The 71508-nt window shown below is 45.0% G+C and overlaps 4 protein-coding genes across 4 annotated transcripts in view; 1 reads left to right on the forward strand and 3 right to left on the reverse strand.

The window, feature by feature from the left end:
- Nucleotides 1–12154: 12154 nt before the first annotated feature.
- ZNF488 (zinc finger protein 488) lies at nucleotides 12155–13188 on the forward strand. The gene has a single exon (XM_056130516.1). It carries the CDS (start codon nucleotides 12155–12157, stop codon nucleotides 13103–13105), a length of 951 nt encoding a protein of 316 aa, XP_055986491.1. The 3' UTR covers nucleotides 13106–13188.
- Nucleotides 13189–25443: 12255 nt separating this feature from the next.
- On the reverse strand, nucleotides 25444–33375 carry RBP3 (retinol binding protein 3). Its single transcript, XM_056130515.1, has 4 exons — nucleotides 30325–33375; nucleotides 29701–29891; nucleotides 27404–27546; nucleotides 25444–25769 (listed from the first exon to the last, which is right to left on the reverse strand). Exons 1-4 carry the CDS (start codon nucleotides 33373–33375, stop codon nucleotides 25444–25446), a joined length of 3711 nt encoding a protein of 1236 aa, XP_055986490.1.
- Nucleotides 33376–46477: 13102 nt separating this feature from the next.
- On the reverse strand, nucleotides 46478–52165 carry GDF2 (growth differentiation factor 2). Its single transcript, XM_056130490.1, has 2 exons — nucleotides 51725–52165; nucleotides 46478–49171 (listed from the first exon to the last, which is right to left on the reverse strand). The coding sequence occupies exons 1-2, from the start codon at nucleotides 52068–52070 to the stop codon at nucleotides 48255–48257; spliced, it is 1263 nt and encodes a 420-aa protein (XP_055986465.1). The 5' UTR covers nucleotides 52071–52165; the 3' UTR covers nucleotides 46478–48254.
- A 9175-nt stretch (nucleotides 52166–61340) lies between these two features.
- Nucleotides 61341–71508, reverse strand: part of GDF10 (growth differentiation factor 10) — a 13501-nt gene continuing 3333 nt past the window's right edge. The window contains exons 2-3 of the mRNA XM_056130471.1: nucleotides 64556–65481; nucleotides 61341–62274 (exon numbers count right to left, since the gene is read on the reverse strand). Of these exons, the coding sequence (XP_055986446.1) occupies nucleotides 62083–62274; nucleotides 64556–65481 (1118 nt within the window). The 3' untranslated portion in view covers nucleotides 61341–62082. The remainder of the gene's footprint in view (nucleotides 62275–64555; nucleotides 65482–71508) is intronic.

A 71508-nucleotide genomic window follows, 5' to 3' on the forward strand; every position in this document is an offset into this window, starting at 1 on the left:
TGATTGTGGGTTTAGTGCAGAAGGAATGTGAGCACAGTATGATGAGTGATAAACAGAGCTATCAGAGTATGATCATGTTGGATATGCAAAGGAAGGGGGTGAGTGGAGAGGAGAGGTGAGGGGTAGTTTTCCAAGGTGGGGGAAGGAGGGATATTGTGAGGCTGGAGATAGAGACGAGCTTAAGTGGAGAAAGTCTGCTTCAGGTTTGAAGTGGGCCAGGGGAAAGTGAACTGAATGGATCCCCATTTTTAACCTAAGAGACCCTTGCTGTAGAGGCATGGGTGAGTATCAGTGCTTGGTGATGTTACAGAGGGGGGCTAGCAGAAAGGTGAGGGGGGCCTGCTGAGCTGGTGAGGGGTGGGTGAGAATCTGGGCAGTGAGGCAGCTGGGGGAAAGGGCAGAGACTCCAATTATAGGTATTAAGATAATTATGATTAATGAAATACATCTGAAGGAAAAATATGAGCACTGCAAGATTTCATGCTTTTTGTAAATGAAGAAACAAATAACATGGATAAAACAAAAACAAACAAACCCTCTTAGTTACAGGTTAACAGTGGGGAGGGTGTTGGGAATGGGACAAGCTAGTAAAAAAGAACAATTATGTGATAATGAAAAGATATCTTTCATTTCACCTCATTCTCCTAATCCTGAAAGAGCATTGAAATGGCTCTTTTAAAATCTCAGGGCTAGGAAGAAGGAGATGTTACTGGTGCCTGCTCGAGGAAATCGATGAACAACAGGATGATCATGATCGTGATCTTTCATTTTATTTTTTTAATATTTTTCATTGTTGTAGCTAAGGCAGCATGTTTACAATGGTGGTGATTTTTTTCCTCAATTCATAGTTACTGCATCTCATTACCACTAAATTGCAAACAACTCAGCACCAATGCCTTTAATGTTACATCTAATTCACCTCTTCATCTCCATAGGTCTCCTCCTCTCTTGATGGGTAATCTTGTAATCTAGGTCCAAGGGCTTGCCATTATTTGTTATTGTCTATTACTTTGATTTTTTTTTTTGTATACCAAAAATGACTAAGATTATCTGGTACTAGTCTTCTCCCTCTTACTTCACTTAACATGATAACCTCCAGTTTCGCCAAGGCTGCAGCAAACTGCAAGATTTCATCTTTTCTTATAGTTGGGTAGTATTCCATTGTCTATGTGTCACAACTGCTTTATTAATTCATCTGAAATTGCACATTTGAATTATTTCCATATCCTAGTTATTATACTAAGTGCTACAATAATTGGAGGAGTGCATTTATCTCTTTTAATTAATGCACTTTTTTCTTGGTACTTATGTCAAGATAATGCAGTTTGGGGTCATGTGGAAGCATTATTATTATTATTATTAGTAGTAGTAGTAGTAGTAATAGTAGTAGTAGTAGTAGCAGTTTCCATATTATTTATCATAAAGGCTGAATCAGATGAATGAAGATTCCTTTTTCACCACATCCAGAAAAACATTGGCTATTTCTAGTCTTTTTGATACATGCAGTTCTCGCTAATATAAGATGATAGCTCATTGTTGTTTTTATTTGCATTTCCCTGATAACAAGTGATCGTTGACTACTTACTCATATGCTTACTGGCTGTTCAAATATCCTCTTTGCAGAAGTGTTTGTTTATCTACTCTCTTCATTTTTGATGGGGTCACTAGAGCATTTTTGTTGAGATTTGTGAGTGCTTTGTGTATCTTGGCTATAGCTCTTTTCTGATGTATGATATATGAATGGTTCTCCCAATCAGCAGTGTGTCTTTTTATCTTAGCCCAAATAGGATCCTCTGCACCAAAGACTGAATATACATTCTTCACCAGAATACACAGAACATAACATTTTCCAGATGAACCACATGCTGGAGCACAATTTGCATAGCCATGAAGGTAGAAATCGTATCAAATATATTCTCAGAAAGTAATGCCTTGGGAATAGATATTAACCACAAAAAGAAATATCAGAAAATTTCCAACGTTTGGAAACTGAACAGCAAAATGTTAAATGACTGTTGGATAAAAAAGAACACAAACTATAACTATCCTTATAGAGGAATGAGAATAAGCACTCGAACTATTGGAACCCATGAGAGACAAGAAAAAACACAATAAACTAAATCAGCAAAGTAGCAGCATGTAAAATCAGCATCAGAAACCTGTTGTATTTCTGTGTGCAAATGATGAAAAAAATAAAAGAAAAAGAAATCCCCATTTATATTAGTGTCAAAAAACATCAAATACCTAACAATTAGCTTAATAAAGGAGGAAAAAGTCTTATACATAAAACTATCAGTCACTATAGAAAGAAATAGGACACCAGAAACTGGAAAAAATTCCATGTTCATGCATTGAAAGAATTTGCTCGACAAACAAACAAACTGTCCTCCCATTGTTCATCGATTTGCTCGAGCGGGCCCAGTAATGTCTCCATTCTGAGACTTTTTGTTAATGTGTTTGGCATATCAAATATGTCATGGGGAGATTGCCAGGCTTTACCGTGTGGGCGAGATACTCTCGTTAGCTTGCCAGGCTCTCCTAGAGGAGTGGAGGAATCGAACCCGGCTCAGCCGAGCTGGTTGCGCCTAAGGCAAACGCCCTACCGCTGTGCTATGCAATTGAAAGAATTAACACTGTCAAAATTATCAAGGCATTGTACATATACAACACAATTCTCCCTAAAACTCCAACGACATTCTTCAAAAAATAAGAACAAATTGTACTAAAATGTGTATAGAACCATAAAACTTCCCAAATAGTTAAACATATTCTGAGAAAAATTGAAGATGGTAGGAATTGCATTTCCTGACTTGAAATTGACTATAAAACTACAGTGAAACAAATAAAATAGTGTAGTACTTGACAAAATGCAGACTCTCAAGCCAATGGAACAGAATCTATAGCCCAAGAGGAGTTCTTGAATTAATAAACAATCTTTGACAAAGATCTGTCTGAAGAAATTGCAGCAAAGAAAATGGTGTTGGGAAAATTGGACAGTAACATGCACACCTATCCCCCCAACCCCTCTTAAAAAATAAAAAAGAAATTACATCCATATCTTATCCCACATACAAAAATTAGTTCAAAGTGGATTAAAGACCTCAAGATTAGACCAGAATCCACAAAATTCATTGAGGAAAATTACCCAGAATATAGATCTCAGAGGTATCTTCAGTGATGTGATTCAATTGGGAAAAACAGCTAAAAAGAAATTAAGTAAATGGAACTCTATCAGGGCTGGAGCGATAGCACAGCGGTAGGGCGTTCGCCTTACAAGCGGCCAACATGGCCGACCCGAGTTCGATTCCTCCGCCCCTCTCGGAGAGCCCGGCAAGCTACCGAGAGTATTGGATATGCCAGACACAGTAACAACAAAGTCTCCAATGGAGACGTTACTGGGCCCGCCCGAGCAAATCGACGATCAACGGGAGGGCCTTTACCTTTACCTTACTCTATCAAATTTAAAAAGATTTTATATAGCAAAAAAAAAATCTAGCTTTTAGTTGTGATCAGAATGTATTGTATACAGATTCCAAGTTATAAAGTTGTAAGCCTGAAATACATACAGTTAAACACCAGTGAAACAAAATTGATTTTAAAAATCTCAGATAACATCTTTGATTTTGGGGATATAGCAGGCTTTAGGAGCCTTATTTTGGGGGTAACTCAGAGTAATCATAAATTGGAGTAGGGGATTGTTGTCACAATAAACTGCAGGAAGCACATACCCTAAATGATGGTTTTTTCACGTTGGACTGAATTATATGCTGCCTCAGTTTTTAATGTATATTCTGAATCCTGCTCTCCCCATCTCACACTTACAGGTTTTGTTCCTTTCATTTTCAACAGATGTCACAAAGTCTTGGGTGAAAGCATAGAGCTTTTTATATCCAGCACCACTTCCCACCATATAGGCTTCCAGAAGAGTAAATGGATGACTGAAGGAAAGCCAGAACAAGAACTGTGCTGGTTTTCCTTTTCAGTGCCTCAATTTTCCTCTCTTCTCCGTTCTAAGCAACGTTGTAGCTCTGTCACCTACAGGCTTGGCTGCCCTTGTAAGGTTTCAGGTTTCCTGAGAAACTAATCGCATCTTCTCTCAAGCTTCAGTGCAGAGAAAAATTAGAGTCTACTTCTGAATCCTGAAAGCTGCCATTCAAAAGCCATGTCCTTGAATTGTCACCTCTCCTGCCCTGCCCTGTTTGCCACTCTCCACAGGGAGTTAGATTTCCTAATCTGGGTTCAGGGAGGTCTGGAAACTCACCCCGAACTAGCAGGAGGCTGCTACTTCACACAAGAAGACTGGAAAAGCAGAAAGACTGAGCGGGACAGTTCTAGCCAAGTCTGAAAGATGATTTGGAAAATGCAAAGCTGGGACCTGAATAACTGGGACGGGGGGGGGGGGGGGCAAAAAAAGGGGGCCCAGGGCAGATGGGGTCTACAGACAGGCTGAGTGAACACTGCCCACCAGGACAAAAATCCTGGCTGTCTTTTGAATCCACCTTCCCCGTCAAGAGAGCACTAGCTTTTTGCGCATCAGTTCTAGCAAGCAAGAGAGCGGGCGTTGCAAGCGATGCAAGCAATGCGAGCAAGTGATGTAGCGCCAAGCACTGGCTCCTAGATAGCGACTAGAAGGGCCGGGGTCCCCGCCCAGAGGCGGGGAGTGAGCGCTTCGACTTGGGCCTTGGGGAGTCTCAGATGGGGAAACTGAAAGAGGTCCCGTGTGTGCACCTCTCCTGCGGGTCTTCCTTCTGGACGGCTGTTAGGGCGTCCTGGGGTAGGAGGTGGCTGTGGCTCCGCCCGGGAGGCGGGAGCGGTCCGGGAAGGCGGGTCCCCGCGGGTGCTGTGGGCTACAGCGCCAAGTTGCCAGCGAGCGATGTGACCGCGTCCAGGAGGCGGCTGGCACTACAGGGTCCAGCAACGCGGGAGAGACCAGTCGAGACGTGCTGTCCTGCCGCTGGGACCGAGCCTCCAGTGAGTTGCAGGGGTCAGGGATTCCCATCCCTTCTCACCGCCTTTTCCCGGGCCAGAATTCTCAGTCCTGCCTTCGACCACCACCGGGCGCTTTCCTTCCCTTAACTGCTTTTTCCACTTCTCATTCATTCATTCTTTTCTTTTAAAAAAAATGTGTAGTTGGTTGTTTTCTTTCTTCCCCCTCCACCACCTCGCTCTTTCCGCTCTGTCTTTTGTCTCTCGTTTTCCTTTTAGGTTCACTTTTCAAATGCTTTTTAATTCTTTTTCCCTTCCGTTTTTCTTCCCTTGGCTTGTCAGAAGACTACCCTTCCCTCGCTTACAATACTGCCTTTACTTTTTATTCTCAGGCGATGTAGGGGTTGCCGTTCTTTTCACCCATTCATCCTGCCACCATACAGTGTTTTGCTCCGTTGTTCTTAGCCTAATTTGTTCGGGACAACTCTCTTCAGATCCTTTCTTGGAAGGATTCTCTCCAGGATCAGGGCATGTAACCGTTTCCATGCAACTGTGGAAAAAAATACTTAAATTGTTAGGTTCTAAGAAAGCTCTAAGTTTTCAGGGTAAGCTGAAGGCAAATACAGGTTTTGGGGGTAAGATTTTCTTGGCTCCTTTTCTTAGCATTTCCTCTTTAGGTGTTGAACTAGAAGGCACACTGGAAATTAAACCTTGCTGGAACACTTTGGGGGACATTGGTCCCCCACACCAGCCTTCTAGGATCCGAGGAAGGTCAAGAGTGATGGAAGGAGAGACTAATACAACTTAGTTGTCCTATGACAATAGGAAGCTAGGACTAAACTTGTAATGTCTAAAATGTGTACTTGCTAAAATTCTGTTGATGTACAGAGGTTCGTTTGCACCCTTGCTGCGGTAAGTTTAATAGCAGTTGCTGTGGCATTTGAGATGATTTTAGTAATGTTCTGTCATACATTATAATAAAATATCATATTTTGCTAAATATAGGTAAAAGATTTTATCCTATTTATTTGAAAAGATTTAATGTAAGAGAGTAGAAAAAGAGGAAAAATGGCAGAAAACCAACCACAAAGGGGGAGGTAGTCTCCTGAACAGAATTGCACAGAATACTTCATCTTCATATCAAAGATTATTCTACACAATAGATAAAGAAAAGGAAAACAAATTTTATTTGTGAAAAATAAAGTTGTATTATATATCATGGCAATTATTTGCTTTTGATAAAACTGTCATCCTGATCAAGGTTTGTTTTTATTATTTAATGATTTTGTATGAGTACATAGCGGTATAGCCAAGTACATATCTGCACACAAATATATATAGGTGCTTATGTATATACTGGCTGATAAAAGAAAACTTGTTTGTTTTGGAAGCTGTTAATTTTCCCAGCACTTGAAAGTTTGAATTCTTGTTACTAATCTGACCATTCCTTTTAGGTGATTATGATTTTTAGTAATAATTCAGCTTATTAAGCTTTTTAGTTGATATGGAAAGGAATTTGGAGCAGTAGATAAATCACACAGAAGTGAACAAAAATTAGTTATGATGAAACATGTTCATAATAAGTCTATTGAAATATTATCTCATTTAAATCAAGGAACACTGGACAAACACCCAAGTGCATGCATCAGACTTTAATTCAATAGCTTGTTTACTCAATTACAGAATTAAATTATCTATTAATTTGCTGAGCTATCACTTTCTTTTTTTTTAAGATTGACTTTTTTTTTTTTTGGCTTTTTGGGTCACACCCTGTGATGCACAGGAGTTATTCCTGGCTCATGCTCTCGGAAATTACTCCTGGCAGTGCTTGGGGGGACCATATGGGATGCTGAGAATTGAACCTGGGTTGGTCGTGTGCAAGGCAAACACCCTACCCACTGTGCCATCATTCCAGTCCCCAAACTATCACTTTCCATGTATAAAAATTCTTCATGATGAAAGGGAAGTTTTCCGAATGATTCAAACCATCTTTTTTGTTTTGTTTTTCTTTTTTTTAATTTTCACATATTTATTTTTCAGAAATCCAGAGAAGAATAATGCTTTTACAAAACAAAAAATTATACATTTAATAAAGATGTCAATGGGGGTTGGAGTGATAGAACAGCATGTAGGGCGTTTTCCTTGCACACAGCTGACCTGGGTTCTAACCTTGGCATCCCATATGGCCCTGGAAGCATTGCCAGGAATAATTCCTGAGTGTAGAGCTAGGAGTAATCCTTGAGCATCACCGGGTGTGACCCCAAAGGCAAAAACAAAAAAAAAAGAAAGAAAGAAAGAAAGAAAGAAAGAAAAAGTCAAGACAAGCTATAATGTGTTTACATTTATTGTACTTTTTTTTTAAGGAGACTATGTCTAGTATATGATATTTTGTTGGCATAATAGTGTCTGGTTGGGTGTTCTGATGCAATTTCTTCTAAAGGCTATCACTGTCAATGGTCCAGTTGGCCAAGTTATTTTAGGAGCACAACTGTTCTCACTATGGGTCTGGAACTGCTTATAACCTGGAAATCCAGCATTTCCTTATGCTCAAATGCAACAGGTATTGCTGCTACAGGAATATAGAAATAGCTGAACTGGAAGTCTGTAGGAATTGTCTGTGAAATCTACTTTTCTCCCAAGCTTTTAGAAAGCTTAAAATTGTTTCATTTTCTCCTCTCTCCATAGCTTAGGAATTGATTAGAAAATGCATGCTTTCCTTCTTGGGAGAAAAGTCATAGCCCTCACAATCCTTACAAAGAAAAAGTAGAAAAACAAATATTCTCTGAAATATTCTGCTGGGCAGTAGCTCAAGATATTGAATATATATCTGTATATCTATATATATATATATATATATTCATTTGTTTTAGCTGAAAGGGAAGGTAGACCAAAAAAGGCATTGAGTGGCTGTGTAGATAATATCCTCAAATACGATCTTGTTTTTCAGTAGAACACAAGAGACTGACCCACTGACTTATGCTGGAGAGTATCCAGAAGTCTCATAATTTGTCATCCAGTTGTTTTCTGAAACTTTTTTTCTGTAGATGAAGGGAGAAAAAGGAAACTCGTGGGCTATATGATTTTAACAAACTTTCACACTAGTATAAAACTAGTACTGATACCTCCTTGTATTGATCAAACTTTTGGACACTTTACATATACCAATCTTTAGAAACACCTGATGAAGTAGAAATCACCATTTTAAAAATTTTTTAATTTTAAATTTTTATTTATTTGCATTTTGGGTCACACCCAGCAATGTTCAGGAGTTACTCCTGGCAGTGCTTGAGGGTCTGTATGGAATGCTGGGGATTGATCCCAGGTCAGCCGCGTGCAAGGCAAATGCCCTACCCACTGTACTATTGCTCCAGCTTCACTTTAAAACACACACACACACACACACACACACACACACACACACACACACACAGGAGAAAACAAAGTTTGTAAAGGATCCACACCTTTCCCAGACTTACTGGATAGGTCCGAACACTGGCAGATCTAATCTAACCATTCTGACCCCAGAATAGTACACTTAAACTTTATGTGAATGCATATCTTGATGGTTGTTTGGAGCTACCCTTTTATCAGATGAACAGAGAAGCAACAGGGGAGAATATGACCAGTACTTCCTGGTGAAGGAATTTGCAAAGTTGGCAACCTGCAGCCCAGGATTAAGAAATGAATGAATAAAAATCCATGTGCTTTTAATTTAATTCTTTATCTCTCAGAACATAGTCCTTGTGTTGGTCATTAGAGTCCAGTATGAAATTCTGGTTGGTAGTCTCAGAGGGTGAGAGCATGAGGAAGAAGGGAAGACTTGTAGAAAAGGCTGGGCAAGTTTAAACACTGTCAGTTTAGGGAGCTTGGTTTTAGAAATTTTCAAAGATTATCACCTCCTCAACCCATTATGTAAGGCAGTTGTCTTTCAATACTCGTGTGCTCACCATGTTCAAAGTGCCACTGGTCCATGGGTATTAAAAATGTTGAAAACCATTACCCTCTGGGCATGGAAAAGTGGCAGAGTTTAGGATTGAAATCAATTTCTTTCAAAAGGAAGACCACAGGGTGATACTGAAGGGTGTTTGTGTAGCTATGATGTCTCACTGCACTCAGACCTAAATAAACAGGGATGTCAAGAAGAGCTTCTTTAAAAGCATATACAGAGAGCAACGAGAAGGAGTAAATAGTATCATGGTTGTAAATAGAGCCCAGAATGAACTGAAGCTATTGAGAAGAGCAGAGGGCAGCAATGAGCTCATTAATATTGGGGTGGAACAAGAGAACAAGGGCTACTTGTTGCCAGGGCAGCTGGTGTCTGTAGAAGACAGAGAAGAGCAACCCCACTTTACCCAGGAACGTTTCTACTTTGAGAAACTTCCATCTGGCAATTGTTGCAGGCAATACTATGGCTGGAGAGTAGATAGACTGTTGAAATTTTGTGGAACTTTGCACTTTCCTGAGTGACTTTACTGCAGCAGTGCTGATAATTATGAGAGTGGAAATCCTTAGGGGCATGTTAAGATTCCCAGGCAGGTCGCTGACTTCTTTGTCTTCCCATTTTTTCCTCCTCAATATGATTATCAAAGGAATTGTTATAATTATTAATTAAAAGTTGTCTTTTCTACCTCCTTGGTCCATAATCATTGCTAAGATCTGAAGGATAGTATCATTAAAGTGTGAACTGGAATGGAGAAATAAAAGCCATAGGCAGAATCCTGATGCAGATGGCATGAGGCAACACTGACTTCAGAAACTGGGCATTTGGCAGATTCAAGATGAATGCACCTAGATTGTGACATGCAAATTCTCTTATGTGGTTGTCGAGGAAATTTTACTTTAGGTGTATGAAACCTTCGGCATCTATACTTAACTAGCCAATTAATAGCGATGTCTCTATCTCATGAAGCAATCTATATCATAGCACAGGTGTTGGTCAGCTTCAGAAAAGGTTGTTCTCTGACCTCACCCTTCCCATGAAGCAGTTTTTTTCCCCCTAAGGCCTGTGGAAACATACTCACCTTCTCCATTATTTATGAGGGGAAATATTCACATTATCTTCATGAAGAGGATATTAATTTCTTCTCATAGTTTATTAAATTTATTTTATGTTCTCTCATTTATTTGTCAGACAATCATCCTGATTACACCATTCTGAGCAAGTACCGCTGAGAGCTGCAATTGGAAAGGTGAATTGACATGGGAGTCTTCAAGTTTGCCTTCCAGCAAACTACTAACAAGTAAGTGTAATATTTCCTTTGGTGCAAAATAGGATGTTGGGTCAGGGACAGGAGACTTATGTATGAGGGAATGATACCTGTGTCTAAGAGGATCAGAGAAGGTGGGGGGAGGACACCCCATCTGAACTGAACTTTGAAAATAGCAAAGAGGAATTTTTCCAAAGGGAACGGGGATTGCCAAATGCATGTGGAAGTCACCATGGAAAGCTTGACTGGGTAAGAGTGAATGAGGCTGATCAGAAATCACTGGAACCTTTACTAATCTAGTCTAAACCAGGCTCCGTGGTGGTGGGGTCACTGACCCATCACACAGAACTAGGAGGGGGTAAGGGGAAGCACACAGAATTCTTCTAAGAAGCTGCCTCTGAGGAAACAGGGAACAAACCAAAAGCTACCTGGGCTCATGATGTTGACTGAGACCATTGGCTGAGGGATAGGTCCATCTAGCAGCTCTAGGGGTTATCTTTGGTGGTAGATCAGAAAGTTGATCAGAACTTTTATGATAACTTTTTTTATATCCATTTGAAATAATAAATGCATGCTAATGTTTTGTGATCTGTTGCTTTGCATATGTTCAGTCCAGGTTTATTTCCTGACATTACTGGTTTCCGAGCACCTTCGAGAGAAATTTCCTAAGGCACAGAGCAAGTGGTAGACACCAGACACTGATCGCTCTCAAGAGTGCCCACTATTGTATGTAAATTTCGTGACTTCGTCTTTTCTAACAGCTACACAGTACATGATTGTCACCCATTGCCTCTTTCGCAAACCACAACACCCAATAAGAGAGAGAGAACAAAAGGGAATGCCCTGCCACAGAGGCAGGATGGGATGGGGGAGATGGGGGGTGGGAGGGATACTGGGATCCATGGTGGTGGGAAATGGGCACTGGTGGAAGGATGGGTATTTGATCATTGTATAATTGAAACCCAAGCACAAAAATATGTAAGTCTACAACAGTACCTCATGATGTCTCACTATCAAAAAAATTTTTAATAAAATAAAAAAGAGTGCCCACTCTGCAGTATTCGACTGAATGCATTGGAGACGTTACTGGACTCGCTCGAGCAGATCGATGAACAAACGGGAGGACAGTGACAGTGACAGTGCTTATTAATATTATTATCTGTGAAATGTAAATCAATATTTCAGTAAACTATTTTCTCATAACTCTGAATAACTAAAAATAAGCAGTGGTGACAGTGGGAAAGAAAAGGAATCCACATACACTATAGATCACTGTCACTGTCCTCCCGTTGTTCATCGATTTGCTCAAACAGGACTAGTAACGTAGGGGTGGGAGGGCTACTGGGATCATTGGTGGTAGAGAATGGGCACTGGTGGAGGGATGGGTACTCAATCATTGTATAACTGAAACCCAAGCACTAAAGTTTATAAGTCTACAACTGTACCTCATGGTGTTTCACTAACGTATTCGATATGCCAAACACAGTAACACAGTAACACAGTAATAAAACAAACAAAAAACCCTTTCTAAACCATCTCTGCTAGGGGGAGCCCATTAATCTCTTTTTTCAGACCTTAGCCCTTGTCTCTATTCTGCTCCTAGGTATTTGCAGATGAGACCCGCTTGGTTCCTCACTCCCCCTGCGGCTTCAGGAAATGGGTTCCAGCTGTCCTGAGATGGTGGCTTGTCTAATGTCACGCAGCTGAGATTTGGCACATGGCACATGGCACAGAGACTGATCTGCTCCCATGTTCCTGCTGCCATTTGATGTGCAAGATTAGGTCCAGCTTTGGGGACTTTGCAGCATTGTCAGAGCTGTTTGCATTCTGTGTCCCCAAATCACACAGCTTGTCTCACTCTCTGTTGCTTCTTTCCCCAGCAGAACCTTGTGTTCTAGCCCACCCACCAAGGCTACCTTCCAGGCTCAGCCAAGCAAGCACCTCCAGAGTCCCAAAGCCTGAAGACTGTCAGCTGCTGGAGTGTCTGCCCCACTCAGCTGTTGCAGATCTTGCCAGTCAACATGGCTGCTGGCCCAGGGACTCTGCTAGGCCCATCAGCTGAAAACCAACAGCAGCTCCATGAACCTCTGCAGGGCAGAGGCCCCAAACCTGCGCTGGAGAGAACAAACTGCCTGGGATCTGAGACTGCCGTTGGCAGTGATGGCCCCGATATAGTCTGCGCTGAGCTGGCACTGTTAGCATCCCCAGACAAGCTCAGAACAGAAAAGCCACTGTCCCCCCAGGGATGCTGGGAAGAGGGGCAGAGTGCCTTCAAGGAGGTGCCTCAGCACAAACAGAGGCTGGGGAACTGGCAGATCCAGGAGAGGGAGTGTGATGGCCGCCCACAGCTGATTCAGGACTTCCCCAGGGACTCGGGTGATAGTAAATTTTTTTCCATGTGGCCTAGCAGAGCCCAAAGGGAGCAGAGAAGTGCTTTCAGCAAACCTATCAGGTGCCCAGCAGGGAGGCCTGGACAAGCCTCCCCTGTTTTCAAGGCAGGGGGGCTTGCAGGCACCCTGGGGGAGTTGCTGGGACTCATCAGTGAAGTAGACAGGCCTTGTTGGGGTTCACTTTCAAATTCCAAGCTCTTAGTGAGTGGTATCTGGAATGTGCAAACATTGCCCCAAATTACTCCTTTATGCAGTGCTTTCCCGGATGCACCGATACTGTGGCTTAAGCACACCACAGCACAGATAGCCACCCCATCATCGTCCTCTACCCCTTCTTGGGTCCTGACACCACCCATCTTCACCTCCCTGAACTTGTCCACCCAAAACTGGTGTGCCAAATGCAACCTCTCCTTCCACCTGACCTCTGACCTCGTGCTCCATATGCGGTCCCACCACAAGAAGGAGCAGTCAGGTCCTGACCTACACTCAAAGCTGAGAGAAGAGTCCCTCACATGCCCCATTTGCCATGAGTACTTCCGGGAGCGCCACCATCTCTCTCGGCACCTGACTTCTCACAGCTGATAGGTGGCAGTAGAACCACCTCTAGGTATGACGTCCAGCATTGGGCAACACAATTTTCTGCAGGGCAGACTGCATGGAGTTGGCAGGTGGATGCCTCTATGATTATTTGTAAAGGACAGCTAAAGTCCTCTGCTATGTTTAGAAGTAAATAAAGTTGTGAAATAAAATGACACACTTTGCTGATCAGGGTATAGTCACAAAGTGTGTCTGACATCAACAAAAACAGAACCCTTTTGTCTGTTTTATTTCTTTGGCTCCAGGTAGATTGCCACAGCATGGGTTTGGCAGTAGAAAAAGTTGTATGCAAATATTGGCCTTTGACAGACTAGCTGTGTCCTTGGGCAAATTGCTTTAATTAACTGAACTGAGGTTTTCTCACCCCAGTAGATTATGGTACCTATGACTGACGGGTGTTGGCAGGGTTGCATGGGAGGATGGATGAAAATAGCCAACTTGGTCCAAGCCTAGAGAAAATTTGTATCATTGTTGTTTGGATTAGTTATCTCTCCATTCAGATACATACAAGAAATCTCAGTGTCAAATTATTCCTCAATTGTGGGTCTGTGCTTTGAGTTCAACTTGCCTGGGCTCTATGCCAGATCACAGATTGTATAATGATCATGCTACTTTCCCCTTTGAACCAAGAACTACTTAGGTCCTGCTTCTCTTGTGGATAAGAAACCATATACAAATCCATATTCTCAGGCACATCTCAAGTCTCTGTTTGGCCAATCCAAGACATATAGCAATGTGCACACTGGCCGTGTTGAAGCCTTAATCCATCCATGGGGACCTGAGGAATGGGGACAAGCCATTTAATCCAATCCATAGCCCATGAATATGTGAAACAGGAAAAATGGAAACACACACACATACACACGCAGATGCACATACATATATCTCTTGGCTCTCAGAAGTTGAATGTGCAAACAGTTAAGTCTTAAAACTTGATGAGGACTTGGTGAGTTGTACCATTTACTAGTTAATGCATTTGGAGCTTCTCTTAGTAACTTGTCTATTCGTCCACATTTGTTCTGATTCCTAATAATGCAGACCCCAAGGCATAAGCTTTGACTTATAGACTGATTTATGTCTGTCATTCATTTCTTGGGAGCACTTTAGAGTTGATGCAGTTCTTCGCTTCAACGCATTTATAGGATTTTCTCCTATGACTTGCAGTTCCCAGACCTCCAGTGGGGCCTTCTTCACTAGGCTCAGGTTTGTGTTTAGGAAGGAACGGTGGGGATCTCAGACAATGACTACAGAGTCATCCAAATACACCACCTCCACCTCTTCTTCCCCTGTCCAGGGCACCCACTCAGTTCAAAACAGTAGCACTTCCTACTCACGCACCCTATTCCCATTCCTTGTTTCTTTCCCTCCTCCTTCCCTGCCTCTCACACATCCACCATTCTAACCTATCACCAGCTGTTCACTCACTCATTTATTGGTCTCCTGGTGCTAGCACTGCGACAGGCCCTGGTGGTAGATGAGGTACAGTGAAGGGCCCATATATTTATCATCATGCTGAGAGGTGATTTGAGTGCTGTGCGACATGTAGAACAGAGGCCAGCGCTGAGGCACTGGGCACCTAAAAGGGGTCATGCCCAAGTCATTGCTGGGTGGAAAAATGCGAGACTCCCTGAGGTCTCCTGATAAGTAAGGGTCTAAACGATCATTGAGCTGATCCTCCCAGGAGCAGCAGTGGCGAGGGAAGAGTAATTTCCTAGAACTTCAATGTATTTTCTGGGGATTTGGTCCAGGCACCCAGTGTCCTCTGTGGTCCATGTGGCAAAAATGGAACCAGGGAGGCAGCCTGGAGATAGAGGGAGGTTTTCAAGGGCAGAACTTAAGATAAGTGGACTATTGGGGTGTCCAATGTTCCCTGGAGGCTTGACCCCTTGGAGGCCCTTCTGAGAATGTCCTGCAGACTGACTCCTTTAGAAATGCATACTGGAGCATTTTTCCAGAGAGGAAGGAAGTTAAAGCTGCCTGAAGGGAGGGTAGGAAAGATGATCTCACAGAGTTTGAACACTATGGCTAAACACTATGAATAATATTCTTTAATCCATTGGTTTTCTTTCTTTCTTTCTTTCCTTCCTTCCTTCCTTCCTTCCTTCCTTCCTTCCTTCCTTCCTTCCTTCTCTCTATCTCTCTCTCTTTCTTTTTTCTTTCTTTCTCATTTGTGACCCTGTCTTGTCGAAAATTACTGTGAGCTGTCAGTAACTTTGTAGGAGCCTGGCAGGATATTTAGGGATTTTCACTGGTCAACACACCAGGAGCTGAAACCAACTCTGGATTCACACACTCATGACTCAGAGGAAGACTTAGCATTCTCATTTTACTAAAGAGAAGACTGAGCTCCCAGAGATTAGGTGACTTCCTAGGATGAAGGCAATCCAGTGTCAGCATGAGATCCTATGACTATTCTACTGTGACTGTGTGTCCCTCTCAGCCTGCACATCCTTTTCCATCTGCTCAGCCCAGCCCAGCCAAGTGAGGTCACTTAGCATCATGGATGGTTTAAAATTTGAAACTTGGAAGGGGACATTGAATGCCTGTCTCAAACTTTTTTTGCCTCCTGCCCCTGCCCTGCTACTCACCCCACCCACACCTTTTCCTTTTCCTCTGCCCTTCAGCACTTTCCAGTCTCTTGTGTACTTTGTGTCTCACGGGCTTCCCTTATTTATCAGGCCTCCCAGCACTAGAATATAAACTCTATGAGGAATTTATGCCAGACACAGTAACAACAAAGTCTCCAGTGGAGACGTTACTGGGCCCGCTCGAGCAAATCGACGATCAACGGGAGGGCCTTTACCTTTTACCTTTACTGTCACTCCAGCATCTAGAACAATACGGGCACATAGTAAGTAGGAACTCAACAGACTTTTGTTGATTTGTTGAAGAAATGAATGATTTGCTAGTCTCACCCAACAATTGAAAAACCTTTTGTTGTTGTTTTGGGGCCACATCTGGCAATGCTCAGGACTTATTCCCAGCTCCTGTGCTCAGGAATCACTCATAGAAGTGCTTGGGGGAGGGGGATTTGCGATGCTGAGGATCAAACCTAGGTTAATTGTGTGTAAGGCAAACATCCTACTATTGCTCCAGCCTACCCCTGTTCATGGGCTGGAGCGATAGCACAGCGGTAGGGCGTTTGCCTTGCACACAGCCAACATGGCAGACCAGAGTTCGATTCCTCCGCCCCTCTTGGAGAGCCCAGCAAGCTACTGAGAGGCAGAGCCTGGCAAGCTCCCCGTGACGTATTCGATATGCCAGACACAGTAACAACAAAGTCTCCAATGGAGATGTTACTGGGACCGTTCAAGCAATGATCAACAGGAGGACCTTTACCTTTACCTTTTTACCTTACCCCTGAAAAATGTTGAATCAGCTTCTCACAAGGGTTTTAATACCTGTCAAGTGGTTTTCACAACCTACTTCCTTAGGCTGTTGCATTGGTCCACAATTTCTGTGAAATCATTGAAAAACATCAATACATAATGCCAAGCTACAATAGGAATTCAGAAAGTGTTAGGGTCGCTGATGAATGGAACCTGCAAAACAATACAAGGCAATTGATGAATAGAACAATTCAAGGATTTCGAGAAGTTCAGACTTGGGTGGAATTCCCTGGTCTACTCACACTTCCATCTTGGATGGAATCACTATTAGCAGCAACCATCTGATTCACAAATAAGAAGAAAAATTTGGGGAAAAAATAAGTCAATCAAAGGCATTGAACTTATGGGAAAACCAAGAAAATACTTTTTTCTCTTCAACTCAACTTTCAAAGATGGAATTTATTTTGGTGAAAATGGATGAAGGTTAAAGTTGCATGGCAGTTATTTAAATGAAAAATTCCCCAAAAGGGCTAGTGGTGGTCAGAAGTTACAGTTTATCAATTTGTTTACTCTTATTTGTCATAAGTCTGGGGTCTCAATGTCCCCCTATCAGTCGAATTCTGCTTCGCTCCCTCTTTCCTGCTTTTCCATACATACTGCCAAACAGTCCATTTTGATCAAAACTTTGCCCCATCTCTCTCAACAAAAAGTAACAGTTAAGGGTTGACATGTGATCTCAACACAAGTCATCACCTCAGCAGGGATAACTTTTTAATCTATGATTCTGAAGGAATAATTGCCACATTCATTATGCTGTCTAGATAAAATTTAATCTTCTCTGCCTCTAGACTTTGGAAGGATTTGTAATCTTACATTCCTCTCTTCCTTCTGAAGTTCATAGAAAGCACCTCCACACCCCCAGGTCAAGCAGTTATCTGTCTCCTCATGCTGCGCAGGTGTCTGTATTCTCTCTGGGATCTCATTTGTCCTCTACCTCTCCTTGGATCTCAAGGCAGTTATGATTGCTGGCAGAGCTGTTTGTAGGAATATAACCCAGGAAGCACAAAAACTGTGCATAGAGAGGTTTCTCTTCTTAGACAAGGACAGAGAACCCCACCCCCAAAGGGACTGGGGAAAAGGACAATTTGAATCTTAATAAATTAGCTCCCAGCAGCAATTATTCAACTGAAATCTTTATGCTTCCCCCAAGTGTGTTCACAAAATTAAAATAAGACATTCTCAGTGCAGATTAATGTTGTCCTCATTTTAACCAACATCTAAAAGTGTCACAAAGCTAGGATCCTGGATTTCAACTTCTGGCCAGGTACTGACACTTACACCAGAGATCCTAGTGCAACAATGGTGTAGTCAGGTTTATGGGAGTGGTCCCCTTTGCTTGTAGGAAGGGAAAGGTGAGAAAAAAGGGGGCTGCACTGACACCTGGAGCTCACAGGTCATGAGTGAAGGCTCCTAAGTGCCAGACTGAAAGCAAACCTTATTGAGGACCAGAAATTAAAAGGCTACAAATGAAATTAGTCACTGACTAACACAGTTGGCTCTTAAATACTGATACACCAAATAGCATGGCCTTCAGGAAGTATTTCAGTATGTAGTGGCAATGATGGGGAGTGAGTGGGACCATCAATGACCTCTGTGACTCTCTCATGAGTCTAGTCATAGACCAAGTCACATGTTGACCCTGGTCCTGCTAACTTTATCCACATGGCTGTATTCCTCTGGGTCTGGAAAAATACGTTTTTAAAAATTATTTTTTAAAATGTCATTAACCTTGATAAGGTTATTATTCTTATAACCTTGTTATATCCTTATAACCTTGATAATGTCATTAACCTTATCTATCAATAAGATATTGATAGATGAGTCTTAGGCATACAATATTATAATGCCAATCTCACCACCAATTGTTGACACTTTTTTAGGGGTGAAAGTCACCAGGAGTTGTCTCAAGGCAAATCTAGCATCATTCTGATTCCTGGCAGACATTGGCAACCACTGGAAGCAGAAGTTCTCCCCTACAGAATACTTGTCTGGAAAAGACTAGACACCTTGGCTATTTGTGTTCTTTTTTGGTTTTGTACCAGAAGTCATGTGGGAGGCCTATAGGATACACACCAAAATACCAATCCCATAGAACAACCTTTTATGTAAAAAACTGGTCATTCTCCCAAAATCTCTAGGGTCACATGGAGTGAGGAATGGGCGACCTCCCGCTATCTCTCCCTGATTCCAGTAGCCTGGTAGTCATGCCCATGAACTGACTCTGGCACCACATAAGCTCATTAATGGTCATGATCCAGAGACTCAGAAATAAATCTCCTGGAAGAGAGCAACACGGGCAACACACTGCAAAGATGCTTCCAGACCCCACACCAGGCTGTCTCATATGGTGCAACCTGGAGAGGAGCGGGTGAGTCCCCTCACCCGCCCCAGTAGAGCCCTGGCAGCCAACAAACTCCAGAACTCAATTGCCACCATGCTCATGGCTGAATTTCTAGAGCGTGAGACAGTGACATCTCATACTCCACACCACTAATGTACCAAGACAATGGCTTAATGGCTCCAGGGTGAAATACAACAATCTTCACACTACTCTAAGAAAACCTTTTGGATAATTTTTAACAGATTATTCATAACAGTGCAAAATAACTTATTTAGGCTCTGCTTTGGGAGCAGGCTTTGGGAGACAGGGTGGAAACATTTGAAAGATAGTGGTGGGAAGGTGAAATGGTGGTGGGATTGATGTTGGAATAGTAAATGTAATAAATTATTGTGAACAACTTTATAAAAATAAAATAAAACAACAACAACAACAATGGTCATTCTCTGGTCTGTCTGTTTTTTTTTTTTGCCACTTCCTAAGAGAGAACCTTTGGAAAGCAATTTTGAATGAGAGTTGAGGAGGCAATACATACTGTAAAGTGGGCTGGGGTTTTTTAAATGTGAATTTTTTTTCTTCTTTAGCCAACTTGTATTTTCCTGGGACAGGAGACAAGAAGCCTGTGGCCTCTGATGCCCTTGCTATTCTAAGCTGCTTAGATTAAGAAGCTATTTTCAGTGCCAGCTGGCCTGGTCAATAAGGTAATGGCCTGGTCAATAAGGTCCTTAAGCCAGGCAGGAGGAGGTGTGAGGTGGGCAACCTACAGTGAGTATCTTGGAGGTGGCTTCCTTGCACAGGAAAGTGATTGATTTTCTTTCTGAACTATGTTATCTAGAGACTCTGGCAGTTTCAAGGCTCACTGACTTGCCAACACGGCCCTTCATGGTCTGTTGGACTGTGGTGTAGGTTTGGGGATGTGAAAAAACAATGAGTAAGATCAAAGAAGATCTGGAGCCTTCCTTTTTAGAGTTCCAACTCCCCACTGAGGAGATGGGGGCTAAGCTAAGGATCTCCCAGGGGCCTATTTCACACTTTCTAGACAGAGCCTGTCACTACCCTGTTGCTGGTCCTAGCAGAATTTGGGGGGTGGACGGTAACTTTCTCAAGGATCCTGACAGTGAAGTTGTGCCAGTCTATAGGCTTGGGACACTTGGGAGAAGAAGACAGCCTGCTCCAACCCCTGTCACTGGAGGTCACAGGGAGTCTTGCAGAGTCTTCAGGCAGAAGGACATATGAGAAGGACACATTCCAGAACAGTGGCCCTAGATGCAGACTTGGAAAGAAATGGAGCAAGGGGCTGTGGTAGACATTTAGGTATTGAGCCAGGACCCCAAGACAAGGGAGAAGGAATTATGCCTGGGCAGGGGGTGGGTAAGCAAAGCAGAATACTAAAAACTCACATAATTTGTGTTAGGTCATAAGATTGTATGGACATAGGATGTAAGGCGGAAGGGGAATGAAGTGGAGACAGTCAGGGAAGTCTCCCAGACTCCTAGTCTCATTTCTTTAGGAATATGATTGAATAAGAGGAGAGCTAAGGCAGGTGGAGATCAGGCCAGCCAGGATGACTGATGATATTGGGGCCACTGAGAGTTTATGAGGCCTCAAGTAGAGGTTTCAAGACAGCTAAGGGTCACCTGATCAGCCTTCAGAAGAGGAGTCTGAAGTGATTTTTTTTCCCTTTGCCCTTTCTCTCCAATCTTGGGAGGTAGATTGTTCTATTGTTCCTTAGATTCTTCTTGTAACAATCAAGAAGAATGATATCTAGAGGGAAAACTCCTTTCCTTTCATCTACACACCTTCTCCCAACTCCAGTTAGCTTCTTAGACCTGGCTCAGAGACTGCTCAAGGTTCTTGGAAGACAAAGCAGTTTCCAATATCCCCGGATCTTCATCTAGATGTATAAAACAGTACTGTTGGAAGGAAGGAAGGCAAGGGGAAGAAGAAAGGATGGAAGGATAAGAGAAATAAGAGAGAGCTAGTCTATAGATAAAGTAGAAAAGATATATTCAGAGGATCCTACTCTGTTGCACTGTAGCACTGAACTCCCACTGTTCATCGAATTGCTCAAGCGGGCACCAGTAACATCTCATAACAAATTGTGAGATTTGTTGTTACTTTTTTTGGCATATTAAATATGTCATGGGGAGCTTGCCAGGCTTTGCTGTGTGGGCAAGATACTCTCGGTAGCTTGCCGGCCTCTCCGAGAGTGGCGAAAGCCAAAAAACAGTAACAACAAGTCTCACAATTTGTTGTGAGATGTTACTGGTGCCCACTCAAGCAAATCGATGAACAGTGGGAGGACAGTGCTACAGTGCCTTCTCTGTACTCAGTATTAAATGGTCAGGTTGGTTTCTCTGGGGGATGATATGCAGGGCAAGAAACCACTTAGAAGGGTTGCTGAAGAAGGAGGAAACTCGGAGTAAGGGCACATTGTACACTGCAGCCCTGTACAATGACATCGGCTCACTGTTTGCTTCCAAGTTCTTCTAAATCACTGGCTCCATATAAAACCCCAGCACAGGAACCTCTGGTTTGTTGATAAAGGATCACCTACCCATACTCTTATGCCAGGATCTGGAAAAGAACTTGGGGTTGTTTAACTTCCTAGTGGGAAAGTGTTGACAGCTGATGTTGACTAATTACTAGATCCTATCTCCCAAGAATGATAAGAAAACTGCCCCAGAGAACTAAGGTAAGTCTGGAAAGTGGCCCAGCAAGACCTTTCATCCAGGTAGGTTTAAAACAGAGCCTGTGTCCCCATTCACCTCACTCCTTAACCTGTTTCATTCTTGTTCTAACAGGGAACAAATTTCTGAACATCTACCAGGAATGTAAAAGTTGGGTGATTTAAAAAACAAATGTATGCCTCAATAAATAGCTGAGCTTATCTAAATCTCAGGTAATTACTGTATAAATGATAATGATGGTTGTCCTTACCTGTGGAACTGAAGAGAGAACCAGCACATCAATTAACCTCAAACTGTTCTGCCTCTTCCCCATGTTAGTCACTAGAACTCTTGCCACCTGCTGGCCTTACTGAGCAAGACACCATAAAGCAAATAAGGCCATCAATAAATGCCAGTGGTGCAAATCAGGGAAATAAAATTTAAGTGGGAAAAAAGACCCTATAGCCTCAGATATGGTTAGTAGCTCAATTATGTAATTTGAACTTATTCATTTACTTTATGGAGTAATGCATTTACTTATGATATTACTTAATGGTACATCCTCACATAGATCCTTATAAATGATAAAAATTTAAGAATGAGAAAAAAAATTAGAGAATAAAAGTATTATCCCATATTTTACCACTTAAAATAAACCATCATTAAGATATAGGTGATCATCAGACACCTGGATGTGTGCGTGTGTGCCTGTGTGTGAGACACATTTACCCTATCATTAATATTTCTAACAAAGAAAATGATGAGGGCTATTATACATGTTATTGGATCCTATTAAGACCCAATAACTCAGCAGAAAGGGAAGTAATTTTAGTGAAATCTTACTTTTCATTGGAGTTTTACCATTCCAAAACAAGATTGTTTAGGATGTGGGAGGAAAGAAGCTCCTAGAAATTACTGGAATATGTTACTCCAGGAATAGGTCCAGATTCTATAGTTTTACAGCATCTGAGGAGGGAGTGAACCCTAAGCTCTGGAGGAAGCTGTCTGTGGCAACCTGGATTCACCAGATGGTAAATCCAGGCTTTCAACACGTAGTCGCAGGCACAACCCAGGAGCACTGATGTCATCCGGGAATGAGACTTCCGTCTGTCCTTCTACCCTCACCCGCAAATAAGTTTAGGCAGGGTCCTAAAGGTCTCTTACTTTGGAGTCCCTTGTAACTCTTGTTGAGCAAGGTTGTATTGTCTGAGAGTTCCAACCAGGTGTCTTATAGCCTCAAGACCACCCCAAACTCTTCGTCTTCTCCTGGGGCATCTTCAACTCCAAGGGAGATCTTGAGCTCTGCTGGTTGCAACCTTTTCACTCTATTAGGAGAGTCTCTGCCTCCAGAGCACGCACCATGACAGACTACACTTGGACTCGTGAAATGGATTCCCAGACATCTCTGCCAGGGATGCTCTGTCCTCAGCATCATTTGTGTCCTGGGGTGCCACAGGCAAGGGAACTCAGGTCCCTGGAAGAAGCTGGGGAATAAGGCTAACTTGGGGAGCCGGTGAAATGAAGGTAGAATTATATGGCAGGCTCTTGGAGCAGAAAGGAGAGATTTCTACCTGATCCTGGACTGTCTTCAAGCACCAGAGGAAAACATTGACACTGCTTGATCCTCATGTTCATTGCTCATGCACCAGCTGCTGTTCTTAGTGATGCACAGTAGGAGTCTAAGATGAGTAGAATGGCAGTCATCTCTGCAGGCCACACAAGCGGTGAACAATAGAAATGATCACAGGATAGAGTGAGGTGCTGCCGCAGGGAAGAGGCAGGAGAGGGAGGGAAAAGTGGGCGGCAGCCCAGTGTGGGAGCGCCTGAATTCTGAACCCATGGCAGGTCACACAGGAGTCACCCACTGTGGGTGGACACTGAGCACTAGATGTGGTGCTTGAGAAAGGAGATGTACGGTCAGTGTGGGCAACATAGCAAATCTCAGGCATGTGCAAAACCACCTCATTCACAACCATTTTATATGGAATACATGGGGTAATGATGCAGGTGTGGGTTAAATAAATCACTGCTAAAATATACTATGAAAATTGATTTTACTGGGCCAGAGTGATTGTACAGAGGGCAGGGTGCTTGACTTGTAGGCAGCTGAAGTCGAGGTTGGAGTCCCTGGTACCTCATAAGGTTCCCTTTGCCTGTCAGAAGTGATCCCTGAACCTAGAGCCAGGAGTAAAGTCCTGGGGACACTCGGATGTGACTCAAAACCCAGAAAAAAATATATTTTACTGTATAAAACCTCCAGGATTGGCCAGGGGGGTGGCCCCAACAGCTCTTCCCATAGCCGCCTGCGAGTCGGGGTGGGCCTTGGCTGCTCCCACAGCCAGGGCAGTCCGAGCCGTGGGGCAGATGGTGGACAAAATGAGGGCCAAGCCGGTTGATTGATCAGATGCCGTTTATTCCATTCACCTCATGCACCCACCCCAGTCTCTCTGAGCCTCCCATTCTATTCTCACACTACCCCTCATTCCTATCTCCTCCAGTCTCCCGCTCATCTCTCTGTGCTCCATCTCTCAGCCTGGGCTCGCTCTCTCCACAAGCCTGCTCCTGTATTCTTCTACATTCTTCTCTCTCTGTTTCCCTGCTAGTCTGTCCCCACTCAACCTTGCCGCCTGCTCTCTCTCTCTCTCATCCTCTCCTGCTCTCTCCCTCTCTCCAGCTCTCTTGTCTCTCCAACTCCCCAGCACACTGGACTGACACTGCACCCAGTCAGGTAGCAAAATCAACATAAGAAAGCACTTCCTGAGGACCTAGCAGGTTCATAGAGGTACTCCAAAGCCCTTCCTGACTGCCCAAGGGTAAAATACCTCCTAAGGTGTTTTTCTCCTTTCCTCAGTCCAATAACTCTATCAACATCTTAATACTAGTTATTTTTGTATGGACACAGTAAGAGATACATTGAGGCTTTTAGGGAAACCCTCCTGGGAACATCTTGCCACAGACTAAGACTACAGAGCTCAGGCCAGATTAATCATTCCTAATCCTAGCAGGGTCCGAGTCTAGTTATTACTTTTTTGATCATTTGTCCATGACCAAGCTCTTAACTTAGAGTTAAGCATTAGGCACTTTGGCCAGGCCCATCTTGATGTCAGGGTAGCACACAGCTTACCACTTGCCCTAGTTCCAGCCAGTCCCTCATCAGGATCTTGCTTTTAGGGGCACTAGGAAGTAAGGGCAGCTGAGACTTAGGTGAGAGACCAGATGCCCAGGAGTAAAATAACACTGAGAGTCATGTTACAAAAGCATAGCATATACTGTCTACTTGTGTCCATACAAAAAGGACATTGCTCTGAATAAACTATGCAAAGGACTTAGGGAGAAGAGAAAAACAATACACAGAGCACAAAGAAAGAAGTTACAAATAAACACAGAGGAATGGGAGTACTGTGATGGGAGCAACCCAATAAACCTAAACAACCCCCAATCAAGAAATAAGACCTGAGGCTACGCAGGAAAGACAAAAACAGTGTAATCCTACATTTTACCTTCTTTTAAAAATTCTTCAAAAAATTGTGGCCACTAAAATGATACATGTCTCTAGCGACTGTAATTCATGTTATAGTTACTGGACAAATGCCCTAATTGACAGTGAAAGCATCAGGGACCAGGACAGAAAAGCCTGCATGAGGATGGATCTGAACACACTTCCCCTGATTATAACTACACTGAAAGAGTGGCTTTGAGTGAGGCAAAATTCCTGTCTCTAGATGCCGGAGAAAATGCTGGCCATGGTGAAGTGATTGGGCGGATGGTTCCAAGTGCAGCTGTGTTTTTAAGCCTAGCCAGAGCTCAACAGGCCTTTCCTGCTCTAGAATGGGGAGGAACTCAGGCAGGATCACATGCAAGAGTGTCCTGATATGTGGATCAGAGTTCCTACATAAATTCCCCAAGGCCCTGCAGGCTGGGGCTCTGCTATGCCCTCAGCACATTGGGTAGGAGCATCTCCTTGGCTCTGGTGAGGGCCACATCTGCAGGGACAGCCACATGAGGCACCACTCCCATGCCTTCCCAGGAGCTGCCGTTTGCAGCTCCCACTGAGTGGGTCGTGGGGATGGTGATGTACAAATGGGTGTCATCCACGTTGTATGTTTGTGGAGGCTGGCAACCCCCACTGGTCACCTCCCCGATGACCAGTGCACGTCCCAGTCTCTTCATGATGTATGTAAATTCTTCTGCTGCACCAGCTGTCGCATTGCTAGTCAGAATGACCACACTCTTCTTGGAGCCATAGCACTCACCTAGAAGACAGAGGAGAACCAAGTCACCTCTAGTGGTACCTGCCTTCCCCATACAACCTTTACCTATAGAGAGGAGGGTGTGTAGGTGCGTGAGAGCCCCCCATCCCCCGCAAATTTTCTTAATGCTGGATAATGAGGAAAAGTTTGTCTTTCCCAAGAAACTGCTTTGCTTTCTCTTCATAAATCATGAGTCTGCTCAGAATCTCATTTCTCACTTTAGACCCTCAGTAAAGTGAAACTTGTTACCCAACAGCAATCATCCTTAAGACAGAGATATCAAATAGAAATGTAATTTGAGTGAGCCAAGAGACACACAGGGATTAAGGTTCAATCCTATACACCACATGGTCTTCTGAGTATCACTGGGTGTAGCAGTGGAGGTCCCTAAGCACCACCATGACATGCTAGGTGTTCCTAGAGCCACAGGTCCTTGAATCACTGCATCCTTACATCCTTGGGCTGTACAACTGAATCAATTGACCTAATATTACTGTGAGCATCCACTGACCTTTTGGGCAATGCTTGGGAACACCCCCAATTAAGAAATAAGACCAGAGCATGAGCCACAGAGGACATTTACTTTTGGCATAATGAATGTGACATAATGAGTATAATTAATGAGTCACATAACTAAAGAGATATTGTGTATTTTTCCCCCTATAAAATGTCTTCAAAACCTGTCATTCACATGAGTCACATTTCAATATTCAATGATCACACATGGAAGTGTCTTCTGTCACATTAATATCACGAATTTAGGGCTCCATGATTTGTATGTCTGACTCTATTTTTAACTTGAACTAAACTCAATTTATTTATATCTTTATTTTCAATATTTCTGAAATGACCTCTGGAGCATTCTAGTCCCCCACCACCATAGGGTGGTCCTCGTGGTCCCCACCACCACAGGACCTGAGTAACACTGCCTCCTCAGACCCTGCCCTAAACTGCTGGCCCTGTTGCTTGAGCATCTGCAGGAGATACTTGGGCTCCCCAGCACTACTTAGGAGATTCCCCTTCAAAAAATATAGGTATGAGGCACATTTCTGTTCAAATGCACATTTTGTTTGTCTCCCAGGTCTATCATGTTGATAAGAATATAGGTACCATGGTTCTGCAAGTTTCAAAAGGGGCATGGAGAACAGCTGGTGTTGGGCTGCTGCAAGAATGTGATTTTTCAGCACACAGACTCTCATTGCTCCTCTGTTCATTGCTCTGAGTCCAAGAGAGATAACAGCAGTCCATTAGAGCCATGAACTAACTGTCTTTAGTCAGATGCATTGAACTGTGGCAGTAACATCACCAAATCAAACTGTGAGTTTGGTTTGGGCAGAAGAATCGTTGGAGTTCTGTACCTGTCTTTCAGGTTTGTTGTCTAGGCTGGGGGTATGCTGGATTAAAACAAATTCTTTGTTCAAATCTTGACACGTTCACTTTTTAGCTGGGTGACATTATGCAAGTTTTTGACAAGGTTAGGATTTGTTTTTCTTTAACTTTTGGGATAAATGGTTCATGAAGTACAGCACACCAGATGAGGGATTATATTCCAGTTAATATTCTGAATCCAAGCTATTCACCCCTATATTCTGGAAACTCCTACAGTAAGAATAAAACATAAAGGGTTCTTTACACACCTGCGAGCCAAGTGTGGGTCCAGAGTTCACTGACAGAATCATTGGGCCTGCTGTAAATTTTGTCTAGCAGAATTGGAGAGCCTTCATCAAAGAAGTAGGAGCACAGGGCCGAGATGAATGAGGTGGGGCCACCAACATTGAATCTGAGGGAAGGAGGATAGACACCATTAAGGGGCTGGGCTCAAAGTGAGGCCCTTGCTTCATGGAGGGTTCTGATACCAGGTAGCCTCAGTCTCTCCAACAACATTCCATGGTGGGTATTTTCCAGAGTACATGTCTCTTGAAAAAAAGAGAGTTTGTGGTCAAATTTATTTAGAAATAGTGCCTATTTACCTCACACCCCTTCTGATCACATATGAACCTAATGTGATGTGTATAATATGCATTACTTTAAAGGTTCTTTAAAAAATCCCACTCATAAACTTGTTGATAAATTCCCCCTGCCAGGTTACTGATCATGGGTTGCTCTCCTATACTACTACTGCTGTGAGCAGAGCATACAAATTCCCCCAAATTTTTATGTTTAAAAGTGAATGAGATCCAGAAGTCACTTTGGTTGACGGATTCTAACATGGCACTCACTGTGGTGGTGTTCTCAGAGCAACTGGAGCTACAGAGGGGTCCAGGGAGCCTGTTCCTGCCTAGGCCTTTGGAGTTGACTTATTGCATGATCTTCCTGGGCCCCCGGGCTGGAGCGATAGCACAGCGGGTAGGGCATTCGCCTTACAAGCGGCCAACATGGCCGACCCGAGTTCGATTCCTCCGCCCCTCTCGGAGAGCCCGGCAAGCTACCGAGAGTATTCGATATGCCAGACACAGTAACAACAAAGTCTCCAATGGAGACGTTACTGGGCCCGCTCGAGCAAATCGACGATCAACGGGAGGGCCTTTACCTTACCTTTACCTGGGCCCCCATCCACATCAGCCAAAAAAAAAAATCTGGCTGGCAGTGTCTTTAGAGTCTCTAGAGCCTCTTCACTTGATGGTTTAGGATGGCCTCAGTGGGGCTCAAGGTCAATGATCCCAGCATCTAAACCTCCAAATTTGGTAGGTTCTCTAAGCAACACACTAATCCTCTTCTTAAAAGGATTACTGAGGGTGTGTGTGGGGGTGGAGGGGGGCGGGAGATAGGGAGAGAGCTCACCAACTAAGGTACATGCTTTAAGTGCAAAAGGCCTGTTTTCTATTCCTGGTACTATCTGATCCTCCAAATACAACCAAGAGTTCCTCCAGAACACCAAGCCAGGTGTAGTTCCTAAACACCACTAAGTATGACCTGATCCCCAAACAAGTAAAAAATTATTGATAGCAGAGCCTCATGAGGACTGCTTTGATGATCAAAAGATGGGTTTGAAGAAAGAAACAATCAGGTACTACAGGAAGCCACAAAAGTGAGTTCTGGGACACAGAAATTAAACCCTTGGAAAATATTTTATTTTATTTAAAATATTTTATTTTCCAGAGAGGGGAACTCGCTTCTGGGGCTCAGAGCCCCCTAAGAACCATAGAAGGTATTGGATGACAGAGGTAGGAGCTGAAATGGGGACTAGCTCTTGTTGCTGATCACCTTTCTCTAGAGCTGGGGAGAGTGAGGTCTGCATACCTGGAGAGCAGCTGCATCTCTCTGCCTCAGGAATATTCCAGGAAAAGTTGTGTATCAGGACCCCATCCCAACCCACCTGAGAGGAAGCACAGCCTGAAGGCATTCTTTCTTCTCTTTGAGAGAAACTCACCTAGTGTGAGGCACATCTTGTCTCACGGAGGTCTGAAAACATTTTCATTCTAACAATCACTTTATGGTGCAAATAATTCTCTTAGTAATAACAGTGTTGCATTTGCAAATTCTTTCTGGCACTCTTTCCTGTACTCCTGAGCATGTTGGTAGGTTGTTTTTAAGAATGTGACAAAATCCAGACCACCAGATCTCAGCCCAGGATCATCTTCAGTAAGTGGAGTGGGGTTGGGTGTGGTGGACAGGGAGTAAAATCTGTTTCCCTCCACCCATTTGAACCCAATAATCAGGCAAACTTGCGGACCATCAATTTATTCCAGTTATTAACCTAGAATGCTCCGTGGTATTTCTGAGGGGTTACAAACAAAAACAAACCAGTGCTGGGACCCCACATAGCCAGTTAAACGAGAAGTCCCAGGTTAGTGCCTGAAGCCTGACTGCCAGACAGCTAGTACTTCTTTTTCAGTTCCAGCCCTGAATCAGGATCCTTCCTTTCTATGCCCATCATCTGACTATATCTGACAGTGGCCCAATCCCACCAGGATCTTAACTCTGGCTCACTGACCTCATGTCGATGATCATGGCATCTGTGTGCACAATCTTCTTCCAAACATGCTCCACCAGCAGCTCGGGGACCTGTGTGAGCAGCTCACTGTCTCCAAACAGGTCAAACCTCAAGTAGCCAATGTTGCCCTCAAGCACATTGGTGTGGAAGGAAAACTTGATCAGATCTTCAAAGACATCAGGGGAAGGGATCTGAAAGATTGGGCAGTCCAGTTAAAGGATCAAGAGAACCACAGAATTTAAAACTCAGGAAAATTGGAAAGGAGTGCAAGTTTCAGAAAGAGTTAAGAGGTTTCAAGACCTGTTCCATTTGAAAATTTGAGAGATGTCTCAGATGCTGCCTTTGCCCAAACTGAGAATGATAACCCATGAAAACACTTCGCACCCACCTGGTCAAGAGGGATATCCCTCTTCCATCATCGGAAATGGAGTTGCTTGCAAATGGAGTTTCTATGAATGCCAAAATTCTACAGAAGTGTAACAGTGGAACAGAGGGGTGACAGGGGAGACTTCAACTCCAAACTAAGTCTAGAAGTCATCGCCTCACACTGTAAGCAAACTCCCAGTTAGTGGAAAATCAACCAACCGCTCCAGGAGCCATGGGTCCTGTCTCCCAGTGTCTTACCTGCGTGGGCACAATCCCAGGAATATGGTCCCTGGCATCTTCAGGGACATGCACCATTTTCAGGTGTGGGTCCCCTGACAGCAGCTGCAGGTCAGCGCCCAGCATCTCTGCCAGGACCTCTTCTGAGGTCACCCTGGCATAGTGACTCTGCAAGCCACTCAGCCTGGCAGCTATCTTGGCTCCCAGCTCTGGGAAGGCGTAGTTATCAGCCACCAACTTGCCTGTTGTCAGCAGCACTGTGGGCACCTTGGCGCGTAAGGTCACTATGTCCTGGGCTGTGGAGAGGGCCTCACTCGCAGGCACAATGACATCAGGCTTCACCCCAGCCAGGTCCCAAGATTCTCCTGTGCTGGCACTCATGGCTATCTGTGTGGGTATGGAGGCATATATGGGGCTGCTTGCCACCTGGTAGATGCCCACGGAGAGTGCCCCCCCGCCTGTGTGCTCCCCAATGACTGTGGCCCGCTGCAGATCCTGCATGCTGCGAGAAAAGGCCTCTGCAGCCGATCCACTGCTGTGGCTCACCAGGATGTAGAGGTCTTTGCGGGATCCATAGCGGCGGCCGGCTACCTGGGGCAGGGTCTTCACCTCTGTCACCCTCAAGGTGTTCCTGTCATAGAGGGAGTACAGGTGCCGGAAGGGCTCTGCCTCAAAGAAGTAGGAGCAAAGTAGTGGCACGGCTGTGGTATAGCTGCCTGGGTTGTAGCGCAGGTCGATGACCAGGGCAGCCGTGTCCACCAGCTCCTGCCACACCAGCCGCACCAACTGTGGTCCAATGGCCTTCACAGCCTCCAGCTCGGCCATGGCATCAAAACGCAAGTAGCCTAGCTGTCCAGGTAACACATCTGTCTTGAACAGGGTCTCAATGAGATAGGAGAGCTCCTCTGGGGAGGGGACCATGGAGGCTGGCGGGGGCTCCTCCTCGGTTGCCACCTCATCAGAACTGTGGAACACGAGCAAACGGTGGTCCCCAGACATGTCCTGCAGGTCAGCTGTGAGCTGGGAGGCTAGTGAGTCCAGGTCTGTTGCTGTGTGGTAGGCCCCCTGGGCTAGCTTTTCTTGCAACAGGGCACTGGTCTGCCCCACTACCTCTGGGTGGGCATAGTGCACCTCCAGCAGGTGCCTGGTGCCCTCCACCAAAGCTGCCAGGCTTTGGTGAAAGCTCAGCACCACCTGGGCTCTGTCCAGGGCCTCCTCGGCCAGCACAATGACATCGGGCACCACACCGCCCCCCAGCCAGCACTCCCCGTGGTGGTCAGTGAAGGTGAGTACAGGTACCGTGAGTGCCAAGCCACCTTCTGGCCCCTCCAGCAGGGGCACTGAGTAGGTGTGAAGCAGGTTTCCTGCCGTGACCTCACCTACCAGCGTGGCCCAGCCCAGAGACTGCATGAGAAAGGCCAGCTCCTCCGCAGCGGTGGCAGTGTGGTGACTGGTGAGCAGATACACCCCACTGCGGGTGCCGTAATGCCGGCCCTGCAGCTCTGGGTGGCTAAAATAGTCCTGGGTGACATTGGTGTGGCGGTTGTAGGTGGTGAAGAGACGCACAGGGCCGGTGTTGGGGCCCTGGAAGTAAGAGAGTATCAAGGGCACCCCTGAGGATGGCCCCCCGGGATTCTGGCGCAGGTCCATGATGAGATGCTCTGTGTCCTGCAGGGGCTCCCACACTTGGCGCAGGATATAGGGCTCCAACACGCCCAGCACAGAGGCCTCCGCAAAACTGTCAAAGCGCAGGTAGCCCACCTTGCCAGGCAGCACTGACACCTGGAACACAGAGTCCACCAGGGCCTGCAGCGCTGAGTCATCCTTAGGCATTGTTGGAACCATCTCTGGGGACTCATCAGCCCCAGCCTCAGACCCAGAAGAGATTTCTTTGGGCATCACAGCCTGAACTGAAAGCCTGGGGTCCTGTGATACAGCCTGCAAACCAGTGTTGAGCTTAACAACCAGATCTTCCTCGGAGACGACCTCAGACAAGTCCATGCTGGCCAAGTGGTGCAGCAGGGTGGGTACACGGTCCACCAGCGCATAGTGGTCCTGCAGGGCTTCCTGCAGGCGCTGCATGACACCTGGGAGGGCACGGCGCAGTGTGAGGATGGCCAGGGCTTTCTCCAGGGCCTGATCTGCCCGTGCCCCTACATAGGGCAGCACCCTGCTGCCCTCCTGTGTCTGGCTACCCCTGCCCATGGGTCCCAGAGACCTGGAGACAGGCAGGGTGACAAAGAAATCAGACTGTCCTATCCTCAGCTTCTGGAGGTCCAGAGCAGCCCCCACACCCTGCTCACCCACCACAATAGCCCTGCGCATCTGTTTGAGGATGTAAACAATGTTCTCAGCCACACCCCCAGTGAGGTTGCTGATGAGAACCACTACATCCTTGTCTGCACCATACCGCTCTTCCTGGACCCGGGGCAGGGTCCAGAGCTCAGTGGTGGTATTGGAGGGGCGCTCATATATGGTGTCCACATGCAGGGCCGTGTTTCCTGGGTAGAGGTAGGAGATGAGGTAGGGGATGCCAGAGACACGGCCTCCCGTGCAGTGTCTAAGATCCAACACTAAGGAAGATGTGGCTGTGAGATTTTCCCAGGCGCTGGCCACCAGGAGGGCCCCCTGCATGCTCACCTCCTCCTGACTCGGGATGTCATCCATTCGCAGGTAGCCCACGTTGTCCTCCAGAATCTGGTGGTGAAAGTGATTCTGCATCTGGGCCAGCAGTTGCTCTTGTGTGAGGTTGGTGAGTTCTGGAACTTGCTGCTCGAGAGCCTCAAGGGCACTGGGCTCATAGGAGATGACCAGGTGAGGGTCGTTCAGGAAGCTCTGTGCCCCAGTAGTCAGAACCTGGGCCAGAGTCTGGGGGTCTGAAATAGTGAGAGTCTCAGGATTCTTGATGACCTGCTCAATGGCTTCCTGCATCCCCACCAGGTGCTCTGGGAAGACATAATTTTCCAGAAGGACCTTGGCCAAGTCCAGCATCAGGCTTTGTTGAAACAGAGGAATGGGGCCAGCCAAGCCACAGAGCAGAGTGGATAGAAGCAGGACCCATTGTCTTGTCATGAGGATCTGGAAGGGGACTTGACTCCCAAGCAAAGGCATCCTGAAACAAGTAAGTGCCTTCTTGTGTGGCGGTCTCTCTCCCTTGTCCTTCTAAACTAGTGAACAGAAGGTGTGGGGCCAAATGCAGGAGTTTAGGGCAGCTTCCAGATCCAGTAAGCTTTTAATCCAGATTAATTCAGGTGCATCAGCCCCAGGGTCTAGGAAGAAGGGGCTGAGATTGACACAGAGGTATGTGGATCTCATGCCCTGCCACTTCTTCATATAATGATTTCAATGACTGAGCATGTTCCATGCTTTACAAGTTCACCTTCTTCACAAAAGCCTTCCCAAGTGGATTCATTACAGGGCAGGCAAATGACATTTCTCCCCCATAGAAGGGTGAAGTTGTCTCTAAAATTTGATACAGATGGTTGGAGATATGGTTCCGACCCTGAAGACTCTGTGGCTTTAGGGAAGTTTTTCAGTTATTGTACAGATTGAGTAAGGTTGGTTATTGTCTTTTACTTTCTTATTTCACTTATCATTATCATTATGAGTTTCTTCCATTTTGTCCCAAAGAGAGCACACTTCCATCTTTTAAAATCTTTTTTAATGACAATAGTGTATATATGAGTATATATAGTGAAATGATTTGACCATATGTAACATGGGTATTAAACAACATATATAATAGTAAATATACATTGAGTATCTGTATCCATATATATCTCAGCTTCTTTCTCAAGTCATTTATTATTGGTCATTGAAATCAGGTTCAACTGGGAGGTTATGCATATGTTTTGCTAATTTACCCAGGAAACAGAAATAGTCTCTATCACCTTATAATTGTGAGAAAAACCATGCCAAGTATCCACATGGGCTGTGGTGAGGGGACTCCTGCACAGCTGCCAGATACCACAGGCCCAGTGATTCCAGGTCAGATGAAGTTAACCCTGAGACCTGAGGAGCATCTATTCTCCCAAGAGTAGATCCCTGCTTGCTGGACCTATGGCCACCGCATGAGGGAGCACTCGAATCTCTAAAGTGCCAGGCCTCACTTGTGTTCTGATCAGGCTTCCCCTCTGCCCAACACTCACAGAACGTGTGGATAGGTCCCAGTTCAACCACTGGACTCTCAGTCTCCCAGCTCCTTCACAGCATACGAATGTTGTTTCTGACCCATTTCCACTGAGGTCCAGGAATACCCACCACAGAGCCAGCCTAGAATCCCTGCTTTGCTTCCACTCCTCCAGGCAGGACTTTCCCTCATGTAACACTCAAGACAAAGGCGGAGAGTATGGTAGCACTGTCCAGAAAGAGTGGGGGACTAGGGTCTGGCTCCACTCTTCTCCCTGCTTTCAATTATTGTCAGCACACACTTCTGGGTTGTGTGGGGGCCATGAAGGACACGCGTGTGCCATAGCAGGCATCCAGAGCAGGGGCCAGAGGCCTGGGGGCTTTCTTATAAGGTTTGGAAGTCACAGTTGGCTCTCTGGAAATCATTATATGAGAATGTTTATCAAGTGGTTTATGAAGGCCCAGGAGGTCAGTTAGCTAAAACAAGCACATTTTTAGCTCATTAGGATTTGTTTAATGCCCAAGTGACATATGATGACATCATTCCACCATTTGCAGCCAATGAGGTGGGTCTGGCTTATTTGAATAATAAGACTTTAAAGTTAGCATTCCCAGGGTGTATAGTTACTTCTCATTTTGACTTTAATGTTTCCTTGGTGATAAATGTTGCTGAGCATCCTATTTGCTGGGATGGTGAGGAAGCAGTCCTTTGTTTCATTATTAATAAAGAGTGATTTTTGTATTCCAAATGAGTCTTTGACCTGTTATATATGTTGCATATCCATGACTTTTATTTTAATATCCTTCACAGTATTTTTAAAGATTTAATGTTTTATTTTTATAAATTTAATATACATTTTAAAATATATTGTTTAAATGTTCTTGGATCATCTCTGTATATTCTATGATAAAAATATTTGTTTTAATAAATTTTTTTCTTTTGGAGGGTCAGAGCGATAGTACAGCAGGTAGGATGTTTGATTTGCATGTGGCTGACCAGGGTTAGAGCCCTGGCAACCCACATGAGCTTGATTGTAGGTTCTACAGGGGGAGTGCAGCTACTCATAAAACAGAAGAGTGGTCCATCTCTATTTGGTGTGTGTGTGGCGGAGTTGGGGAGGGGAGGCTGTTTCAGGAGGGAAGCACATGAACCCGTGAGAGAGGAAGGGGACACCTGCCTAGCCAGCCAGATAGGTCAAATCAATCCTGGAGATCAATAAGATGACAGATGTTGAAGCCAGATCATCCTCACATCCAGCCCCGCATCCCATATGTTCCCCCAAGCACCACAAGGGGTAATTCCTGAGTTCAGAGCCAGGAGTAACCCTTGAGTATCGCTGAATGTGACCCCCAAACCAAAACAAGCAAACAAACAGACAAACACAATCTTTACCCCCTATTTGTTGGGATGGTGAGGAAGCAGTCTTTTGTCTCATTATTAATAACAAGTGATTTTTGTATTTCAAATGAGTCTTTGGCCTGTTATATATGTTGCATATCCATGACTTTTGTTTTAATATCCTTCACAGTATTTTTAAGGATTTAATGTTTTATTTTTATAAATTTAATATACAATTTTTTAATTTTGTGAGTCAACACTTTGTTTCTATATCTTATTTCAAGTTCAAAAAGTATTGTTTAATATTTTGTTCTAGAACTCTTATTTTTTGGTTTTAGCTTTGTGTTTATATTACACTAAACTTTTTTGTGTAACATGAGTTAGGGTTTAAGGTGTTTTTTTTTTCCCATATAAGCAACCAGTTGATTCAACTTTAGTAATGGAAAAGACTTTCTTATACTTTCTTATCAGATTACTGTGTATTTGGCCAAAAAATAATTAGCTATGTAAGTTTCTGTTTTGCTGAATTCATCTGTTTTCCTTTTTACATTATTGCTCTGTTAATCATCAAAATTATTTTGGCTTTGATTATCCATATAAATTTTAAATTCAAATATTGATTTTGAATTCCTAGAATAGATTTTAGAATCAGACAATTGATAGAGTTTAATCTATAAATAAATTTTGAAAGCAACTGACATTCACAACACTTACTTCCAACCATTGAAAATGGTAAGTCTCTATAATTCTAAGTCTTTTGGGATTTATTTTTATCAGCGTAATTCCTTCAGAATACAGATTTGTTAATATTTTGTTATATATGTACCTAAGTATTTGTCATTATTTTGTGGTACGATGGTAAATTAAACTTTTTTCCTTAAAATTTTAGCTTATAGTCATTCACTAGGCAGCATAGATTCTGTGGCCTTGCCAAACTTGTTTATTAATCCTTATGTGTTTTCCATAGAATCTTTAAAATTTTCTATGGGGATACTTTGTTGACATATTTTTTTCTTAAATGCAGACTTTTTGTTTGTTTGGGGGGGCACACTGTGCCAGGGATCACTCCTGGCAGGGCTTGGGGTACAGGGGATCAAACCCTGGTTGGCCGCCTGCATGGCAAGCACCTTACCTGCTGCTCTACTTCTCTGGACCCAGATCACATTTCTTACTCTTACCTCCCACTAGAGCCTCCATCCTCCGGTGTCTTGATTCTTAGTTTAGAGGGAAGCTAGTCAGGATCTATTCACCATTTGCTGTATTGTTAGCTAGGTTTTTTATCATTTTGTTTTGCTTGTGTGGGAATTCTTTATTAACTAAAAGCAATTCTCTTCTCTTCTGATATTTTGATAGTTTTGAAATTATCAACAGATGTTAAACATTGTTAAAGTTATCTACTGAGATTATCTCATTTATTTTTCTTTATTATGTTGCTATGGCTGATTATGCTAATTGGCTTTCTAAGTTTTGAGCCAGCCTTGATTTGAGGGATAAATCTTCCTTGGTCAGGAAGTTTTTTATCCTCTTTATGTTTCTGGATTCAATTTACTAGTGCCTTGTTGATATTTTTTTCATGATCATGAGGGATATCTGCCATCTTTTCTTTTGGCCTTGTATCCAGGTAATACTGATCTCATATAATAAGATCTTATAAAATGCTAACCTCATTTTTAAAAGTTCCTCTTATTAGTCCTTCGGTTTAGAATTTTACATATCAACGTATGTAGAATTACAAGAATTATATGATGATATTTGAAGTGATGTTTAAGGCAAGGTAGGTTTTGTTTATTACTTAGTACCACTTCTCAGAAATAATATTCTTTAAGGGAGCACCAAATCAAGGGTGTTGGGAGGATCCTCCCAGGATGGCAGAAGCATGCTGAAAGTAGACTATAGACCAAACATGATTGCCACTCAATGTCTCTTTTGCAAACCACAACACACAAAAGGAGAGAGAGAACAAAGGGGAATGCCCTGCCACAGAGACAGGGTAGGTTGGGGGGGAGGGGGGTGGGAGGGATACTGGGATCCGTGGTGGTGGGAAATGGGCACTGGTGGAGGGTTGGGTATTTGATCATTGTATAATTGAAACCCAAGCACAAAACTTTGTAAGTCTACAACTGTACCTCATGGTGTCTCACTAATAAAAATTAAAATAAAAAAAAGAAATAATATTCTTTAAAGGGTTGTTGTGACGGCAGAAAGGGAGTAACTGAAGTTGCAGCGCCACCTGGTGCCTCTAGGGGTCACTGTATGCCAGGCAGTGAGTCTGACCTCTCTATACCAGTCTACTGAAGAACCAATTCTGAGGTGTGTCAGGAGCTCTGAATTGTTCTGTGAAGGTGCTGTCAAGTTGAAAGGTGGTTCACATGCTTTCTCTATAGCGTGTGCACCTCAGAAGCACATAATTGGTTTTCTCCTTCCTTACATTAAACAGTGTCCATGCAGTTGGGTCAGAAACTCAAATTTGCAGACAATTAGAACAATTTGGGATCAGATCCGGTCTAGAGACAGAGCATGAATATGTGGGACTAAATAGCCTCTGGAAATGCATGATTTTCTCAAGTGAAGGGGAAGAAAATTTTGATCTGTAGTTTTGCATAACAAAGCATTTTAACCAATCAGGCAAAGCTGTAAGAAACCAAAGGTCTAGTCCTACTCCTGCTGCCCTAACCTTGTAGGAACTAGTGCTGTAAATTCATAATCCTTTAATCCATTATTGGGTCGATAAACTTCCGTTTAGAGGTTAAGGGGTGACACAGTTATAAAATGCCACTACCCAGCATGTCCCTTCTTCCAAAACACAGAGCCAGGGTACATGAGATCCGTAAGGAGACATCTCTCAGGCAACCACAGTGGGAGATAATCATGTGTTTTCTCCTCTGGCATGTCTTAGCATATGTTTTATTCACATAAAGTTCAGATGCTAAATTATAACAACTCAAGAAAATACCAATAGAATGGAGGGATCATCTGAACAATAAGGGAAAAATATCCTGAGCTTGACTAAATGACATAAACATTTCCCCAAGGTTGAGGATCCTACATTCAGGAAAGGGCATATAAACCCCAACAAAGCACAAGACTAGGTCATTTACTCTGAGTCTTTTACTTTGGCATAAAGTTTTCAGTTACATCTTTGCAAGCACCATTTTTCTCCAATAAACTTTTCTTATGCCTATAATTCTGTGAACTCTTTAAAAATTTTCTAAAATTTATTATTGAAAGGAAGGGGACAATTGGGACATGCCCAGTGCTACTCTGGAGCTACTTCTGGCTCTGTGTTCAAGTCACTCCTACAGTTCTTGGGGACAATGATAAATGAATTATTTCAGAAACACAGTATCTCCTCACTTGTTCCAATATTTCATCCCACCTTTGGCCATCAAAGTAGTAGTTGCTTTTTGTGTCATCCAAAGTCAATTCATAGCTTCTGGGAATTAGTTTTGTGCATAAATTTGGAAGACCTCCACCCAGCCCACCAAAGACAAGAGAAGCTATCAGATGAGGTCAAATCCCTTGTGTCCTGTTGTCCCTGTGTCTGGGTAAGGGCTCTACTTAAATACCTTAATATGCTGCCAACTTTTCCTTCTTCTCTCCTCCTCCTCCTCCTCTGTCAGCTCTGACTTTGAGCCCTTGGTGATGCCACCTGCCTCCTTCAAATCCCAGGAATCGATGATTTTAATTGAAATCTGCCCTCAAACAAATTATGTTTATTGAAAACAAAAGAGACAGAGAAAAACAAAAATGGCCAGAGGCAGACCATATAAAATTAAGAATGTAAAACACAGGTCCCAGGCTGGGCCTAATGGCTGTTTAATGAAGAGGAACAATGAGTACTGCTCATTGCTGTTGCAAGATACTCTTACAGCTCTGATGAACAAACTCACAGGTGGGTCAGCAAGGTGACTGGGATGACCAGCATTAGCAGCAACACAGTTACTGGGTGGTCCGATAGGACAGGAACTTGTAACTCAGGGACCACCTTAGGGTCTGTCTGTGTTGCATTTTCAGGCCAACACAGTGTTTTATAGGGTACCCAATTGGATTGTGCATGATCCCTACCCCCACCCTGCCCCACCCTGCCTCTTTGGAGGGCCCCTGGAAGGGCTGTGGAGGGTAGTAGCTCTCAGAGGCCTTCCCACTGTCAAGTTCTGAGCTGGTTGGTGGGTGGCCCCGGGGCCTCAGGCACAGGAGCAGATGCTCTGCTTCTGCTAAACATGTGTTCAAGGTTTGTCTGGAAAACGACAACCCACTTGTTTTGATTTAGCATCAGCTTCTTGCTGCTTTATGGCACTGTTTGCAGTGTTCCACGTGAAATATTATTCTACTAGCCACCTGTGTCCATGGGATGAAATCTGAATCAAATAGTCACGTCTGGCCATGTTTGGCTGTTGCCTCTTTGGAAGTGAGTGAGCCACAGAGCAGGTTGGTGTGCTGTCCTCAGTCCTGTCTTTTTGGAACAGTTTCTTAGACGCTATTTGCTGTGAGGCTTGGACTCAGGGACCTCTGCAGACCTCCCTGGACTCACAGGCTCCCCAGCAGCTGCTGTCCGGGACTTCAGTCAACATGCTGCAGTATGAACTAGACTTTGGTTATTCTGTCCAGTAGACTATAGAGCTAAAGCTTAAAGTTCTATGTTGTTGGGTTGATGTCATCTGTTTCTTTTCCTAAGAGCATTTCCAGAGTTCCCACTTGATGTTGAATCCCACTCTGCTTTTGCCCCTATATCAGCTAAGGGTATTTCTATAAAGGTGTGACAGATGGATGAGCAGGAAGACAGCAATGGCCTTTGGGAAGACTACATCGACTCTCATTGCGAAGGGTAACTGCAGCTCCCTGAGTCATGGAAGAATGACAGAAGCAGTTTTCAGTGTTTAGCAGCAGTTTCTATTTATTGTTCAAGCCAGCCTCGCGTGGTGTTGGTGTTTTAGGTTCTTTTTAGCTACTGAAGCATGTGCTTTAATTTCCACCTTGCCCCTGGCATGGTGGCATGCAGGCTGAATTCTTCTTTCCCCTAACTAGATAGGAGCTGTAGGAGACATTCAGAAAAGCTCTGCTCATCTCCCATGAACTCAGCATGAATCAGTGTCTGTGCCTACTAGCTAATCTGCACCTCAGGTGCCCAGCAGACCCAACAGCCAAAGCTCTGCTCAGGCTGTTGCTCATTTGACCACAAACTCTGAGCATTTTGGGCATCTACTCTCAGAGAGTGGCCTCTTTCCCAATTCTTCTCCTTTCTCTGTCTCTCTTTGTATCCCTTTCGTCTCGCTCTGTATCTCCACTAAGGAAAGTGCTTCCTTCTCTGGCACTCAACCATTTTGAAGAGAAGGAAGTTGATGCCTCTCCTTTTGTAATTCTACCAGTTTTCTTTTTAATGGAGCACAGCAGGTTTGCCTTGCACATGGCCGACCCGGGTTCAATTCCTCCGTCACTTTCGGAGAGCCCGCCAAGTTACCAAGACCCATGGCATATTCGATATGCCAAAAACAGTAACAACAAGTCTCACAGTGGAGACATTACTGGTGCCTGCTCGAGCAAATCGATGAACAATGGGAAGACAGTGCTACAGTGCTACTTCCTCCTTTATCTCTTCCCAGTGTGTCTTGTCTGGGAGTGTCCAATCCTGTTCCTGGGGTCACTATACATCGCTGTTTACAGAAATTTTTTTCTAACACAAATTTTTAATTAAAATTTTTTTAATAAAATACTTATATTTTCTGATTGCATTTATACCAGTTCCATTAGACATCTCTGTATTTGTATGAACCCCAGTAATTAGCAAGAATAAGAATCATTTTCATGAGACTCCTGGGATAATCTGGGATCTGAAGTCTCTGCAGTGGCAAAGTGTTGGGCTAAAATTCAGTTTTGGTTCCCTGAACAAAGAGGATACCTTTCTCTCTCTCTCTCTCTCTCTCTGGTGTGGATTGTGAGGGGGAAGGGGATCAGCTACAGGATGTGGCTCTTCCAACCCAGGAAAAAAAATTAGAAAAAGAGGGAGAGAAAATGAAGTGGAGGCTATTGAAATGATGTCAGAGGAAGTATTACCAAATCCAATGTCATTTTGCTTGTGGCTCCAAAGCTAATTTGAGAGATAAGAGTTGGTACAGAAAACAAAGAAAAAGAATGAGTTTATTTAGGTATTAGAAATCTGAGATAGCAGACATATTTTTTCCCCAACTGATCTTTATCTCAAGCTAAGTCAAAGTGTAGTGTATTCTTGGCCTGCAGTAGATCCATGTTTAATCCCAGGCACATTATAGTCACTCTAACTGTCACTGGGACGATGTGGTGCCTCGAATAAACTAGAAACAACTCCCTAATATTCAAATAGATTTTTACAAAGTATCTGAGATGCACTTTTCAGGTAATTTTTGCAAGGAATATACCAAGACCCAAAGAGCCTGTGTCTCTTGACATGACCATTATTAATGCATGACTTGGGCAGGATTGGAGTCCTGACCGGATTAGCCCCAACCTCTGTTCTTCACCTTCACTTCTGCTAACATCTGCCTTTGTTCTCTGTTCATCCCTGACTGTGCACAGCATAAAACATCATCCAGAGGACCTAATAGCAACTAGACAGGGACAACATCAGTAGGATGATGGTCAGTGAGCCAGGGGAAGAGACTGGCCAGATACTGCCCAGTGACAACACTATCCAAGCAAAGGAAGGGTCACCCAGATGCTTACACTAATGACTCCAAAGGTACAGGAAATTGTCCCTGAGTGACCACCAAAATGCGAGCTTGATACTTGGGTAAAATAACACTGGGATCCTTAGAAAGTCACAGAGCTCATGGACTCACTCTCCAGTTCTGCAGACACAGTAATGCTCTTACACTCCCACAGTGGGGTGATACTTCGGACAGTGTCAGAGATGAAAAGTGTTGGCTGCTTTGTGCTCTAGATCTGGGTCTCATCTCCCTGTATCCACTGCTCCTTGCCAGAGGTGTAAATCCCACACTGGGAAGCAAGTCTATTTTCCACAAATTTTCTATCCCCAGATGCTACTAATTTTAAGGATGTACCAATGAAGAGAGAGCGCAGGAAAGAGCACCAGAGGGCTGTTGAGGTGGGGGGGGGGGAATACTGGAGCTGGCAACTCAGCTGAGAGATGGATGACTGTCCCAGCCAGTGGGCAAAGGTGGCTCTTTTCATGGATGTTCATGGCAGTCATGAACACACACAAACTAAAGTCCCCAGGTTCTTCAGATTAGGGATCCCCCAACTCATAGGCCCATATTAGCATTATCTGCCTTACTGAAGGCCCAGGAGCCCCCTGAGAAGACTCCAATATAAGGCCACCTGAGATGAAGGTGTTGCAGTAGAATCACAGCTTACTGGAGGGAGCTGCAGTGGTGCCGAGTTGCCTCAGCTCAGGGCTCTCTCTCCAGAAACAGAGTTGTTCACCAAGGACGCAATGGGCTCCCTGGGGAGGGCCGGTCCTTTGAATGAAAAGTGTTCAGGGAAGTGGAGGTCAGTCTCATAAGAATTCTGTCAGATGGCTACTGTGACATGACAAGGAATGATGTTCCAAAAGATTTATTTACTCTAATCCCAAGTAAGTCACCAGAGATCAGTTGTCAGTTGCCTTGTGCAGAGTTTCCTGGGGAAAACCAACTCTGGGACAAGCTGGGCCCCTTCACATGAGGCTGTTTCCACCTTTTTTTTAAAACACTGTTTTAAAAAAAGGCTGTACTAAGACTGGACCAATAGTACAGAGGGTAGGGCATTTGCCTTGCCCGTGGCCGACCCGGGTTCGGTTTCCAGCATCCCATATGGTCCCCCAAGCACCGCCAGGAATAATCCCTTTGCATCACTGCTGGGTGTGACCCAAAAAACAAAATCAAACAAACAAAAAAGTGTCTTTCCTACCCCACACCTACCACATACACATACTCAAGGAGCTTCCATACAGGTTACATAGACGACTTTGAGAACTGAACAGTGTAGCTGCCTTTGTTTATACTTGGAATAAACCTCTGAGCCTCTGTGCACCAAAGTGGAAGGGGTAGGGCAGGTTCTCAGGCACAAACATCAGACCTTGGGGGAAGGAGTCCCTAGGAAAAAAGCTTAGACTCCCCAGCACACCAGGATCAAGTTAGTTTGGTGGCCTGAAACAGCCTCCAGAGTGTCCCTGGGACTTGGAGAACCACACCGGCCACACACAGGCATTCAAGATCAGCAGCATCTTTCGCATGGTTGAGTATGGAACAAAAATGGGAGACCCTCAGGGAGGGAGCAATTATTGTGCATTTTAAGATGGTAAGAAAAGAATATGAAGCCAGGAGAACCTTGTGGGGTCAAATAACACCCTTGCACATATGTGCATTCTAGAACCCTGGAGGTACAAATCCCAAGGGCAATAGTCCTCCTGGTCTCTGTAATGCCATTTTTGTGTCTTGATGTCTAAAGACTAGCTGCAGGAGCTTCTAGGCAAGGGAGCACCCAATAAGATGGGCTTGAGTTGCCTTATATCATGCGTCCAGTGCATGTCTGTCTGCTATGCTGGTTTCAATCTCCATCCCCTGGAGCCTACTACAAGAACAAACAAAGTGATAGTATAGTGCCCATCCCACCTTGGAGTTCTAAAATGAGTCAAGATGCAGATGTCACTGGAACAGGCATAGCAGAACACTAACAGAGATTCTGGTAAGGAACAGCACTGAGATACTCAATCAGATTACCTAGGTCTGGAGTCAAAGCTTTGGTACATGGAGGGAATGAGTTTCGTTGGAAGCATGTGATCTCACCCCTCTCTCTGCGTTGTTCCCATGACAGCGAGTCAGGCTCAGTAAAGAGAAGGCTGCAAGGTTGAATTGACTCTTTCAATTTTGAGTCAAAAGAAATTCTTTCAATTTTGGCAGAGTTCTGAAAGAAGTGCAAGTCATTGTGTTTAAGGACTATCCACAGAGCATCAGACACAGGAGATATAGACATGCTTGTCCTGTGAATATCCCTCCATGGCTGACCAGTGGACCCTGCACAAGCATGATAAAAAGTACCAGGGAGAACTCAGCCAGAGCCGAGAGCACTTGCCCAAGAGATTAGAAACTGTTTTGTTTATGGAGGCCGGGAGGCCCTGGTCCACTCCCAACAATACTGGGACAACCAGGTCAGGTAGTTCGAGGCAAGGATCCTGGGATTCAGAGATGTTCAGACCTAGTAATGTGAAAAACCACTAGATCCACCCAAATTGAGTCGGGGGAGGGGAAAATGTGGCTCTGGGATTATATGTCAGAACCTATTGAATGCAAGTCAGGTGTCCCTGATACTGAGCTATCTTCCCAACCCCATTTCATCTGGTTTATTCTATAGCTTTGATTCTTTCTGTTAATGTTATTGTGACCTGAACCTACAGAAAAACATGGGCAAAGTGAGGGAAGCATAGAACATGAGCTTGACAAAGCGTCTAGGGTTCAAATCTTGGCTCCAGAATTTTCTGGCTATTGATTCCAAGTGGTGTGTGCCCCATTGCCTCTTCCTTTGTAGAAGCCAGGATATAAATGTTTACTATTTTGTGCTCACTGTTTTTGTTTTCTTTTGTTGGTTGTTTTCGGGCCACACCTGGTGGTGCTTTGGGCTTACTCCTGGCCCTGTTCTCAAGAATCATTACTGACAGTACTCTGAGGACCAAATGCAGTGCCAGATACTGAACCAGGGTCAACTCATGCAAAGTACCTTACCCACTGTACTGTTACTCCAGGTCTATTCTGTGCTTAATATTATAATAAGTGTGTGTAAGTTTTTAAGACAGATGCTTGCGATGATCCCAGCTGTCCTCTCTGGCTCCCCTTGCAGTTTCTCTGTTTCAACCCCATCTTACTGTCTCTCTCAGAAAGCCTGTGGCTTTCTGTTCAGCATCCCTTGACCTCTGTCTCTCCTCCCTTGTTCCTGGCCAGAAAGTTTGAGTCATGTGGAGGTGGGGGATAGAATGCAAACCCTGCTAACTTGTCCTTGTGCTTTTTAAGCTTCTTCAGATGCAAAAGCAATAGCATCACCATCCTGATGAGTCTGAAATAAGTCACTTTAAGAAGTGTTAGAAAAGAAACATCTAAAGGGACAGTAGTTAGGTAGAGGATTATTTGGGTCACATCAGGGAGTGTCCAGATGATGTTGCCCTTATACTTATTTCACTTGGTTTGGGTTGAACAAGCTTTGGAGAATTTAATCTGATAGAAAGAATAACAGAAAATAAAAGCCATGAACAAGAAGTGAGGGGCTAGTCAGGGTTGTCTGACTGCTGAGAACAGGAAGCAAACTTGAGGCTGTTTGGTTGCAGATGGAAGACAAAGAATAGCAGGACTGAGAAGGGTTGGAGTGGGGAGGGGAGAAGAGAGGCAGAGGCTGGAAAACTGTGCAGGCCCCAGGACTTCCCTCAGGAAGAAGTAAATTACAGCCCAGGTCATCTATCCCTGATGTGTGGTAATGCGGAGGACAGGTGAAAGTAGATGTAATTGTCCTTGTCTACATATAACCACTGGCATTATTCACACCCACTCACCCACACCTGCATCCCAACGCAGATGCAACACCTGGACACATTCTCTCATCCCAACACACATGGACACTCGGACCTCTTCCCACAAGAAAAGGGATGTTTACAGGGAGGGATATTAGAGTGAGGTTGTGGGTCATCAGGCTCAGGATTCACACCTTAGACGTTTGATTTTTATTTCCAAGGAAAACTTTGATGTAGGCACAGAACTAAATACACCACTAGGACTGAAAAATGTCCATAACCCATCTTTATGATTGAGCAACATTGTTGTCCCAGAAATTCATATTTTCTACAACTCCAACAATGATGTTCTATTATATTTGTGTGTTAAAGCTGTTCATTGGTTCTATGTAAACATTCAACACAAACCATTTTGTTTCTAATGTTACTGGGAGCTGCAACCAGTGAGAATGGTCCAGGGCTCTCTGTGTCTCCTAGAAAGACAAACCACTGGTCTGGCCAGTGCTCAGAAGGGGCATGGAAGGAATCCGCTCCACATTCAGACTCCTACTTCATTCCATGTGTGACCTCACAAGTCAAAGGAAAGTATGAAACCCAAAGTCTCTTGAGGTTATTGGAGGTGGAGTCTGTGACCCAAGCCTGGGCCAGGAGCCAGGGAATACATACAAGACCTAACAAGAGCAGGCAGAAATGGCTATCGCCACAGAACCTGAGTTCTTCAGCGGGCTGAGAGGCCTCACCCTGAAAGCTGTTATTGCCACCCAGGGTAAAATAAGAGGGATGTTACAAATACCAATGCAGGAGAATGTTTATTCCAACAAATTCAAATTCCATTCCTACATCCCTTGGAGTCTCTGTCAGGGAGATGCAGGGGAAGGGGGGAAGTATGTGACACCATGGGCTGGTTATTTCTGAATACCTGACTAAGCAGGAGGCTGTCTGTCACTGCCACCCCCACACAACTATCAGGATCTTTGAGTCCATGGGCAGAAGGGGTCACCTAAATACTGTCCAGGAGGTCCCCGGAGCTTCAGTCACAACACATACTGGCGTCCAGGCACTGCAATCCTACTTCCTTTCTAACAGATAGTTGATTTGGGGAGTAGTTTTTCAGACACCCAAGATAATCTTTGAAAGCGTTTTTTTAGAACTGGGGAGTATAGCACAGAAGACTGGAACATATGCTTTGCAATGCTGGACCCCCTGTTTCAATCCCTAGTATTGTATGATCCCCAAAGAGTTATTAGCTATACCCTTTGCCCCTTGGCCAAGATAATTTTTTCCACTTATTAACAGAGACCCAGAGACCTTGAGCAGTTAGGACACACTAGGGTATGACGGCATGCCTAGTTATACTATGGGCACTAGCCCAGATCAGTCAGCCTGTTTCCTTTCCCTCCACCACCTTCCCTGCAGGTAAGCTTCCTTTAAGCTATGAGGTGATCTTGTGAACCTGAGATGGGAACTTGGGAACATTCAGGGTCTTGGAGATTGACATACCTATGGAGACCCATGGACTGAACTTGTGCCATGAATGTGTATTGCGTGACCTGTCTGGGTTTGGGGTTCTGTCTGTATAGACTGGGGGTTCATCATTCCCAGATCACTGGGTTGTGGGAACACATGAAACAATGGGGGTGAGAACATTGACCGATTCTTTCTTCTGAGTTCCCTGAAGTTATTGGAATAGGCTCTTGAATGAACTCCTATAAACCTGCACATCTGTCTACACTTCTCTGGTCATGCCAATTCTGTTCTTCGTTGTCTTTGGGTTATTTTTCTCTTGTCCCATTCTCATTATCTTTCCTTTCATTCTAACACCCCATCAGGCTTCCTTTCTTCCCCAAATCCCTCCTTCCCTTGTATGCTTGGGGTGAACTGTGGGAGGGAGAATGGACATAGGAAGTCCCTCCCCTTTTCCAGGCTGGAAAGCAGATGACCCTGTCATGTGCAAGTGACTCAGGATTTTCCTTAAGACACCCCCCAACCTGGCCTCCCCTTCCCCATGGTCTGGCCCTACCTGCACCCACACTCTGCCACGCTCATCCCTTCATAGTGGTACTTGAGGGTGGGAACCCCCATATCATCCTTGTAGAGAATGGAAATGGGGCTCAGTTTGGTGGGCACACAACAGGCCTTGCCCACCTTCATGGGGAACTTGAGATGCACCAGGGTCTGCACAATGGCGTGCTTCGTTGGGGTCACATCGTCAGCTAGGGGAAAGAAGCAACCACCTTTACACTCGTAGGCATCGTATTCCTTGGGAGCAATGATCCAGCTGTCCCAGCCGATGTCCTCAAAATTCACCCGCAGGGAGGTTTTTTGACAGTGGCTGCTGGGCCCTGCACTCCTCTTCCTTCTGACTAAGGATGACTCTGAGGTCATATGGCCGTCTACCTCCACCAGGTTGTTCTTGGACAGGCCCTTGACCACACTTTCTTGCTCATGGCCAATCATCTCCCTGAGCTCCAGCCTGGTCTCCTTGGTCCCATTGCTGCGATCATTGGAAAAGATGACAAAAAAAGGCAAGTTTTTGGAGCCTGGGGGGACACTGATATCCAACTTGTCACAGCCTTTTCTGTGATTCTCCACAGTCACTTCCAGTGTATTTTTGCTCTTGGTGGTATCTGCCCTGACCCACCGCCTCACGGCACTGGAGACTTCAAAGGTCTTCCAGCCCTCATCCCGAATGTCCTGGGACACCAGGAAGATCTTGGTTTCCTCGGAAGCATCCCAGGCATCTGCTCCATCCAGGACATCATAAATGGCCATGTTTCCCTTCAGTTCAGGAGAGGAGTCCACCTGACTTTGACAGGAGATGTAGAGTCGGAGCTCTGCCCTGGTGATCTGCTCATGCCTGGGAATGGAGACGTTGAAGAGTAAGATGTGTTTCTGAGAGGGGGAATCTTCCGTGGTAGACATAGAGATGACATCTGAAATGCAAAGCACAGTGAAAGGCACCTGCTGGGTTGGAGGTTGAGATTCCTGACACCAAAGCTGAAGCTCAAGATTTGAAAGGAGCATCTTAATGACATGGTGTGTCCCTCTGGAATATCTACTAGGTTTACATAAGATTTTGATGCATAAGAGCATTTTGAAAGGTACACTTAGGGTCTTCCAAAGAAAAGCAGAGCTAGGAGATGCCTGACATTGAAGTTGACTCAGCCTAATCTAGCATGTCCTGGTTTTGAACTGGCACTTGTCTATATATTTCATTCTATCCTTCATTTGACCCTGAGAGAATCTCAGGTTTTCCCTCACTTTTACACCTAGAGCCCGGGCTTAGAAATTTTAACTTCCACTATGCACGTACTCTGTAAGGTTCCACACTTCACCACAATATAAGGACAAAATAAGCAAAACAAACAAGTTTAATGTCAATGTACAGACTGAGCATAAGAATTTTAAGGTAAGATCCTGAGACGAAAGATACAGTTCCATCATTTATACAGTGTAAAAGATCTCAGCATTCAGTGTAAAAATCATATGAAATGATAACTTCTGAGCAAAGTGAAAGTGAATGGGATTTTTCACATTTGAGGGAAAATATACTGTAACTTCAGTGGCTTTGCTGTATCAGGTGATAATGGGGCTTATCTTCCAGTTACACAATTGTCTCAGATTCTCATTTCTAAACAAAGACATTAATGCATACCTATTATCCCCTGGCTTGGTCACAAAGAAAGAAAGTTGTGTTTTGTGACCAAGTACTATGTCCAAACCTAGAGGGAGACCATCTGCTGTCTTGACACTTGGCAGGCTTTCAGGCCTGCAAGAAGAGAGAAAATTACAACTCTATCTTTTCCCAGGGGTGTACCCTTGGAGATATCCTGAGACTCTCTGTACCTTAGCATCTCATATGGGACTCACTTATCTGCCTTCCAGCAATGACACGAGGCTTTGATCAGATAGACATATCCAGCACTGACCCTGAGTGTAGCAGGTACTCAGTCACTATTTTTGTGTCCTTCCCAGACACTCCTCACCTCTGTATACCATCCTCACCCCCAACCCCTGACATGTGGTATTTTGGTATTTCACCTGCTCTGTAGTATTCACTCACCCCAGTGTTGATGTGTCATTCAAACTCCTGCAGAGTGATTAAACAGGAGGAGGGCAGGGTCTGTGAGCAGTATGTTAAGGACCAAATATGCTCTCTCTCTGGCATATCTTGACAATGACTGTGGAACCATAGTCAGACATCTAGAAAGCACCCTCCCCCAACAAGCCACACTCCACTGTTTGTGAAGGCAAAGATAATTGGCCTCCACAGGAATGCTGGCCACAGACAGAGCTGGGATCAGATCAGAGCACTGGCTTCTGGGATGAGGACAATGCAGAGGATTAATGGGAGAGGGGGAGGGAAGGGTGTCATTGAGATGGCCCCAAACGCTGGATTCCCAGGCTAGGATTTGATGATTAGTTCCAGCTGAAGTAGTCCAGCCTTCTCTAGATCAGACATTATAAACACTGGGTCTGCTGAGATTATTAACATTGTAATAATAATAATAATTATAATAATAATTGAATGAGACCAGTTGTAGTTACTGGTCTCATAATAATAACAAAGTCAGTGCTTATAAACCAGGCAATTTCTCGTTAAAATCTAGGAGGTTTTTCTTCTTCTTTTGGACAATCAGAAAACCCAGCACTGCTGAAACTACATAGTCATCAAAGAGATCTTTATATGCCTCTGAGCTCTGCGGGGCTGTTGGCCTGAGCTGCGGTTCTTGGGAGTTTTCAGATCTCCTGTCCAAGAGGAAAGAGACCTTGTAAGTCTGGCTGTTCAGAGGAAAAGCTGAGTGGTGAGTGCAGGCTAGATGGCCCGGGTTAGGGTCCAGCTATTTCAGGCATCAGCAGCCAGGGAAAGTTCCTGCAGCATCTGTTCACCTTGCCCTTTACACGTTGTGGGCATCAGAGACCCTCAAGCCCTGGGTCCACATCTATTCTTACTCTGTCCACCTCAACTAGGGAGATTCTATTTTTTGGGGGGGGAAGGGTCAAACTCTCCTCTAAAATTTCAGACACCTTTTGATGACATATCCAGACATAACCGACATTTTTCAAAGTTCAAGAAATGAACCAGTCAGTGGGAGGCCTTAAATAAATGGTCAATTTTTCAGTAAGAAGGGAAAGGAAGGTAAGGCAAGAGGAGATGAAGGAGAAGAAGCTGCCCTTCCCATAGCCCATACTGTGTTCACTGTGGCAATGAGCCAGGGAAGAGAATCTTCTAGACTGGAGCTGTGCCTTAGAACTTTCTATGACTATAGCAATGTTGCATAATCTGTTCTGTTCTTCGGGGTGCTGGGCACTTGACATAAGGCAAGCAAGGTTAAAAGAATTTAATTACTCATTTGATTATGTTTGATTTAAATTCCAGATCCCCTCTCATTTAAATTATTTTAAAGTGAAATCTCAAGGTCCACTTGGGGTCAGGGCTCCCAATCTGGAGTCCCCCCCTACTGTCTCCACAGGACCCATCCTACCTTCCAGACTGAAGCTCCGCACGATGTTGGAGGCAGGGGTGGATGACTTGTCAGTGGTATATCTGTTGTAGAGGTCGAGCATGTACTGCGGGGGCTCTGCTTGGGTTTTATCCTGGGCTGGGACTCCACTCAGGTTGAGGCTGCGCAGAAAATCCACCTTCATGTTCTCCAGGAACATCCTCAGGTCAAAAGTGCCCTCCTCCCGGTCTCCCGGAGGTTCCCCTAGCAAGCGATGAGCATCTCTCCCTACCCACGCCCTGCCCGGGCTCTCCAGTGGTTTCCCTTGCATGGAGCAGGCCAGCAGGAAGAGCACCAGCAGGGCTGCCCAGAGCGCCCTACAGCACATCTTGGGGCTGGAGACCAACAGAGGCTGCGGGTGCTAGTGGGCACACGAAGGAGCCCAGGAGGAGTGGGCCTGCATTGTCCTGCCCAGTGCTCTGCACAACGACCCCCCAGCCAATGCACAGGCTCTCAGCTGCTGTCAGAGTCCCCACAGGGTCTTCCACTTGTTCTTATCTGGCCCTTGACGCTGGCTCGGACCTCTTATCTAAGGGAGCCCTCCGTTAATGAAGGCTCTATAAACATCTGACAAACACGCAGGACTTGTGGGAAGGACGTGGCCGCTGCAGAGAGTCCCAACTGCTCCGCGGGGTTATCATCCCCTAATTAGGATTCTTTTTCATTTCCTTGCCAGCTCTGTTCAGAAGAATATCAAGACCGAGTGATAATGAATATGCTCGTCATCTCCTAGAGCACGGGACACAAAGAATCCAGGAAATAAGCAGGAGTCAAACAAAAAATTAAGGTCTTCTAAAGACAGAAGCAACACGAAACTCCTTAAAGACAAAGGACAATGAGGGCTTGCGTGGGAATAGTAAGAGGCATGTGGATCAAGAGTCTGTGGGCGTGGCTCAAGGGCTCTGTGCCTCAGTTCTCCTTTCTGTCAAAAGAATCCTTGTGATTTAGTGATTCTACACAAGTGTGGCATGTTTCATTCAGTGAAGGGGAAAGGACTCGGGAGTCAGGTGAGCTGAGGCTCCCACACCAGTTTTCTCAATCTCTTACTGAGTGTCTCATCTCAGAGGTATCAATTTTGCAGATGTCTAGAAAGAACAAAGGGGCATCTATTGCTCAAACCAGATGCTGATTCCAGGACAGTGGGATTGGCTTCTTACTGGCTGCCACATTGCTGCACCAAGTGGCGAAGAGCTAGGAGCTGAGAAGGACACTGTTTCCCCAGATTAGGAGCCCAACTCACTGAGTGTTCTGAAGGGCTCTGCCACTAGTATTTGGGGTTAAGGGTTCTGTGCTCCTGTGGTCCTGAGCTGGACCATTATGGGGCCATGCTTGCCAATGGGAAAATGATGCAATCTGGAGAGTCAGAGGAGGAGGGAAGTTTTGAGACTGCTACTTGCCTGGGAGCCGTCTGAGCAAGTTGACAAGTCACAGTCCAAAAGGGGCTTTTGAGGCTTCAGGATCTGTTATTTTAAGATAGCTCTTAGGCTCTGTCCATTTCCATCGTGAGTATCTTTGATCAAGGCAAGAAAGAACACGGTTAAAAATACTCTAGGTGTATGCAGAAAGTCTTTTCTGGGAGAAGTTGAATGCGAATTTTTTCCATACTGTCTAGGCTCCTGGGAAGGGGTGGCAGGAAATTGAGCGCATATCAGTAGACACAGGAGAGTCTCCCAGGACTGACTGTAGCCAGATATCCCAGTGTGCACCAGTTCTTTTTTTTCTGTCCCATGTGGGTGCAGGGCAAAACCAGGACCCCTAGAATGGCCAGAACTTCTTGTCCCAATTCTTTAAGGACATTGCCAGGAGAGGATGCTTGGGAAGGGTGCAGCCTCAGAAACTGCCTGATGACGGGGCCGGAAGCACGTTGGGCACTGAGCCAGCTAAGTGCAATAATTCCCCAGAGCAGGGAAAATTCCCAGAGCAGGGAAATGATGAAGGGGCGCTAAGCCAGCAGGAAGTAGAGCCACAACGGTGAAATACTGGGAGGAGCTGGGGAGCAGGACCGGCCCCCCTCATTGTGTTTCTCTGCCTGACAGTAACCCCTAAACCTGCATTCAAGAGGCAGAGCCTAAGGCAGGTAGTGCTCAGAAAAGCACAAACAGTTGCTACTGGGTGCTTTCTTAAAATCAAAACAATTCTTTTCCCTGGGGATAATGATAGTACATAATGCAAGTAACTTGAAATATGCAAAACATGGTAAAAACTATAAAGAGAGATATAAAAAGATCCTACAATCTAATCATCCAGTGGTAGCCACAGTTAAAATTCTGAGATAATGCAACTTCCCAACTCCTTATTTCAAACCATGTGACTAGAAGTGCTTGAGATTCAGGGAGTTCAAGTCTTGTAAATTTGTTGTGATGTCTCCATTGCTTTATCCCAGTGGGGTGAGTGATAACAGGTATAGTCAAGCATGAATATTTCTGCTGTGAAACAAAGAAACAAATCCACATTGTCAATTTTGCCAGAAACTGTGTTAAAAAGGGGCTGTCCAAAATTAGGGAGAGAGTGAGAAGGATTAAATCTGCCACAGAGGTAGCGAGTGGGTTTGGGTGGGGGTGGCAGGTGGGAGACTGGAAACAATGGTGGTGAAAAATGTGCACTGGTGGAGGGATGGGAGCATTGTGCCTGAAATGTTATCATGCAAGTTTGTAACTATATTTCATGGTTATCCAATAAAACTTCTTAAAAAATAAATTAAATAAAAAGGGGCTTGAGGTTTTCTGAGAGTTTAGGAATTGGGCATCTTGGATAAAGAACCGTGAACCTGTTTATGTATGGGAAACTTGTAGGGCAGAATGGTGGCTATGTGAGAACCAGGCCTGGATGTGTCCATCACATTGACTGCTATGTGGATGTTGCCACCACAGCTTTGTAATGCAGCAAGTCTGTGCATTCAGGGACTGTCAGTCCAGCAAACTGAAGCACTCAGTAGTCTTCATCTCCTTTATAGTGCTTAAGTAGCTGCATGAGATTCCCTAGTTCATGTTATTGGGAAATCTAATTCTTTTTCCACTTGTGGCACCCCTTTGCTGATTTGTTCAGGTGCCCAGTAAAATTTTTCAGACCAAAGAATATAAAGTAGGATGGTGTCAGTCCAACTTTTTTAAATGTTGTATTGGTAAAGCAAATAAAAGTGTCTTCACAAGTCACTTATCAGTGATAACTGGCTTTGCCGTAGGGGGTGAAGTTGGGGTTGGGGGTATCAGAGGTTTGTAATACACGTGCATGCATAATTCTACATATAATGAATCTAGTAGCTAATTGTGCACAGTTGCTGAGACGCCCTGGTTTGTCCAATCTTCCCGCCCCCCCCCATTATTCCCCCCACCCCCCACACACACATACTTCACAGGACTTGGTGATATCCTCACTGGGTATGGAAGTAGCTGCTTTCTTCTCTACACTCGTAGGAGTACCCATTCTCCAGAAATAACTGTGGAAAGTGACTGATTAGAGAGAGAAAAGGTCAATGTGATCATAGATTCGTGGCCAATATTTTAGGATTTTGCGGGGATAATGGGTCACCAGCACAGACTCCTACATCCTCAATCAGTGGGATTTCATAGGTTTTAGTCCCTTTCCATATAAAGAGGCCTGGGTCCTTCTAAATAGTTCCCCTTTACTCTGTAAAAAGAGTTTGAGTTTTATTTTGTCTTTCTGATAAGATCAGAAGTCCTCTTGCAATAGGGCTCCTTCTCTTACTCAGCGACTCTCCATTACTGGGGCCTTCAGAAGGGCACCTGATTCAAACCACAAGTCCTTACTCATCTCTATTCTTTCCTTCTTCTACCTCCCTGAATAAGGTCTTTTAAAATTCTTCACTTAATTTTTCAGGGAAATTCATTATGTCATTATTCAAACAAAAAAGTATTATGATAGTTTCATGTGTCTAAGACTAGACAAAGGAAAGTCTGTTATGCTTTGTTTTTGACAATTTAGACCAAATATCTGTAATCTCTGCCTTATTTGTATTTTTGGTCAGGTGATTAATATATTTTGCATGTAAAGACTTGGTATATGCAAGTTTTTGTTTAAAAGTCTATATGATCAAATTACATTTTAGAAGGCTGCCAAGGTCATTTAGTAGTTAAAGAGCAAAGTCTTTCCAAGATTTTGTGCTGGAGAAATTGGATTTTCACATACCAAAGGATGAAGTTAGAATTTTCCATAATAAAAAAATACAAAATATAACTCAAAATGGATCTAAGGCCCAAACATGTCCTAAAATGAAAAACAAATAACTCTTAGAAGAATAAAAGGGGTAAGGATTTATGGCATTGAATCTGACAATAAGTTCTTAGATACAACAGCCTCAAAGAGGCTATAGCTATGTAAACAAGACAAATTGATCAATATCAAAATAAAAAACTGTTAACATCAAAAGATGATATAAAAGAATAAGAACCAACCTAGAAAATTCAGAAATCTATTTGAAAATAACCTATCTGATAAGTTATTAATATCCAGAATACACAAGTAATTCCTTTAAAAAAAAGAACCTCTATTTAACAAAGAACAATTTAAATAGGCAATAAACCTGAATAGTTTCTCCACATAAGTAGAACAAAGGGCATTAAACATATGAGGTGATATTTAAAATCACTAGTCTTAGGACTGCAAATTGATAGCACAGCAGTAGGCATTAGCCTTGCGTGCAGCCAGCCCGGCTGAGCCGTGTTCGATTCCTCTGCCCGTCTCGGAGAGCCCGGCAAGCTACCGAAAGTATCTCGCCCGCATGGCAAAGCCTGGCGAGCTACCTGTGACATATTCAATATGCCAAACACAGTAACAAGAAGTCTCAGAATGGAGACATTACTGGGCCCGCTCGAATAAATCGATGAACAATGGGAGGACAGTGGACTGCAAATAAAAATGCACACTACTAAGAGGACGTTGTGGTGGAAGAATTGAAATCTTATGTAAAATTGTGTAGGGACTATGGAAAACAATCCAGAGGTAGGTTTCCTAAAAACAACAACAACAAAAACAACAAAAAACCTCAGGGTCTGAGCAGTAGTAAAGTAAGTAGAGCACTTACCTTGCATCCTGTCACCCCCAGCACCCTAAATGGTTCTCTGAGCCCCACCAAGAATGATCCCTGAGCAAAGGGCCAGGAGTAATCTCTGGACACTGCTGGGTCTGACCTCAAAACCAGAAGAAGAAGAAAAAACTCCTTGATAGATGTAAATAAATAAGATAGAAATTTTACTTTTGCATGTGGACCCAACATAATTTAAATCAGTATCTCAAAGAAACCTTTGTACATATAAGTTTATAATGATATTATTCACAACAGTAAAGGAATATAAGGAGGCCCGGCCCCATCAATGAGTGATTAAAAATGCAGTGTATGCACATGCAAAGGTATATTATTCAGCCTTTAACAAGAAGGAAATTCTTACCCATGTTAGTAGAAAGTAAATTCTTACTCAAGCTGCAAAATGAATGAACCTTGAAGATATACTACATGAAATAAACTGATCACATAGGACCAAATGACTAACTAGTAAATACCAAAATGTATTTAATACACTACAGTTGTAGAGAATCAGACTATATAAATAATAATCATGGGTTATTAGAGTATGTTACTGTGTCTGGCATATCGAATACTCTCGGTAGAGTATGTTAGAAGAGTCTATATTTTATACAACATTTTACATCCAAACTATCATATCAAAGTTCAGGTATGCACAAATATTCTAGAAGTTTTTGATAAACAAGGAAAAATTGCTTTTTCAGAAATATTTCTTAATTTTCACTTTTATTAGCTGAATCAAGGAGTTCCTATAGTGCCAACATAGCACTCTCTATTCTATCTGCTTGCAACAAGACTCAATTTCTAGGTCCAGAGAGAGAGAGAGGAACAGCAGGTAAGGAACATCCCTTGCATGTAATCAATTTGGGTTCTATCCCTGGAAGTATATGTAATTCCCCAAGGCCCACCATGAGAGATCCCTGAGCACAGCCAGGAATAAGCTTGACCACTGCTCGGTGTGACCCAATAAACCAAAACTAAACAATAGTTGAGATTTTTTTTTAGCACTGTAGCGCTGCCCCCCCACCCCCCTTGTTCATCGATTTGCTCGAGTGGGCACCTGTAACATCTCCATTGTGAGACTTGTTGTTCTTTGTTGTTACCACAAGTTTTGGCATATCGAATACGCCACAGGGGGCTTGCCAGGGTCCCTGTGTAATTAAATAAATTTTATTTGGAGGGTTTTTGAAGGTGTGAAGGGGGGTTGGAGAGAGAGAGAGAGAGAGAGAGAGAGAGAGAGAGAGAGAGAGAGAGAGATGCACTCAAGAGAAAAGGCGAGCTTCCACACATGCTAGGGGAAAAGGGAGCTCAGATAGAGAAGGGAGCACCAAATAATGGGTGTTGGGAGGATCCTCCCAGGATGGGAGAAGCATGCTGAAAGTAGACTATAGACCGAACATGACTGCCACTCAATGCCTTTTTTGCAAGCCACAGCACCCAAAAGGAGAGAGAGAACAAAAGGAAATGCCCTGCCACAGAGGCAGGGTGGGATGGGGGGGATTGGGGGTGGGAGGGATACTGGGATCCATGGTGGTGGGAAATGGGCACTGGTGGAGGGATGGGTATTTGATCACTGTATAATTGAAACCCAAGCACAAAAATTTGTAAGTCTATAACTGTACCTCATGGTGTTTCACTAATAAAAATTTAAAAAAAGAAAGAAAATGCAGGCTTCTCCAAGAGTGGAGAGAGAGCCCCTTGATACATCCCAGCATTTGACACGAAAGCATGAAAGTACTCATCTCAAGAGGGGAGATGCGGGCGACACATGTGCTTGAGCATCACATGTGCTTGGCCACGTGGGCTCAAACAGCACATGGGCTAGGGCAGCATATACACCTCTAGTGGAATTTTACATTTCTAGAACATTTCTAGTTGGGATGGACTATAACATACATCCAGGTGTGGTGAGCCATATCACAGTGTCAAGGTTTAGCCTTACTGAAGTGCCAGGAGTGACTGCCTTTCATTGGAAGAACTGTGCTCAGGAATCATGTTTAATATAATGTGTTCCTTTGTATGGGGTGGGGGGGATATACTTCTTTGGTATTCCTTTGGACACAGAGCAGTGTTTTAACAGAGATACTGGAATACGTTGAGTGCTCATTATTATGATTCTCATCATTATTCTGTTGTCAGTAGTTTCTAATCTTTCCTTGACGAATTGCCTCTCTCCCACCCCATGGGTAGTTTATCCTTCCCTTCTGCAGAGCCCCTGCCTCAGCTATGCTTTCCCTTAGGCTGTCTTCTCATCTTCACTATCTTCTTCTCTCTGAGTCAGTCTTGCCTGTCCTTCAGTATCCCCCACTGCCACATGAACTATGTGTTCTGATCAAGGTCACCCTGATGGATGCATCTGATAACTGCTTATAAGGCCCCCAGCATTACTCTCTATGTGGGCTTGAGCTGACTCATCTTTCCTGCCATCTGATACTCAGTGAGCTGATGCTGACTCACAGAAGTACAGAGGCCCCTTCCTGGGAAGTTTGTTAGTGCTCATCTCTGCAAATGTCATTGAGCACCTCAAGATGTTCTAAGATGTGTGTTGGTGATATTGTGGCTTTTGCCACAGCTATGTCCCACAGGCTGTTTCTGATGCCCAGACAGCTTTGGGTGTAAAAGCTGATATTGGTCTTAATAAGACATTGGGGTAATGTTACTTACCAATCTTGTCTATTTTTTTGGTAGGCATCAAATTGATAGTAAGTCGTGAGGTTGCTGCCATTCCCAGAGTGATGGACAGACCATAGCTAATCTGTGTGGTGCTCTGTAAACGTGAGGGGTCCCTGATGACACAAGTTCCTTCTTTCATACCCTGAAAACGTCACCGTTGGGTACCATCCCATCCATCCCCACCACCAGAGCCCCTGCTAGTTGTTAAGACACAGGAATGATGCTCCCAGTGCTCTCCTTCCCCTGTGATCTAGAAAGGAAGGCTCTGAAAGCTCTGAAGAGCTTTGGAGCTTTGGCATGAAGAGAGTGACTGAGACATTCTTCCAGAAATTGCAGATGCCCAAAAGAATCAAACCATTATAGAACACCCCATTTTTATCAAGAAAAAAAAGGAAAGAGAGCAGGTTGATGGAAAAATAGAGTAAGAGAGGTAAGAAAGCAGGCATCTACTGTTAAGAACAGCTTATCTTAGGCTTATCAAGTCCTAATATTTTTACTTACTCTGCTATTAACATATACCTTGTCATGCTCCAAGAAGGGTTTGACACAGCAAAGCAAGCACTAAGTTTGCAGACAGATTTGAGTTGCCCGTTTCCAATGAATGAATTATTTGGAGACATGCCCCACCTTTAGTGTCCCTAAATGACTCACTCAGTGCATACAATGTTTGTGGGTAGAAAGCAGTTGTATGTATGAAGGACCACCTGATAGCATAGGAGACCTAGGGTCATGCACAGGGTGGACTGTCCACACACACATATCCCAGGACCTCTAGGAATACGTTAGAGGATGGTTGAGCAGCTGCTATTGAGCACTCAGGTGCTCTCAGTCCACTTCCCTATCATGAAATCTCTCTCAAGTGCTGATGGCTTTGTCTTCTGTGTCTGCCACTGCTACTTCTTCTGAGGCTACTTGGGTGTAGAAGCCATTATAGCTGCCTGTGCAGAGGCCAGAGAGCAGGCAGTTTCATGCTCCCAGAGAGCAGCCTGAGGCGGTCTGAACATCCAGCCCCTGTGTCACAAGACAAAACTAGTCTTGAGATTTAACTGGTCCTCAGTAATCCCCATGAGATCCGGGCAAAATGAAACACTGGACTTCTGACCCTCCCCTCCCATTTACCTTTCTTTTATCTTTTTCTCCTCCTCCCAAGAGCAGAGAAGCTCCAGAGTCTGACCTAAGCATTTTCAGGTGCTTCTCTCCTTCAATGCCACTGCTCGTGGCTTCACCGTCTACTCCAAGTCCGTCCGGTGGGATTCCAGCTGAGGGGATGGTATACAGTGACACCAAATCAGTCAGATCCACTTTCAGAAATGCTGGACAACCCACTTCCAGCACTATGGCTGCGAGGTGTCAAACCTGGGCCTGAGTGAGCATAGAGGGAGTGAGTATGGAGGGAAGTTATCTGGGGGTGACTGACCAGGAAGTAGGAGGTGGCCATTCTATAAACATACCTGGGAAGAAACAGACACTCCACACCCTTGGGAGAGTTCCCTGATGGCTTCCCTGGACTTTTCTGCTTGAACTGCCCCAAATGAGAGGCCCAGAAAACTGGAAGTCACAGACGACCCTACTGATGGCTCTTCCCACCCCTCCATTCAAGCACTCACTCTCTCCTCAGAGATGAAGAGAAAGTGCACAGGGCCACCGTACCTGTCCCAGGCTATGTCCTACCCAAATCAACCCACACTGGGGAGCTGCAGGTCAGGGTGGGTGGCCTTGATGCTGGGAGGTGCAAAACCTCTGGTTTCTAGAGCTCATGACAGGGACTAGAGTGCGGAGCTGACCTTAGTGGGGTTTGTCTGTGTCCTCTGCAGTCACCAGATGTCATATGGATGGACACCAGAAGATATTTTAGAATAGAACAGTAACATTACATTTTTTCAAGATACCACTGTATCTTTATTAGCTAGCCATAAAAACACATAACATACACAATCTACAGTATAGAAAGTATAATTTACAAAAATATAAAAATCTTGGTTATTTTTTAGTATCCCAACATATTACTGTGTGTGTTATTTTAATATGCATGTTTAAACAACGTACATGTCACCAGCATGATTATTCCTGTGTATGAAGTCAACGTGTTCCTTTTAGCTTCAGAATAAAATATATATTAAGGGAAAAAAAACAAAGTTGGTTATAAGTTCATAATGTATGTATAAAAGCTTTTGCCACGATGGTAGAAAGAGAACATCCACTTATACCATTAGGGAGGCCCTGGGTTCCAGTTTCAATATGAGGCCAAAGTGTTTTAAATTGATTAAACAGAGGTTATTTCCAGACAACGGACTGATGACAGCAAGAGTCAGCTGGGCATTGGGTTTTCAGGTCTTCAGGGCAGTGCGGAAAGATCAGCGGTCAGCCAGGACTGAGTCTCAGATTATCCCAGGTCATTCAGATCTAAATTGGCATTTAGGAAGCGACGATGCCAGCAATGGAAGATTCCAGAAAGATGTTCTGGGGAAAAGATCTTTCTGGAACCCAGAAGCCAGGTGTTCGGCCCTGATCTGTCTTTTAGCTCTACCACTCATCAAGCCCCCACTCCAGAGGGGACGTGTGGGTGCTGAACTGCCAGGCAGGGGCTGGGCAGGGCTGGGCTTCCAGGTCCTCAGAGTGACTCTTCTTACCGACAGGCACACGTTTCCACAGACATATTGGGGTACACCTTCAGAACCACATTCCGGTTCTCATCCAGGAAGAGAACACCAAGGGAGTTCATCTTGTCAGGAACGCAACAGGGCTCGGGGATGCCCGGGACGATGCCCACAGCCCTCACAATGCTCTGGATGGTGGCATGGTTGGACGGGCGGACGACCTGGAAGACAGAAAAGGAGCATGGTTACCTGGGTAGCCTACTACACATACAAACACACCTGCGCACGTGCACACGTGAGCACAACACACACACACACCACCACCACCACCACAACTACCACAGCATCTGTGTACCCATCGGAGGCCACGGGAAAGACATCAACTTAGCAGAATAGAGGGGATCTTCTATTTTTTTTTTTTTTTTTTTTACTCAGAAGTTGGCCCAAACAAAGTCCCAGGAAATGCATCAGAATTTGGGCTCAATTTGTTGGGAGAAGTCCCATTCCCTACCCAGCACTGGCCACTGGGGGGCACCTGCGCGTCATGCAGCCTGGAGGCGTGCCTGGAAATGGGCAGGAGCTGTCCAGAGCAAAGTGTATGGAGAAACCCAGCAGGGAACACTGGACCACAGCTGCCCAGACTGCTTGAGGAGCAGAGACATGCTTCCCGGATGAGGATGCTCTTAGCACTACAGTGCACGGTCTGCAGGTGGACTCGAAGGAACCAGAAACAAATTTCCAGGCAGGTCTGACTTGGGAGTGTCAGACAGCACTTCACCTTTGTCATTTCATTTTGTCATCATCAGTTCTTTGGTGGGGCTGGAGCGAGAGCACAGCGGTAGGGCATTTGCCTTACAAGCGGCCAACATGGCCGACCCGAGTTCGATTCCTCCGCCCCTCTCGGAGAGCCCGGCAAGCTACCGAGAGTATCTCGCCCTCACAGCAAAGCCTGGCAAGCTACCCGTGATGTGTTCGATATGCCAAACACAGTAACAACAAGTCTCATGATGGAGACGTTACTGGGCCGCTCAAGCAAATCGATGAACAATGGGAGACCCGTGACCGTGACTGTGACTGTGACCAGTTCTCTGGTGTGGGTTTTACCTTCATTTTATTGGGGAAGAAACTTAGGCTGAAAGTGGCTAAGTAACTGGATCGAGACCCTCCAGTTAGATAGCAGCTGGGTTTGGAAATCAGGCTCGGTGGGGCACACAATCCCTCCCCACCCAGACAGCCTCACGTCCAGAAGGACTGTATGGCCCCCGCCCCCGCCTCCAACATACTCCCCCTAAAGACCGGAAGCATGCTGCCCCATCAGCATTTCCCACGCCACGAGCGGGACTCATCGCAGGAGCTTCAGCTCATCCTTGGCCAGAGAGTTGAACATACAGCCTGAGGAGGAGTAAAGCTCCTTGTGTGGGGAGCAAGGCAGCAAAATCTGATCTGTGGGGCTCAGCATGATATCAGGAGAGGCAGGAAGGCAGCAGGCCAGGCCAATAAGGTAAGCGCTGGGTCAGCCAGCTGGAGCCTGCTCAGGCCTGAGCTCAGTTTTCCCAGCACATACCAGTCTCTCCCCAGCACCTTCCTTCCTCCTCCTCTTCCTCCTCACACATGCACGGCTTTGAGACGCACCCCAAACAGGTTAATGCTGCTTCATGCTGGGGGGTGGGAGCTCCCAGATGGCTGACTGATTTATGTTCGAATTGGATTTATGCACTGACTTCCTTTTTTGGAGGGGAATGCATGACCTGGAACTCAGCAGGGTTGCTGAGCAGTGGGGATCTGTGTGCTGTGTGCCTGGGGTCCACGTCAGCCAGACACAGGAAATATGGGAGGGGCCAGGTCACCTTCTAGCCCAGAGGGAAGGTGTGAACAGAAATCCTGGTGTCAGCGCACTGAATGAATCAAACTCAAGTTGTGTGTCTTGCCACTTGCAGCAGCATAAGAACCAAAGAGCAGTCGCTGATAGTTGGAGGGAGGGAGGGAGGGAGGGAGGGAGGGAGGGAGGGAGGAAGGAAGGAAGGAAGGAAGGAAGGAAGGAAGGAAGGAAGGAAGGGGGAATCCCATATTGGAAAGTCACTGAAGCCAAGCTTTGTGCTGGACACAGATGCCATAAAGTTAGGTCTAAGCTATGAGAAGAAACAAGGGACTTGGGTAAACCTGTCCATTCCAGAGGACACTGTCTCTTCAGCCTCTACAAGTTGTTATGTAGATTTTCCTTCTTTCCAAAAGAAGAAGTGTTCTACTTCAAAGCTCAACCAAAGCATTACCTTCACAACTGCGGTCAAATCACATCCATGCCCCGGGCTGCCAGGCTGAGGACCAAGGAGTCCTAATCTCCTGCCTGCTACCTGGATGGGAAGTGTCATGATGCCTGTCTTACAGGCAAGAGGCAGAGAAGACAGAGATTCTGAGGCAGAAGGACTTGCCAAAGGGGCAGATGTGAGAACTGACAGCTGAGCCACCCGTGGGACTCAGAGGGATTGCTTACACACACTCTACCTTGGGCATGGGGAATTCGCAGGCTCCCGCACAGTAGTAGGCATCAAAGGATTTGGGCGAGATGATCCACTCATTCCACCCGATGTCTGCGAAGTCCACCTTCAGATACCGCCGGGAGCAGACCCTCGGCTCGTCCCACTGCTTCTTTCGGGCCTTCTGCATGGTCTTCTCATCAAAGTCCAGTACTGGCGAGGAGGCCAGGAATACCTCCTGGCCCTTCTTCCTGCGGTCCTTGCGGCCTGGCCGGGGTTTCAATGCTCGAAACGGGTTGGGCCAGAGTTCGTGTTTGTGGTAGTGATGGGGATGGGGGGCATGGGCTGGTCTCTCATCTAGCCCTGGCAGCTCGTTGTTCTGAAGGGGCCCAGAGGCCTGGGTAGCACGGCGCACTCGGGGATCTGCTGAGTTGTTGGGGGCTGCGCCAGACTCCGGGTCTCCAGCCTGGAAGGGGTCGTATCTCTGCAGCGTCACTGCCACACTGTTGGGTTCTGAGATGGCCAAGTCATTGGCATAGATGAGGATGTAGGGGGCAAGAAGACTGGCCCTCGGGACCCCCAGGCCCTTCTCCCCAGAATCCAGCTGAGCAGAAAGAAGCAGCTCGCCGTCCTGGCGGGCTGCTTTCACGATGGGGGAGATGTCCTTGGCCTGCCATAGGCCCCGTGGTGGGGGCACCAGGGCCATGGCCCCCCGGAGTAGCCCCTGTGAAGCTGTGTTCTGTGAAAGACTGCGAAAGAGCAGGTGCTGACGTGAGGGCGGGCCGGGGGGCAGAAGGCGGCAGGACGCATTCTTGGCCCGCTGTTTGCAGGGTGTCTCACGCGCCCGGGGCCACCGGGGCTCTGAGTAAAAGTGGAATGTGGCTGTGAGGATCATTTCTGAGTCCTGCATGGAAGTCAGGTTGAAGAAATACACGGCCTTCTGGTTGACCATTTCTGTGAGGAAAGAGCAGACCACAGCTTGTTAGGGTTTCCCAGATGGGCCCTCAGGCTCAGAGATTACCAAGGATGAAGGAAGGAAGCCCATTCACTGAGCACTTCCAGATCACCACAGTTCTGGCTCAGGTAATTCTCACATTAAACTGAAGAATTGGTTCAAGAGGTTGGGGATTGTCAACACCCCAATGTGGAAAAAAAATACAGTGTCAGTACTCAGATCTGGAGGACCTAGAGCTCCTATTCCCTCCCCACCATGCACTGCAGAACCTTGTCAAGGTGGAGTGAAACTGGACTCATTGACACATTTAAGGTAAGAAGGTAAAAGCTTGTATTTGAATAGCTTGAGTGGGGCCCAATTCTTAGTGATAGCAATCTGCCCCCATATCTGCCCTGCAGTCTACTTACTTTGGAGAGGAAGTTGTTTTGAGGGCTATACTGTCTTGCTCAGGGGCTACATATAGCCTGGGATCACTTTAAGCGGTGCTTTGGAACCAGGTGGTACTGGGATCTGAACCCAGGTCTCTTACATGCAAAGCGTACGTTCCAGCCCATAGAGCTCTCTCTCCAGCTTCTTGTACTGTCCTCTACTCTATAGGCATTAGATGGACATTTCTCTAAAGGAGGTGAAAGATGTAAGAAACCTCATACTGTCCCTGTGTGCTGAGTGTATTCTAAGAGAACTGGGACCATTTTACTATATTGATCTGTATTTACTATACCCAAAGTTTTTTTTAAATAACCAGACTGCCATCAGAACTGCATGAAGCCAAACCCAGGCAGCTTTCAACCCGACAAACCAAGGAGAAAGACCAGAATCCCGCAGACATCACATCTGCAGCTAAAGGATGATCTGTCCCTACATCCCTTCAGTGGTAATCTGCATTTTCTTCTCATCTGGTTCTACCAGGTGTGCCGTGGGGCCCCAGGGTTGGTCATTCTAGTCTGGAGCCTAGGACGGTGCACTGAACCCAGGGAGCAGAATTCCTGAAAATGAGCAAGTCAGATTCAGGGTTCATCCATCACTCCTGAGCCTCCCATGATGTTGCAGACTAGTAGGAAACCAGAGCTACTCTGGGCTCTGTTTCTGGTGTCCTTCTGGGGAGGGGCTGACACTAGAAGAGTATAGAGCCTGGTGACCCAAGTTTGTGCCTGGGGATGGGAGTGGAGTAGATCTAGGACACTCCGAGACCTGTGTTGGGCCACAATGTCCCTAATATCTGCATCTATAGCTGGATCAGCGAGGTGCCAAGAAGCTGACATCAGGGGGTTTTGTTTTTATTGGGAAGGAGGTATTGTTCGTTCATTAATTAATTTATTGAATTACTGTGAGAAAGACCCTTATAAAGCCATTCACAATTAGGTTTCAGTCATACAGTGTTCCAAGACCCATCAGTAGGTAGCATTTGATTAGCAATTTTTCAACCACTTGGGAGAGGAAGGGAACCTGCAGTTAAGGATCCACCTCAATGGCAATCAAGGCTTAGACAACACTCTGAAGTCCCCATTTGCTCTAGTACTTAGAAAAAATTCACAAGAGGGGTGTTGCGACCCCTCAGTGTATTCCTCCATCTCCAACCCCAACATGCCCCCTCATACACAACTACATGGAACCATGTATAATCCTTTTTTTTTCTTTTTGCTTTTTGGGTCACACCTAGCAATGCACAGGGATTACCTCTGGCTTTGCACTCAAGAATTACCCCTGGCAGTGCTCAGGGGACCATATGGGATGCCTGGGTTGGCCGCGTGCAAGGCAAACACCCTACCCTCTGTGCTATTGCTCCAGTCCTGAACCATGTATAATTTTGAGGCACATTCACACTTGATTTCCCCAAGCACTGTGGCCACAAGTGTCCTGGTGTCTAGAGTGTTTCCAGACTTCTTTGATCACAGCCCTCCTCCCTAAAGTAGTCAGAGATTGGAATCAGGTATCTGTATTCTAATCAGCACCCTGGGGATTCTAGCTCTCGGAATTTTGGTAAGCAGGGCTGCGGGGTGGAGGTAAGAAGATGAGGGGTGGCTGTGTATCTGCAGGATCTATGGTGGACCCGTGGGTGGGCTAACAGTTCACCAAAAATGCAAGTCCCCTTCATTCCCTGAGCAGGCAGACCTAGGAACCCGGCTTCTGGATCCTCACAGGTCTGCAGGATGCTCTGGAACTCCCTTTCCTCATTTGACTCAGAAGGACAAGAGAATCTCTAGCACATGTGACTAGTGCATGAAAATAAGTAGCACATGGAGTGTGCCAGGCACAGAAGTGGCCTGAACTGTGACTCCCTGCCACTTTAATCTAGAGAACCAAGACTGGCAGAATAACTTCCCCCCACACCCCACCCCCACCTTGGACCCACCCATTCAGTCTCCAAACTTCAGAGCTGTGATCCAGCTAACATGGCAGATGTGTTTTCTTAACACTCTCATTCTGCCAACATATTCTTTTCTAGGAAACATGAAACATGTTTATGACTCTTCCACAGAGTTGACCCTTTCAACAAGATACAGACAGTTCTGGCTTGGAGACCCCTGGCCTCTTGCCCCTGGCCAGAAGGGAAAAACTAGGGGAGCAAAGAGGGCTCCCCAGAGAGAAGTTAGGGCACTTCTCTCTGGGGCGACTTAAGAGATGAGACATAAGAGGTGACATAAGAGATGATAGAGATTATAAAGGACAACAGTGGCCAACACAACAGAAACAGCAGCTTTGGCCCAAGAGAGGTGGTGGGAGAATGGGAAGCAGTACCATAGAGGACACTAGCCTTGTCTGCAATTGTCTTTGCATAGGAAAAGACAAGAAATATTGCCCTTTACTTAGGATGGGGAACCCAGGTAAGCTAGTCTGGAGTCACACTTATCCCCCAGGCCAGAACTCTTTCTTTGACTTGAACACCCTTGGCCACTGGGAGCTTACTCCACACTAGGCAGCTGGTACACGAAGATGCTCCCTACTGGGAACTGCTGGGGAAGATATGAGACTTGCTCTGCTCTCTCTGCATGTGTGTGTGTGCGCGCGCTCTGGTGGGGCTCAGAGAGGAGGCATCTGCCTGAAGTCGTTGTCAGGGACATAAAGAGCCCCATCCCCTCCCACTTGTACACTCTCCTCCACTCTCCCTCCACATTTCCACCTTCCTCCACTCTCTGCCTCCTAAGGTCCCCTCCCTCCCACCTCCTTCCCTTTGCCCAGTAAGCATTTTGGAAACTCCTAGTCTGTATCAGTTTCGGGATGACCAGGGCCACAGCAGATTGGTCAGAGAGGCATGTCTGGTGAGCAGAGAGTAAACCTGTCCAAGGAGCTCCCACTGTGTGCTGAGCACACTCCATCTCAGGTGTTCACTGCCCCCTCCCTCCATAAAATTCCACAACTAACCCTACCATGCCAGACTTGCCTACCTCTCCCACCTCTCTGCACCAGTCCCCCTAGCCTCACTGTCTCCCTCAGGAAACATCTAACTCAGCACTAGTCCTAAACTTGACCTGTCCTTATTCTTATTACTCTTCCTCCTCCTCCTCCTCCTCCTCCTCCTCCTCTTCCTCCTACTTCTTCTTCTCACAATGCTCAGAAATTACTCTTGGCTTTGCACTCAGGAATCACTCCTGGCGGTACTCAGGGGACCAGGGATGCTGGGAATCAAACCTGGGTCGGCTGCGTGCAAGACAAAATGCCCTACCCGCTGTGCTATCACTCCAGCCCCGATCCTTTCTTTCTTGCACACCAACAACGGAATCCTGGGCTCTCATGGCTGGAACAGTAGTCCTTTTGGTCCCTTGCCTCATATGTCATTGTCATTTTCTGATATCCTGATCCATATTCTTTTCTTCTTCATTTTCCCTCCACATACAAACCAGGACACAGACGAGAGAGTGTGGCCTGTGTCCTCTTTGTGCATGGCTGTATCCTATATCTCTGTGGGAGGCCTGAGGGTGGCCGATGCTCAGAAAGAAGTATTGAGTGACAGAGGAATTGGGTCTTTTCCAGATTTATTCACTTTAGATGACCAATGGCGGACTCATCAAATAGATTCTGAAAGTAGTCCAGACAGACTTGTTCTTTGGAAAGATGCAATGATGCGAATCGGAGACTATGGGCAACAGAATCTTTGTCAGTTACTTCCTCTTGAGTCTCAATTTTTCTCATCTTTAAAAATAGCATTTACATTACTTACTAGTTGTGGGGCTCCAAGCAGCAAGCTCCAAGCATACATGCACAATTTATTCCTACATGCACACCATCCAATGATGGTAGCAGGGATGGGTTATCTGTATATAAACCTAAAGCGAACTTCAGAGAGGCTCTGATCTTGCCTAATGTCACCCAGCATGCAGGCAGCTGAACCAGAGAGTTCACTTAGGGCCATCTAACACCAAGCCTGTCACTTGGTGCATAATTATCATCTGCCTAACAACAAATGTACCAAAGATCGTACATGGTGAATTGCTGTTTTGCAAACAGTCATTATTTAATTTGCATTTTTCCCATTCTGGCTGTCTAAGAAAGAAAGGCTCTTCCTTATTTAGACAATTAAATTTCTCTTCATGAATTTTTAGGAATCTGTACATGAATAATTTTGCACTGCACTTAACATCCTTTCTGGGGACAGGAGAAATATAGGAAGGGAGAGACACAAGGAAGGAACCTTCAGCCCAGCACTTTCTCTTGGCCACCATCAGGTTCAGTGCAACTTCAGACAGTTCTGCCCAGAGTCAGAATTCAGGTGACCTAGAGATCTGCCTTTTAAAAGAGCTTCCCTTAAAATAGCTCTAGGGGTAACTAGAAAGAGAACACTGTACTGAAGATGCAAACATCAACATGAACTAAAGGAAGCAAGAGCTGGCCATCTAGTGGTGCTCCATGGAATGGGTGTCTTTGTCCAGGCAGGCTCCTAGAGTCCAGGTTCATATATTGCTTGGAAGTTTTCACTAGCTGAGGAGCCTTAGGCTGGTCATGGAAAAACTCTATGCCTCGGTTTCCTTTTCTTTAAACCAGGGAGTGTATTTTAGATGTCTTCTAAAACTGCAAGCTCACGCTCAAAGACGATAGCACAGTGTCTGGAACCCAGAATAGGCTCAGGTGACACTACTATAGAGACATCATTAACTACTAATACTCTCATGATCTCACTCACTTGCTCTCTGTCCTTGCACCCAATGAAAGGACAGTCTCTAATTCAGCAGGATCTTGAGAATTATCACTACCTCTCCCCCTCTCATTTCTAACCAACCCTTGTTCCTATTGGCTTTGCACTCTATTTCTCCACAACCATCCTGAACTCTACCTCCTTCAACAGTGCCTACCTGGGTACCTAGAACGTGCCCCCCCCACGCACCAATCCCCCTTTTCCACCTACAGTCACAGTCAGGTTTCACAAGTGTGGCTTCAAAACACTTTCCTACTATTGATGAAGGATCAATGTCATTAATAGGTAAAAGACCCTTAACATATCACTAAGAAAAAGACAAAAGCCCCCACATGGTAGGGCAATTGTCAGACTATGAAAAGCTAATGAGCTCAAACAAAGCAGTGTAGGGTGAGCAGTACTGAAAAATTAAGATAACAAGGAAACCAAACAAGGAAAACCAAGTTTTAAAATATGGTCCCATCAGGGTATAAGCTAGAGATTGATCGATCTATCTATCTATCTATCTATCTATCTATCTATCTATCATCTATCTATACATCTATATACCTATCAATATTATATATTAGATATATATTATACACAACATATTATCTCTGATTACGTTTGAATAGGGATAATAACTTTAATTTCCTATAATTCACAGAATTTTCCCAGTAAGCGTGCTTTTATTTTTATAACTATTTCTTTCTCTTCTCGCCCTCTCCTTATCTCTTCCCTCTACTTATCACTGCCCCCAGCCCCCTCCCTACACTATACTGAATCACTGCTACATGCAGAATCATAACACTTAAGAAATCACAACACTTAAGGTTCTTGATAGATAGGCTATGTACCTATTGTGTCCTTCTGACCATCTCCACCCAGCTCTAGCCTTTTCCCTCTCATTATTTCC

Source organism: Sorex fumeus, unplaced genomic scaffold (assembly GCF_029834395.1).
Source record: "Sorex fumeus unplaced genomic scaffold, SorFum_2.1 ptg000078l, whole genome shotgun sequence".
Taxonomy (NCBI): domain Eukaryota; kingdom Metazoa; phylum Chordata; class Mammalia; order Eulipotyphla; family Soricidae; genus Sorex; species Sorex fumeus.

Bases quoted from the DNA above. Each gene is read 5' to 3' on its own strand.
- ZNF488 (XM_056130516.1), top strand. From the start codon at position 12,155: ATGGCTGCTGGCCCAGGGACTCTGCTAGGCCCATCAGCTGAAAACCAA.
- RBP3 (XM_056130515.1), bottom strand. From the start codon at position 33,375: ATGACAAGACAATGGGTCCTGCTTCTATCCACTCTGCTCTGTGGCTTG. The intron at 29,892-30,324 runs GTAAGACACTGG...CCAATCTTTCAG, and splicing joins CTGGGATTGTGCCCACGCAG to ATCCCTTCCCCTGATGTCTT. The intron at 25,770-27,403 runs GTGTGTAAAGAA...TCTGTCTTCTAG, and splicing joins GACCCACACTTGGCTCGCAG to GTGAGTGCTATGGCTCCAAG.
- GDF2 (XM_056130490.1), bottom strand. From the start codon at position 52,070: ATGTGCTGTAGGGCGCTCTGGGCAGCCCTGCTGGTGCTCTTCCTGCTG. The intron at 49,172-51,724 runs GTAGGATGGGTC...TTTGCATTTCAG, and splicing joins GCGGAGCTTCAGTCTGGAAG to ATGTCATCTCTATGTCTACC.